The sequence below is a fragment of the Sinohyriopsis cumingii genome, chromosome 13 (genome assembly GCF_028554795.1).
Source record: "Sinohyriopsis cumingii isolate HCF-2022 chromosome 13, ASM2855479v2, whole genome shotgun sequence".
Lineage (NCBI taxonomy): Eukaryota > Metazoa > Mollusca > Bivalvia > Unionida > Unionidae > Sinohyriopsis > Sinohyriopsis cumingii.
The window spans coordinates 34,499,452-34,571,540 of NC_142973.1; the positions used below are offsets into that span (position 1 = coordinate 34,499,452).

General features: G+C 39.1%; 1 protein-coding gene across 2 annotated transcripts; it reads right to left on the minus strand.

Annotated features, from left to right (window-relative positions):
* Positions 1-13,914: 13,914 nt before the first annotated feature.
* Positions 13,915-53,575, minus strand: LOC149785183 (uncharacterized). 2 transcript variants are annotated; one of them, XM_089978986.1, is made up of 8 exons: positions 53,253-53,575; positions 34,481-34,553; positions 31,131-31,264; positions 29,915-30,149; positions 27,789-28,509; positions 21,861-22,027; positions 17,427-17,653; positions 13,915-14,271 (listed from the first exon to the last, which is right to left on the minus strand). In XM_089978986.1, exons 5-8 carry the CDS (start codon positions 28,486-28,488, stop codon positions 14,064-14,066), a joined length of 1,302 nt encoding a protein of 433 aa, XP_089835112.1. In that variant the 5' UTR covers positions 28,489-28,509; positions 29,915-30,149; positions 31,131-31,264; positions 34,481-34,553; positions 53,253-53,575; the 3' UTR covers positions 13,915-14,063. The 2 variants fall into 2 exon arrangements, with proteins under 2 accessions (XP_089835112.1, XP_089835111.1); XM_089978985.1 differs by lacking the exon at positions 29,915-30,149.
* Positions 53,576-72,089: the final 18,514 nt, after the last annotated feature.

Genomic DNA, 72,089 nt, shown 5'->3' on the forward strand with positions numbered 1-72,089 from the left:
GAGAAACATGGTATAAGTGACATTGATTTTTTTTCGCGTATGTGACACAATATAAGCTTGCTGATCTTATAAGTTTCCGTGGGGTTGACCGGAATGAAGTTGATGTTTATCAGGATCAGCATAGCGAGCTGAAGACAAGCAATATCAAGTGGACTGATATTTTCCAGAGGGTTTCAGGTGCTACCGCCGATAATATCCCGGTAATTACTGATTGCGGAAATCAGAGACTCAAGCGATCAATAACGCGATCAGAAACGAGATAAGTAAACATGTTGCTAAAACCGGCGATACACTGACCGGTGAACTCAACATAAACGGAAACAGAATAGTTGCTTTCAGAGAATCAGCGTCTGACGCCGCCGCCGCAATGAAGCAATATGTGCGCGTCAGAAAGATTTAGATTGGCGTAATTTATAGAACTACATTCATCAACGCGCTATACATAGTGAGGTATGGATCACCAACATGATCAAAACAAAATCATACCATCAAACTTACCGCTGAGGTCACCGGGTTCTATGGATTCTCCGTTCTTAGGTCTGCGAAATTTAGGATATTTACGACATACCCATAGCGTCTGGAACCGTGTCAGTCGTGTTAAATCAAGGTACCTCAACAACATTTTGGTAATGTCTGGAATTCGTCGTGCAAACATTTTAATTGATTACTTAGTACTGAATAGCACGACAATGAATCCCACACAATCGTACAGATATAATCAAGCATGTGCGTGGAAGGCATCGCTGGAAAACACCATCAACGAGCATATGACAGAACAAAATAATACCTCAGACGAAACATCGTCATCGACAGTATTGTATATGCGGTGTCCTCGCTGATCGCTAGAGCATCGACGTTAATTGCAACGTTTACAGCAATGCATGTGATATTGCCAGTGATAGGAATCGGTGTGGCTGTTGTGGTCGGTGCTAATGATATCCCAAATATTATTGCAAAAACTATCAACATGTGCGGGTAAGAAATTACAAGAACAAACAGAACTAACGATACTGTCACGAGGTTAAACGATGGTGTAATATCAGATTGTCAATTTGCTGCAATAAGTGATATTTATCAACCATCCCGACGCCGTTGCAATATAACGTCAGAAGAAGTAGACCAACGCCACATTTAGAATCCGTATAGATATAATAATGACTGCAGAAATAACTACCCGACTGAAACATGTTATCCCTAACACAATACTAACGACGACCACGATGATATCAGTGACGTCAACGCAACCGGAATTTGATATTGGTTTTCCAACTCCGATAAAAGCACCTAATGGTCGGTCACTTAAAATCGCACTGACACATTTCGGACTTTATTATAGTTGGCCAAATATAATAATCATGTGATTGATTATCTTCTAGCAATTCACTGGTATTCGCGTATAAGAATTTTCAGATCACCCTGGGAACGTATAGGGACAAGGGGAATTTAACATCCGGGCATTTTAACATGGGTGGGGCTATAGAGGGACATAAAAGTATTCGGACTATATAGAGACAATATGAATGGAACAGGTGGGGTGTCGTCACGTTACTGGTGATTAGCAAAAGTGTAGCAAGGGGGTGACCTGAATATGTGCTGTTTTAGGTAAACAAATGTATAACACTTGTATAACACTAAACAAATTAGTTTTAGGCAAAAATCAAATCTTTTCGAGGCAATGGAGTGGCCTAAAAATGGGCTTTGGTTTTTATGTTCACATCATTCTCTTAACAGAGGACACCGCATAGGTCTTCTTCTCTTCCTCAAACTATTTCAGACAGCCTTGTTTCTCCACATAAATTTTTCTTTTCCAAACGCTTGTAACGGTGATCCGGATAATGGTTCATGACGATTTCACATATATGGGTAAAACCGTGCGGAACAGCATCGAGGATACGAGGGTAGATGAGTCAACGTTAGTCCACATCTTGTGACGAGAACAGGTGAAGGGAATGAAATAAAAAGAGCGGATCGAAGCGGATTGAATTATTTCAACAATCCCAATACGCGTTACAAAATTATGTCACTGTGTGAAGTCTATCTTCCAATCTGAAGAGAGCAGCCCTTGACGTCATACTCCCTATATAGATGCACTAACGTCTGTGCGCAGTGAATCAGTGCGACAGTTTTTTTTTTTGGAAGACGTTGTTCCTGCATCAGTACCTTCGCCGCCTTCGCCTTAGAACAAGCTTTTCTACTTCAACAGCAACAACGAGAAGAAGAGGCAAGAAGGAAACAACAGGATGAAGAAGAAGCAGCAGAGACGAAACAAGGTCTTAGATAGAAGGAGGATAGTGAGCGTCAAACGGAGACGGTACTCTTAGATATTTTCGCCGAATTAAGGAGTCTGAAACAAATATATCAGACTTCTTTAATATGACCCAAGAGAAAAAGACCTTCCCGAGCTAAGCAGCCCAACCCTGTTACTACATCTGATATACCCACCCTATTGATTTCTACCAACTCATCGACAGAAGCAAGTCCAGAAGTAGACCTTGGCCGTAGCAAAGTCTTAAGGCTGTTAAAGCTGATTACGTCCCGTTTGAGTTTTTTTTTTCTATAAAAGATACAAACACCCAACGGTCCTTCTCGAAATGAGATAGTATTCATTTTGCCAAAATCAATTAAATCTCAAAATCTCTTTATTTCAGCCCATGATGTACTCATTCAAGTAGCCTCTAAAGTCGTCAGAAATGCCGTGTGCGAATGTTGTTTGAATGTCTTGAGAGGCACGATACCTTTGTCTAAACACCAGAAAAAATGCTAAGCCAAACATCGACACGTTCTTCGCCAAATGTTCCAAAAGTAAATACCCATCCGTCAAAAGAAATAGATGCTGTTCCAACACGGAAGGTTTTAACCCCTATTATGAACTCTTGTCAAGGGAAACCCATGTTGGAGCTCCTGGGAAGTGTTTTACCCACGCTTCCAGTAAGATAAAAGGGACCTCTGGAGCACAAAGATATCAGAAGTGACCATAGAAATCAAATGGCAAGACGAAACCTTGCTTTAGTGCTTTACAAACGATGGATGGAATACCATCATTGGCAAGAATAACGGACCACGCATTTGCTTCCCAATCCTTATTTGACAGAGATTTCCCAGTTACAACACGAATAGCAATTTTTGATGGATCGCAACGATTTGTCCGAAACAGAAAAGTCGCAAAAGTATGGTCAACTATTGCAACGACTGCAACTCTTTCAACAGAATTCTTTAACCGAAACTGCCCTGCTAACTCTGAAGGATTCAAGGGCTCAAGACAGACGCAGCCCCACGAATGCCTGACGAAGAAGAGGTATGAGAAGTCCTTCAAATACAGTCAGCAGCTCCCATTCCTAATAAGACTGCAGCGTCCTTGTTGACTCCTCCCCCACTCCTCAACGAGAAGAACTTAAAACTTGGGTTAAAAAGATGATGTTCACTCCTCCTTCGACAGAAGTGGGAAAAAAGAAAGGAAACAAGAAGTGAAAAAGGAAAAGAAGACCAAAGCCATCCCATTACCGCCACCACCACTACCCTTGACTTCTACCATTCTACTTTACCAAACCACAATTTCGAACCATCCAAATAGCATCAGCGAAGAGTGGGTGACTTATTAAAATATGGAGAAATAGTTAGACAGCATTTACTACGTTCCAGCCCATCCTGCAGGTTACGGAGAAGTTCAGAAATTGTATAGTGCTGCCAAAACCAGTCTGAAAAGTCGCCGCTTACCTCAGATGCAACGGTGGTTACAGGAACAAGCCACGTATACTTTACACAAACCCATTCGACGAAAATTTCCCAGATGATGCACCCAAGTGAACCCATCATCAATGGCAAGCCGATTTAGCCGATGTCTTTCATTTGGCTACCTATAAATATTTGTTTTGTGAATCGACGACTTTTCCAAATTTGCCTGGGTCGTACCATTGACCAAATTTAGCTCTGAGTTAGTACGAGCCCTCAAACTGGTGTTGAACCAAAGAGGTGGTCACCTTCTTCGATTTCAATCCAACAAAGGTACCGAATTTCTGAATCTCCAAAAAGAATTAAAGAAAAACGTGATATTCATTTTTTCACCACCGAGAATCTCGAAACCAAAACCAGCATCAATGACCGTTTTTAACGCACCTTAACAGAACACATGTGGAAATATTTTAGCATCAATACACTCTCAAGTACATCGACGTATTAACGCACTTGGTTCAAGCGTACAACCAATCTTACCGATGAAGCATTGGACGGCCCCGCCCCAGGAAGTGACTCCCGACAACGAAGTGACTGTATTTGTGCGCCTGTTTGGTACATCCCCGACGGTGGCTATACCCAACAAAATTGTAGTGTTGGAAGCAGAAGATTGGGTGTGCATTGGCAAAACCTAACGCACTTTCGACAAAGGTTACTTACCCAACTCGACGACCGAATTGTTTCGTGTTACTGGACGAGTGTGTGGCCGTCATCCTGTCGTCTATAAATTGTTCGACATGAACGGGGTCGTGTTAAAAGGAATATTTTATTTGCCCGAATAACAACGCGCGACCAAAGAAGAAAACGAAGTGTACAACATTGAAAGAATTCTCAAATAAAGCATCCGTAAAGAGGGAAAATGACGTGTCAAAGAAGTCAAAGAACGTTGGAAAGGATATCCTCCCAGTTTTTATTCTTGAATCGACGCTTCGCAAGTCATCAATTATAAAAACAAGTGACCATCATGCCCTTCAACACAGCCTAAGCTACCGCTACCACCGCAACAACCACGCCTTCCCCGAGTTCTTCTCTACAATATCTACAAAAACAACAACTGTGGGTGTGGTGTGGTGAACGTGTGACTGAAATGCAAATCGTTTTTTTTTCTGCCGAATCGATGTGGTGCATTGTGTCATCGGTGAGGCCATTGTCAATCGGAGTTTGCAACAAGAGGAAAACGTTATTGTGGATCAGTTCACTGAGCAGTTGCGTCGGTTACCTTATTCCCAATTCCTTCCATGAAATACTCCTCGAACGGAAACAACGGGAGTCTTGTGTCCAACGCCAGTCACAACCCCAACAACCACCAAAATAATCCTCTTTTAGACATTCCTCTAACTTCGAGTGACGCCTCGGACAGCAAAACTCTGGAACAATAAAAACCAATTTTACTTAACCTTAACCAGTAACAGTTGCAGGGAAGTTTTTCCCAACTACCTCAAGCCATCCAGTTGGATCACGAAGCCCATTCGGATGTGGCTTTGGTCGAAATCACTATGAAGAAGTCCTTAATGTCCTTTCAAATCAAGCCGAAGTTTATGACGAGCAAGTGCAAAAGTACTTGAATAACAATGTAGATTATAAAATGAAAACACGTTGCTCACAAACTCAAACGTGGAACTATGACATTATAATTCCACCAGGCTATGTTTTAGCTGTCAACATTTGGTGATCACGATTGCTACTAGGTTCAATGCACTGTTTGGTAAAGCTTTGGAGTGTGTCAGAAAAAGTGTCACCATTGAGTACTATAAAGTGGCTCGTCGCTGCTGATGAACGTTTCAGAGAGTAAAGTGTTGTCATTTATTTTGCCTGAATTATTTTACATTTTGGGTGGGGACATGGTGATGTGGATGGCGATGATAAAGAAAAACGAATTACAAGTCATTTCCGACAACGTTTATTTTGCGAAGTTATTTCGTTTCCTGGTAGAACTGAACCAAGGACTCAATTTCACATTTGTGTACTCCGATGTAGTGGAGTACAGCGTGGTGAGACCCACCTCCGTACTATTACTGTGTGTAATTCCTTTCAAAGTGGATTCTGCTACAAACGCTGACGAAGAAGTTGGAAACATCTCTCACGTTCACCGCGAATTTGTACATCGACACTCTCAACATTGCTATAAAAGAAGATCTGGGACAAAATATTCCACTCACCAAAGGGAAATTCACGGTGAAACTCTATTTTCCAAAACGATTCTCCAATAACTTGTAAGTCATGTATCCTCTGTACCAAGGGGTCGCTCGACCACGAGGACTTGGTTTAGGAGATATGCTGAAATCGGCCTTTCGTTCGGTGGCTCCTCTTTTGAAACCAATGGTGACACGTTGATTGCACGCTTTTAATGATGCTGAGTTGACGCAAGGCAAATAATTTCTCCAAAATTTCATCATCGACAAACAAAACTCCAAATACACTTTCTTAAAGCAGGCAAAAATGTCTTGCTTCAAACGGGCAAGAGATTTTGGGCCGACGAGACACTCTTATATCTCCCATGGACGCTATCGAATCAGGCATTCCTGCTCCTTTGACGACACAGCAAGGACAAGGCAGAAAGAGAGGACGACGACAACGCTAGAGTTACAAAGACTAAGAAGAGAAAATATACTCGAGACTTAGACGTTTTTGATTATTAAAAAAAATATCACAGAGAGAAAGAGAAAACAAATTATTGACCGAGAGTCTTGTGCCTGTTCCAAATCAGAACTAGATATGTTTGCCATGCCACCCACAATGATGACGATGCTAAAATCCCAATGGATCGAATTTCAACCCGTCTTCTCTGTGAGTTTGGAATCAAAGGACATCCCGAAGATTACATCGATCCAAATATCAGCCATTTGTAGTTGAAAGTGAAAGTGATTGACAAAACGACGGACGGTCCCGATCTAAAGAACGAAGATAAAGTAGGCCCCGTCAGCAATTTCCTTATTCCATGGAGTGGAATTGTACTTGAATAGCAAACTGACAGTAGCAGCATAGATACTTACCGTTACCGAGCGTACCTGGAGAATCTCTTGACGTGCGGAAAAGAAGCTAATAATACCCATCTAGATGCTAGTGTGGCAAGGACACGTGAACCGGAACCGACTGGTAGATTTAACGAAATGGAAATGGATCCAAAGAAAGACCACAATAAGGGATTTGTAGAACGAAAAAAGAATCACAGGAAAAACCAAAAGTTTTTAACTGATGGATCGTTTGCATTTAGACGTGTGGTTGCAACAGAAGTATTTTGCTGAACGGAGTGGATGTCCGCCTGGGACTTAATCGTAGCAGTACTGCTTTCTATATGATAATTAAGCTGCCTATTATAAAACCGTCATCCAAGACGCCAGGCTCTATGTGAGATGCGTGGAAGTGTTACCTAAAGTGGGAAACAATATCAGTCACACTTTGAGCAGAACGACCGTCAAGTATCCAATATGACGCGTAGTAGTGAAAATTGTCACCATGCACCCGCTCGACATAAATCCATGATTAAAGATCATCTGTTCCAAGAACAGTTACCCAAACATTTGATCATTTGTATCGTGAAAATTACAGCCTTCACCGGAGACTTCGAGAAAATCATCTTGAGTTTCAGCACTACAACGTGTCCAAAATCGAAGTAAGTCAAGAGGGCAAAACCTTGTGTACCAGATGCTTCGAACCTGAATTTGAACAGAAGAATTACTTGAGATCGTACTTGTCCCTGTACTAAGCTACGTGCCAGTGTAGGATCAACCCTATCCATGTTATTACGTAGAACGATTATGAAGGAGGCTACGATTTTTTGACGTTTTATTTCACTCCAGACCAAGCCAACGACGAGGGACATTTCCACCCTATAAATTCCGGTCACATGCGTGTGGAAATTCAGTTTGCTAGAGATCTACCCCTTGATGATAACACAGTGAACGTCATCCTGTATGCCAAATTTGACAATACAATAGAAATAAACAGTTTTAAGAGAAGTCATTTTAGACGATTAGAAGCTATGGAAGACTGTAATCCCACTTGGAAACAGTGAAGAATCTATGGAACTGGAATGGGACGATACCGTGCAAGCAGAATCCCACAAAACGACGAAGAGGACATAGTGATGAAGTCCAGATGGCTGGAGCAAGAACAACATATAGTCTCATGTTTTGCCGAACACCTGGTGGACAAAATTACGGAATTGATCAAAAAAGATTGCTATGGATGTCAAAACTATCATCCCAGTCAAATTCAACACGATAAATGTCTGATGCTGAGCCGAGAAGAAAAATTGGACGAGTATCTGGAAGATGCTTGGAGTCTCATCTCGGGAGAAGCAGTGTTTTATCAGTGGTATAAAGACTTGCGTGATCATTCCTCTCCTTCACTGATTGTTCTAGAGATCCATCACATCGAATCTTACTTGGCTCAGAGTGCCGAGGCGAAGCAAAGAAACGGTTACTTGCCAGAGATTTCCAAGCAAAGATATTGAAATAAATTGATGACTTATCATTACCTGTGAAAAATAAAACAAGATAAAACATTAAAAATGGAGACCTTGGAACTTTATCACCTTTTGAACAACATTTCGTACACTGTGTCTTGGAATCCTGTCGTGTATGCTAAAGATTAACTACCTCATCGCAAACCTCAAGACTATCAAGCTTATGTCATCAACACGGGCGACAGTCATCTCCCAGGAATCCACTGGGTAGTCGTCTACTTTCCCCGTGATGGGAGTGTGGAGTATTTTGATTCGTATAGTCTGCCCAGAACTTAGAATCCAAACTACAAAATCCACCAAAATACTATCAGAAATCCAGAAAATCATCGAAGAAACTTGCTCTGGATTTCTTAAAATCTACACAGACGGATCTAAATTGAAAGAACTAAACAGAACTGCTGTTGCGCCGGTGAAGGAACAGAAGAAACTAGAAGAAGAAAATCAAAGGTCCTTTTCAGGGCCACTCCATTGCCTCGAAAAAATTTGCTTTCTTGCCTAAAACAATGTGTTTACCTCCGATAGCACGTATTCAGGTCAGCCCCTTGCTACATTGTTGCAAATAGCCAGTACCGTGACGTCACCCCACCTGTTCCATTCCTATTTTCCCTAAATAGTCCTAATACTTTTATGTCCCTCTATAGTCCCACCCATGTTAAAATTGCCCCTGTTAAATTCCCCTTGTCCCTATACATTCCCAGGGTGATCTGAAAGTCTTGTCCCTATACGTTCCCACGACCTTTTTGACTGAGATTTCCATTGTCCCTATGGCATCCCGATTACTACTTATATATATATATATATATATATATATATATATATATATATATATATATATATATATATATATATATATACATATATATATTCTGGCATGGCCGCTGGTATAATAACATCCACAACGATCTGACTATTTTTCAGACTAACAAAAATTAGAGCAGAGTACATAATGCACCGAATAGGGGTTGGAGAGTGGAACAATTTTCTACTGGAAGTGCATAGATTCGCCTCACCTGAGAGTAAAGATCCCCTACTGGTTTTACATCAAGAAGATGAAAAAAATATCAAGAGAATTTATAGTAAGGTCAGTGAATGAACTTAGATTTACCGATAAAACAGTTATCGATAGAATTGCGCAGGAATTTAAAAAGACGCAAAATGATCCGTGAAGGCTTCATGAACAGTATATGTAATTGAATATCCGAATGATAGTCTTAATAATAGAATCCCTGAGGCAGTATAATATCTGAATCAGGTGAGGTCCGATGCTGAATTATGTCAAATAGTTGTGATATAATCAGTTATTCGCCACGGGTAGAGACTGAGAGTAGAAAAAAATAAGATATAGAACGCATATTCTTGACTTTTTTAAGATCACAGAAGCCAAATTGCCCCCGTGCAAACTACCCCGGTTGGATATCGATAAAATGCGGCAGGATCTCAATGATGTAATTGACTAATATTTTCCGAAGATTGATGAGGCATGGGGTAAAATACGAGGCCCTCTCCTCCACAGCAACGATCCAGCCACTCAAGTTTCATATTGGCGAGACAGCTCTGATTTAATTTTCTCAAAGGCTTGCCAATGGAACAGAATTGGTAATATTGCTGTCATTGTTGACATTGCCGGGCAAACCAGCCAAGGACAATTCCATTTCGGAGTAATTTGATAATTCTATATTCTGCCGCTAGCTTATATCTACCCTCGTCCCGTCGCTTCTGTATCATTTCAAAATCGTCGTTGTTTTGTCAACATCAAGTTGAACCACAAGACCGTTTGTAAATTTTTATTATCCGAGATAATTGTGTTAATATTTTCTTGGTTCGTTATACAGTAAATATATTTCTTTAATAAAAGGAGGTCCCACCCCCCACCCCAGCGCGTTTGATGTGCAAGTTGTTCAACCAATGAGTTATAGGGATCAGTGCAATATCATGCTGCTGTATCGTGCACATTAAGTGTAATGAATCCATGTGGAGAGCTCTGAGCATGTTTAAAGAACGTTTTAAACTTATTTATGTCCATGTAGTTGGGACAACACGTCTGATGAATATTTCAGAGTGTATGTGCATCAACGCCGTTAAAGATAACCAACAAATTACAGTTATCTCTGATCACTTTGGGGAACTAAGTGTTCCGTTGTACAACATAAATGACATATTTGTTTTTGTTTTTATGTCTGCCTCGTGAAAATATTCTGGCTGGATTTGTTTATTTGTCAAGCATGACATCATCACAAACCACAAGATTATTAATACTACCAACAAGATCATCGACGGACGGTGCATTATTGATGTCAGTAATAAATTCAACACCTGTATCGCGTTATAAGGAATCGCGCGCAACTTCAATGAATTCCATTTGGGTATTTCATAACATCTTTGGTCGTATGCGGACGGCGCTATTTAATAAAGTTTATCCAATTTGACCCATCTCATTATCAGAGTGAGCAACAACTGGGTATTACCAGATCCAGACAGTCTAAGATTATCGCTCGAATACAATACAATTTGGTAACGCCGGAAGATGCTTGACGGGTGCATGTGCGGGTCTCCCTGAAAAGTCAATCACGTTCATGTTGTAAGAATATGTGTTATTTATAATCATGAGTCTATATTGTGTTCGATGCAAGGTGGTCACGGATACAACTGGGTTCAGAGCAACAACGGTAAGGAATAACATAAGAGCAAGTATAGGCAAGTGTGCCAAATGCGTCACAAAAAAATATAAGTTTGTGAGCGGCGATGAGCGACCAACGGTCGCTGAGGATGATATTGATGCGGCATTCGCGAGATTACCAGGAACTACATCGGCTAAGTACCCGGGGGAAAAACATCTTCCGGGGTAGAATTATTGTGGTCCTGGAACATGACTTCAAATCAGACCTGACGGCAAAAAATCAGCCAAAATCAGGCGAATTTCCAGTGAATGAAACTGATAAGCTTGCCATGTATATGACGTTGCGTATAAAAATAAAGATCTGCAACAACTTTAGTCAAGTTGATTCATACGTTGAAGTCAATAAAAAAAATGAAAACATGCGAGAATCGCATACCAACTGATTGATAAGATTGGCTATGAGAGATAAGTTAGCCGTGGGCGCAGGACAATTAATTGTCGAGTAATTAATACTTTAATGGTTTATTATAGTCCAAGAGGATACTGGAAAGGTACAGCAGCGATTAGCAAACTCGCCGATGCCGTAGGTGCCTCGCATAGTGTTGCCGCAGATTAGTTGTCCCGACAGGCAATATAGAAAGTGTATCTACCGCCACCTAAAACGATTTAACATGGACAGTTTGATGTCAGCACTCCCAACGACACTCAGAAGGCAGATATCTTGTTTTTACCACATGACGTTATCACTTGCACATCACGCAAACAACAGACTCGTACATTCAAATACGAGTTAATGGTCTTCGACGTTGCAGGCAGGTACAATGACGAACCGCATTTGAACGAATGTATTCGAGTTGACCTTTACGATGGTCACGGTTGCTACAGGTTGATCCTAGAAAAGAATTTCTTGGTGCATTATTATCACCGATGCAACAACATAATGTTGAAATCAGACGCAAACGTTTCGCATAATATCGTGATCAGGCAATCGTTGAACGATTTAATCGAACACTTGTTAAACGATTTTTTGGACATCATTACGCCCATGAATTAATGAGCAAGAATAGATTTCGTGAATTGGTTAGCTAGACTATCACACGTGATATCCGCGTTAAACAATGAATTCATTCGTGGATTTGCAATAAAACACGTCGATGCAATCGCGAAGAAACACATGCCGGCTGAGCTGCGAGACTCGCCGGATAGACCAGTGTTGCGCAGCAGCATGACAGTCAGGTATTTATATGAGCCTGGTAAACTTGAACGTGGTAAAGAAAAGCAACCGATCCTATCTAGAGAATAACCACACATACAATTTTCAGCGTGATAAGATCTATAAGATCTTCGGCGGCTCCCCGGCATATATTTGTCCGTGAACGATTGTAGGTAATTCCTGAGAATACACAGTTACCACCAGCATGGATTCACGCTAGCAAAGTGAACTAGATCCTTGACGTCGGTTACATTCAAGACATGTCAGTGTGCCACTTCCACGTGTATGGTCGAGACTATTATCGATTCTGTCTACGGTGAATTCTTACGTCATTAGGAAAATATTCCTACAACAATATTGTGTTACATCAGGCGAAATGATTATTTTGTCGTTGCTTCAGCATTATTATAAATTTAACATCAAGATCAAACTCGCATTTATTTATGTTTTGTCATCTCGCTGCAAGCCAGCTAATTTTTTCTTTACCGTGCTGTGAAATTTTGTTGTGGAGTGGTGGATCCCACCTGAAGTTGATTATAAACCATCTTGAAATTGTCGTAGACAATTCACTGCAGCTGAGAAATTTTTGTAACTCTTGATACTGCCAGATATAGTAGATTTGACCATTCGACACGATCATCGACAATCCAAATATTGGTATCTGAGATTGCTAGTCTGTGCGATTAGCGAATTGTTATTGCATATCCTAGAGTCCAGCACGATGGTTGTGCTAGAGCCGGCTCCACGGAAACAACAACTTTATTGCTAAGAACGAGATTTTGCTGCACCACAGGGCGCGTTGCTGGTATATCATCGAGAATATTCTGGCGACGAGTATCCACTGAACGATAACACAGTGGAACTGCCAACGTTGGAAATTGTTCCTTATGAAGCACAAAAATTCTACGCTGAAGTGAATCGCGAACGATTTTTCTGGATCCAGCTAGAAAGCAGGATTGCAGATTGATGACCTTGATCTGAGGTGGGTTCCCCTCCCCCCCCCCCCCCAGGTCGGTTGACCCCCCCCCCCCGCTGCTGTTGATGATATCGTGTCATCTTTCCGCTTCCTGTGAATGCATGGGGAGCAGGCTGGGGAGGAGGAGATCAGCAGAAACGTAGAAAGCAGCAGTTTTAAAACAAAAATGTATGTCGACAATCAAAACTGACAAAAATTTGCTTGAAACAAAATAGATTGATTTCATTTGTTCAATGGACATCCTCCTTTAGCGAGACATGGATAGTGTATGTGCAGATACATCGGAAACTTTACTGGGTCGGTTAAAAATAGATTGGTGCAAATTTCTGATAATAATGTTATCAGCTAAAATTAAGAGCAAAACTTCGAGAAACGCTATTTTCTAAAGTTTCTAAATTGTCATGGGCGACACTGCAAGGGGCATTGTTTTGTAAATTTCAAAAATTCTACTTTAATTTTTTTTTTTTGTCTTATGCGATATGCGAAAATAAATCATTAAATCAAGACTGTTCGATATACAAAAGGGACAAACATATCGTTAAAAGAAGGTCAGACTTCAACACGTGTATGCGGTTCTTCGTCTAAAATTAGAGCATGACTATAAGTCATATGACGCTTCAGTGTGTACTCTGAGAAACGAATAGGAGGTAGACATTTTACGATAATTTCTTTGGCAACAAAAGATTATTTAAAGATGTTGCCAAGGGGATGATATCGTTTAAATGCATAGTAATGTTTTCTTAAGGAGGAAAGATATTTTGAACCGCAACATATAAAGCAACTCATTTTGATGTGTCATGAATTCGTGGGGTCATTCACTATCTTTCAGAGTGAAAGTCGATGCTATAACTGGATATACGAAGTATTTGGATTATGTCCTATGCAGCCGAAAAAGATAAGACATGATTGAATAATATTTATGTTTGTTTATTTTTAGTACATATTTTGATATTTGTATATAATTACAAGCGTTCTATAAATCCATTTCTAATTGCCTTTTTCTCAATAATTGGAAGTCGGCATTCATATTCAAATACTGATGCGCAAGACATGGCTTCCATCATGAAATTAATTTCAAATCTTTCTTAACTTTAAATATATGGTCATACAAAGAAACGTTTCTATCCGTCTTCATTTCAATGAGTCTCTTGACCAAACTGTCATCTGTGAATCTTGGAAAGTGTGTTCTGTTATGGCATTTATCACCCCAGTTAGGTCTGCAACTTCTAAAATGCTTCAAAACTGCGAGTGTCTTCGGTATCCACATCCTGGATCAAAGATCGAAAGAAGAATGAATAGAAACAGATCTTACATGAGATCATGCAAAATGAATTTGTCGAACACCAGATTTCAAAGAGAATCTTGGAGAAAATATGGAGCAAAAGATCGATTTTTGTAAAAATAATAAGAATTTATCATAAATCAAGTATTTGTGCTAGAACTAATTCATAAAACTTGAAATGCCGAATAAAGAACTGGATGTATTTATATTTTATTTCATTTTTGTTGTTGTTCGTATTGCTTATTTTAGAAGTGGGTTTTTTGGTAAACATGGTGTAGCTTGAGTACTTATTTTCAGTAAAAATAATGGAAAGAGGGAGATAATTATATTGTTTTTTAAGCTTTTGCTGCCAAGAGTTTTCGTGTCGTAAGTTAATCATGCAAATGTTGTTTTATTCACAGAACATTCTCAAGTGAAGATAATTTTACAGGGTCTAGAGCACCTTGATGCCCAGATTATTTATCTAAATTTTCATGCATAGTAAAGGTTTTGAAGTTCATTCAGGGCCTTTTTCAATAGACAATATTTATTTGAAGTAGGTTTTCAATAATCAAGGTTGTTAGTCAATAATAAAAATAGTTAAACAATCTTAAAATGCACAAACTCCCGTACGTATATGTCAATGTATGTTGCCTATAATCAAGCGGTCTAGAAAGTCATCTCTGAAAGGAATAGGATCCACACGCGGGTAATTCGTCCCCCACCCGAATGACTTATTTAACATGATAAAATGGATCTGATAAGCTTCATCTGGTTTATATAAAACAGTTGATGCATCACTAAGCAGACATATGTAGTATTTTGTGAAAGCACCCTATGTTAACGATCTCCAATCTTTATATCTTGTCTTATAGCAATTGTTGTTGTTGTGGGGTTTAACGCCATTTTGCAGCACACGATAGGCTATACATGGCGGCCAGTGGTGGAGGAAGAACCCGAGAAAACCCCGGAAAGAACCACCGACCCACGAGAAGCTAGTGGCAAGCTTTCTCACATACCCACATCGGCTGAATCTTAGACTCGAACCGCCGCAGACAGAGGTAAGATGGCAGTGATCCGTAACGAAGAGCGCTTTAGACCATTCGGCCACTCGGGGCCCCGTCTTATAGCAATTATTCCCGAAGATAAGGACATATTTGATCTGCGTAGCAATGTCCTGATATCGAACCCATACAAGATCATAAGCATATAAATGTACTACGTTTGATTGTAATCGAATGAGAAATGAAGTCTATAGAGAACTAGCAAGTTCAGTCAATCACATGCAAGATCGCATCATTAAGATGCGCAGAGTTAATTTGTTATTGAACTAAGACCATGATGATATGCTATTACGTATAGTATTCTCACAACATGAGTTTGTACCCTATCACCCGATTTTAAAATCACACGGTATCAAGGATATAAAAATATGCACAAAACGTGGTCATTTCTTTCATTGATTTATAAGTTCTAACCTGATTTATAAGTCCAAACACCAACAACTTATTGGCGTTTCGGATCACAATGGAGTATATTTAGTAACACGGTAGCCATATTTGCTTGGATCAGTCAGTGTTCACCGTCTTTTAAAATCTCAATTATTCTGTAAAATTTGGATTTACATCTCTTTAAAGACGTGTATACAGGAGTTTCTCCTACTTATTTGTCGAATTTGTTTCAGAAATATTAAAACTAGACACTGCAAACATTGGACGCAGACGACATATTTTTGATCGAAATAAACTATTCTAGAAACCAGAAAATTAAAGTGAGCAGTCTGTTTGTTTGTTTACATTGAGAGCTTCCGTTAGCGTTGAAAGGTCTATAATTCGACGGTGTTCGAAACCATTGGCGACGATCATGTTAGAAATTATAAACCAATGAATGAAATGTCTAAGTTTGGTCCACTTTTTATATTCTTGATGCTTTACATTTTTAAAATCGGTAAGAGGTACAAACAAACGGAAGGTTGTGTGAATACATTACCAAGTTGTGAGACAAATACGACCGAAATAAAGTCTTTCTCATGGTAGCAAGATCAGCCAATCAAAAGCAAAATTACTTGTTAGATATGCAAAGGCGACGCTCGTATTAAAACTTGTCCAACATCTTGATGAGATGAGTCTATTTCCCAAGTCTGACAACATATCGGGTCAGAAATAATAACTGTCGAATCGCAGTTCAGCTAATCTGATGCAAAATATGTTAATTGATATACGTAGATCTGGTTCATACAAAGCCATTTATATAAGCGTTCTAGCCAAGTTTGATCAGATTTGGATCAAAATTAGTTATCAGAGTCGTAACAAACGGAGAGTATTAGATGCAGGATCGCCTCACTAATAGGTGTAGTTCTTGTTCGTTGTGATATTTTTCTGAAATATTGATGAAATAACTTTATAGAGTATTTTCAGATAATATGTTTAGCTGGCCAAACCTATCCCATAGCCAAATCCGGTACGGTCATGCGCATTTGACGTAGGGCAACTCGAGTGACCTACACTTCTTACATGAACAGAACATTCATCATAGAAGACGACGAATGCCTCGAATAGTTCCATCAAATATTCAAGTCTGATTACAATCGAAACATAAATATGGCCTCCAGAATGGTAGCGAACTCAGCTTTTAAGATGCAAGAACACTTTATTAAAATGCCTGGGACACTCATTCTCGAATTATGCGGAGATTTTGATAATACCAACTCGTGTTTCAAATTCCATGTAAATCAAAACAATATGGTTTTCAAAGTGGTAACAAATCATTCTTGCCTGATGGTCGATACAGCTCCAAGTCTATAATATGGTTAATCTTTGGTTCACATTCCCGTTAGTAGTCGCAGGCGAAAATCAGGTAACCTTAAGTCGGGTGCGGACATAGACTGTGCTCTGTCCATTATTTTGTTAAGAAGGACGTTCAGTACCTCGCGACGGTCTTGCGACCTAATTGTACGCGGTGTTTTGTAATAGTCGTATTTGATGATACAATAATTAGCCGTAAATAGTTCTTGTTCTTGGCGCAACAAAGATGTCATGTCTGTCTTGTGACAGGTAGGACCCCATGTACATATACAATTATAATGTATGGTGTCATGTTTAATTGTGTGTGTGTGTGAGAGAGAGAGAGAGAGAGAGAGAGAGAGAGAGAGAGAGAGATTACCTTTTATATCCTTTTCTTGGTACAGCGTTGTGTGTGCTGACAGAGCCAGTCTCTATCCAGTCTGGAATTACGATGTTTTTAACTCGATCTTGCATTGTCTGTGTACGGTTCGTGAACTGTGTAATCATTAATTTTTCGTTTTCATTCGTTTTACCCCAATCCATCACGTAGATATCAACCAAGAAGGTGAAAAGACTTACGTCGTGATATGTCTTTCTAAGGCGATTCTAAAAGAAAAGAATAACAACCATCAGGTCAGGCGAGTTATTTAAAGTTACGTGAACACATGGGTCGTTATTTCTACGAAACTAATTTTTAACACTAAAAGAAAAGAATAACAACCATCAGGTCAGGCGAGTTATTTAAAGTTACGTGAACACATGGGTCGTTATTTCTACGAAACTAATTTTTAACACTAAAAGAAAAGAATAACAACCATCAGGTCAGGCGAGTTATTTAAAGTTACGTGAACACATGGGTCGTTATTTCTACGAAACTAATTTTTAACACTAAAAGAAAAGAATAACAACCATCAGGTCAGGCGAGTTATTTAAAGTTACGTGAACACATGGGCCGTTATTTCTACGAAACTAATTTTTAACATTTAACCTCCATAAAATAAACTCTGTATATATGGTTATTCATTATTCATATTAATATATTTCGACAATTTTAAATACAACTGGTTTCGTGTGAGGGTAGCAATGGACATGTAGCATGATATCTCACCCAGTCACATTATCCTGACACCGGGCCGACCAGTCCTAACACTAAACCTCTTAATGCTGAGCGCCTAGCGAGGCAGCTATTAGTCTTTGATATGACTCAGCCGGGGGTCGAATCCCGCGACCTCCTGCACCTGATGATAAAATTGCTTTTGTGCTTATTTTGTTGTAAAACGAAATAAAATCTGTATTATTTATTTACAACAATTTCCGTTTTACAACCAAAAATAACATTTTCCCCAATAATTTCATAAATAGAATGTATAATCTTCTAAATTGGACAATGATACCTCTCAAAATTAATATAATCAAGCAAAGTTGTATTGGAATAAATAAATAACGAATAATATAATAAATGAAATATTTTGGGCATGATATGAATAAAGTAAATAAAAGCTCATTTTATCAATTTCAATGTACTTCAAATAACAGAACGGTCTACCAGTTTTATAAATTATCTTGGTATTGTAAAAAGAGCTAGAAAATGACTTTACCATCAATTTTCTTGGTACTATAAAAAGGGATGCAGCATATATTACAAGTATAATGACTTCACCATCACTTTTTCTGCCAGTAAACTATACATTTCTTGTTTTCCAAGGGATATATCGTTTTCATTAGATTGTACTTTTCAATTTGTTTAGTTTACGAGTTGGAATGTCGAAACCTGGCAACCAGGACACTACTTAATTATAGACAACCATTTCTATTATCAAAATATCTTTAGATTCATTTTAATTTCAAAGTTTGAATAACTACTAAGTCAGGAACATTTTGACTCATATTTGCAGAACTTTTAATTGATTTTTTCCCCACCTATGGACTTTTTGCAATCAAGACAAAGTCCATAATCAAACGAGCTACCTGTTTTATAACTTCACTTGCGATCGTAAAAAGGGACGTACAAATGACTTTACCATCAATTTTTCCAGTAAACGATACATGTCTTGCTTTCCAAAATGATATGTCATCCTTGATGGATTGTATTTTCAATTTTTTAACAAATTTCTCTAGCAATTCATTTGTATGGCATTTTCTACTTTTACTTTTATTTCTTAAATAAATTTTAGAAAACTTGGTTATATTATATTCCATGTATTCCAGTTTGCTATAATATCGTCTGTTTATTCGTTTATCCGTCTATTTGTTCTAATTTGCACTCCAGTAATTTTATCATTAGCTCCCTAATGTAATGATAGTCTATAAAACAATACTGCATTATGTTTCCAGAATCCCTTACCACGCTCATTTAGCAAATGATATTTTCATTTAATGTGATTTTGAAACCAAGAATTCTACCACTGATATCTCTATCATCATCAGAATTTCTTTATGTAAAGAATCTGAAATCAGAATAACCACAAGTAGCTAATAATTTAAATCAATGGACTGTACCTAATATACCAGCCTGATAATGTTAATCAGCGGCCTACACAGACGTTTAGTGTTAATCAGCGGCCTGCACCTAATATACTAGACTTTTAGTGTTAATCACAGGCGTATACCTAATATACCAGTCTGATAGTGTTTACTATCGGCCTGTACCTAATATACCAGACTTTTAGTGTTAATCATCGGCCTACAGCTAATATACTACTCTGATAGTGTTTACCATCGGTATGTACCTAATATATAAGTCTGATAGTGTTTACCATCGACCTGTACCTAATACAGCCGACTTTTGGTGTTACGCGTCGGCCTGTACCTAATATACTAGCTTGCTAATGTTAATCATCGGCCTGTACCTAATATACAAGTCTGATCGTGTTTACCATCGGCCTATACTTAATATACCAGCTTGATAATGTTAATCAGCGGCTTGTACCTAATATACCATCCTTTTAGCGTTAATCATCGGCCTGTACCTAATATACAAGCTCGATGATGTTAATCAGTGGCCTACACCTGATATACCAGACTTTTAGTGTCAATCATCGACCTGTGCCTGATGTACCAGACTTTTAGTGTCAATCATCGACCTGTGCCTAATGTACCAGACTTTTAGTGTTAATCATCGACCTGTGCCTAATGTACCAGACTTTAAGTGTTAATTATCGGCCTGTACCTAATATACCCGGTAAAAGACTTGCTGCAATACCAGCCAGCAATGGACAAACAATCCCACCTTATTTTTTCTGTTTTAATTGTACAAGTGAACATTTTAGATCGAGAAAGTGATTTTGTTATATTGTTTTCATAGTACGTTTAATTTGCTTTTTATTTGTTAATCTCAGTAGATCACTCCGAAACGGCTGAAACCTAAATGCGGCTTGCTAGAGTTGTTCTTTTTTCTCTTTTTTTTGCAATCTCATAATTTCTCACTTTGATATTGTGATAAACTCGATTTAATTTCAACCTCTGGCATATGATATTATTATATTTTATTACATACAATGATTTTCAATTGCTACCTCTATCTTTTTTACTAATACAGGACACGACTGCGTTACCTCAGTGACAGCATCACCAGCTGCAACAAATTTTGTTATAATAAGACCTTCCTAATGGAGACAATAGTTTTGGTATATGGGATGTTGGAAATGGCATGATAGTACTAATACAACCTTTCTATGTTAGGTTAGTTAACTGGTATTTTGCTAGTCTGTATTCAGAATAATTATGCTTTTGTTTCGCTTAAATGAATTACAAAATTGTAGTTTAATCAGAAATAATCCCTCTGTACCACCATTAAAAACTGCCATGGTTTTAATGACATTTAGTTTTGGTCGATTCCTAGTATAAGTTCTAGCAATATTATCTATTTGATGTTGTGTTAAATTATTTATCTCTCTGCTAAATTATTTAAATCTGTGATTTTAATTATCATCTTATATTATATCATTACATAATAATATTCACCTAACAAATAATTGCATTTAATGTTATGTCTCTATCACTCAACACAACACAATATGTCTAACATGCCGCATCAGTCCCATCAATATTGAACATTTCCTCCACGTTGCCATGTAATTACAATAATAAATATAGACTTTATCCTCTGTTCACTGAGATATGAAACATCAAAGTGGAAATATGTATATAACGTTTGGAAATTAGCTATTGAAATAGAAGCACTGATGTCAGTACCGTTATAGTTATTCCTGCATCAAGCAAAATTATATATGCAAGACTAATATTTAAGTGTGTTGGTGCAAAATTGCATGTTAATGCTCTTTCTTGATACTGAACTGAATTGACACGTACAACTATCTGTCTAATATTAGCATTAGCTGAACCATTGAGTGAAGCGAGCTGGCAAAGTCAAATTGATGCCTTGAAACCTCTTCGCTATCAGCTCGGTGACATCTATGTCGCTGTGGCGGAGATCTACGATGACGCGGCTCTAACATGATCATCTGACAATACGTCACGAGCTGATGTAAAGGATCTTGCAAAAGCTATTTTTAGTTTCAGGTTTTTTCTTTCCCTTGTTGTGTTGTATGACATATTGATTGAGATAAACATGACTAGCAAACAACTTCGGGCAGAAAAATTTGACATACATGGCGCAATTAATCAATTTGGAAAAACTAGAATGTTTCTTGTTGGCCACAGAAGTGACACCGAGCTTGAGAAAACACTTGTAAGTGCGGGTCAACTTATTATCGTCTTATCATGACATATTGTTTTAATTCTGTAGTGAAACGAAGTATAAGTATAGAGAGTGATTAAACATAAATTATTCAAGACATGATCCCATACCTACCACAAATTGTTTAAAGTCCTTATCTTGAAGTGGAAAAATAAACTCATCAAAATCAACTACGCCCACAACTGAATATCCCGCCAATCTGTCCATGCAGTCGTAGACTGGTACCTGTTCATCCGACCAGCCCTGTCCAGTCTTTTGCCCGAGCTTTCGGTTGATTTTATCTGTTAAAAGTTGATTGGTTATTTAGAGAATAATTATTCTTAGACCTTGCCTTAGTATCTTGCTTTAAATACTGTGTTGACATTTCACACTGTAGTTCAATACTGCGATGTATATTAAAGTGACAGAAGCTTAGGTCGGGACTTTGCCCCAGGTAGCATAGTGATCTCTTTAGATAAAGTGTGTATATGAAAAACAAAATATGTAAAATTGATGGCACGGTTTGTTTGATAAAAGTGGCAAGTACGTGTATATAGTCTCCGCCATTAGCTCATGGCGTTTTACGCATGCTTCGTTGCGGAAAAGGAAGAAATACTACTAAGTGTTCTTAATATTCACTGGAGAGTATTTTCTTAGCCGTAGGACTTATTCACAGTTAAATATATGGTGTATCTAAAATTCAAACTCACTAATGTTTTCCTCCAACTCATGAATGCTATGAAGGCAAAAGAATGCTCACGATTAACAAAGTAATTCATCACTATGATGTCACTCGACGTCGGTCAGAAAACACGTCATATAAATTTTGCTCTCTACAAGGCTTTATCAATTTGATATCATATTATTTAAGGTTAGACCGAAAGTTGATTATCTCATCGCCCTTGACCGGCCTTCTGTCTAAGTTTGGAAAAGTGTATTGGATGCTAGTTGAAGATATATGATCATTGCGAGTATATTGTAACACTAACCAACTCGTCAAAGGATAACACTAAATTAAAATCTTAAACTTTCTAGCACACTTTCAAAACACATATCTCCATCAAGGTTCCTTTTTCATTTTATATAATTCGACTTTTTAGACTGGGAATTTTGGTATGTATATTCAATCTGCATTGTTTGTTAGTTGTTATTTTTTAATTTAGCTATATGCAATTATAATGTAATATTGCATGTTGGACTTAACCTTGTCCAAAATCAAGTTTATTTTCTACTTGACCTGAATTGTTAATTTTTTTAAATTTTATAAACAACTAATACGTTGCCAAACATTCTGTGTGACATTCTGTGTGTATATAGGTTTAATATCAGGATCATTATTAATACAAGTAAACATTTTTATTTGGGTTTGGGTCTAGGTTTTTGGGATTCCCCTGGCGTACTTGACATAGTCCAGGTTCTATATTATAATGTTAGTAACACACCTTCTAATAACAACTAACTTTTTATTTTGTAAACGTTAAGAAGTTTCTTGAATGTTATTTTCCATTAGGTAATAGTGTTCTTGAAAATGCTAATTTTGACCTGAGGTCAAGTAGAGAACTATATAAACTTGTCACTGGAAAGATTATTCATTCGTGCTTTAACATCAACGCAGAATCAAGTTATTGTTGGGCACAGTATCTGATTTGGAATCATTCAAATTTTTTTCATTCGAAATAGGTAAGTGCTCTGAAAACATTCTTGGAAATATAGACTTGATTTTATAATGAAATTTCGAAAAAAGGATTTCTTCTTGGATTGTATTATTGTGATCCAACAAAAGACTGTTAGTACATCAGCACTTTACGAGCAATCACAGGCACATCAATAGCTTCAGCGTTGGACTTATTTTGGAATCCCACTAAAGTTTTTCAGGACTTGTATTATTAGGGCCTGTGTCCGTAATCCTAGGCTTATTTGGGGTTTAATTCGCAATACGGTAAGTTCTTTATTTTACATCTTCACTTTGTATTCTAGGGAAATCAAGTATTTGCTGAATTTTGCAATGCTTGTTGCTTTTCAATAATTTCTGTTACTTGTTTAAAGAGCATAGACTCATAACAATTGCTTATCTCATCGACCTTGACAGGCAGTCTGTGTATTTTGTACAGGTTCTTGAATGCTAGTAGCCTAGTAGAAAAAAAAGATAAAGGCATTTTAACGCACATAATACTTTTGCACAGATCTACTCATGTAGTGTTTGACAAAGCTATCATAAATTTCTAGCGCACTAACATAGTACAAAAATTTCACATTAAAAACTCGTTAAGTATAAAAAGTCACTATTCGTTGACGCAGGAAGTCTAGGACACAAAAATCAATATTTACTGCCGAAACGTTTGGCAAGCCGTTACCCAGAGACTTAAAGATATTTTGGAAATGTTTCTACAACCGTATATAGATTTTGATTTAATTTAATCAGCTGATATTAAATATTTCTTCCTTCTAAATTTGTATAGGTTTAAGCAATGTTAGTTTGATGAAAAAGTCTGCCTTTGCAGGGGTAGAAAAATACGTTTCTCGGAAACCCGGGGACAACTAAAATTTAATGCTTGGTAACTTTCTTACTAATGTAAAAGCCCGGTCGGCCATCCGAAAAAAAACAACAATAATAATAAATGATAATTTTCCAAAACATAAAATAATTTTATATATTTCCTTTCAACAAATATTTGGTCTTGATATCGTCTCTCTGCCACCTACAGCAATCTTAGGGGCAACTGCAATAATTTACCAGAGTGAAACTTTGCTGTGCAACCAGACTTGCAAAACTGGTTGCCGAGGACTACTGAGGATTCTCAAAATATGTACTACCCTTCTCTATTTTACACATTTTTAAAACGATGTAACTTGAAAATTTCTTAACTTTCACAAGGTGAAAAACATATATTATTTACAGAAAACAACAAAGTTTGATTTTAGAAAGAAGCACATAGTGATTCAGTATAAGAAACAGCTGAAGCAGAGACACTCATAAAAATGGCAAAATTTGAAATAGAAATGGCCAAGTGTGGCATAGAAAATATGACAGAAAACTGAAATAATTCACATGTTTCAAATGGTTTTTAAAACGTTACATATCCCGGGAATATATTTTACCTTTTATATTATGGTTTATTGAATTACATACAAGGTTGTACAATGATTTTACACTGTTTCAAATGAAGAACAAACAACTGTATTTAAGACAAGGTTACTTCGATCTTGAAAGACCAGTTTGTCACGACTAATTTTACGAGTTATCGATCCAGCCTATTGTGAAATATTGAATTCCGTATTTAGAGGATTGAAGGTCCCTGATGGCTGAATTAATTTAGCGGAAGAAATGAACGTAATGTTTCTTTATAAGATGCCAATGTATGAGTAAGTTTTACAGAACAGTAAGCTTCATAGACGGAGCTACAGTAAATATTATGATGCATTTTGCGGTACGCTATGTTAGCTAGTGTTTGGACCAGCCTTTCAAATAATAGTTGCTTTTCTTTGCTTTTTTAAATTAATCATTTCAATGTTCCTTCTGAAACACTTTCCAACTGTGTTAGACATCCAACTATCTGTGCTTCTATACTTTCAACATTTTTAACTGCTGCAATACAGGTTTTATGTTTGTCTTTCTATTACTGATGTTTCTTTCATCACACGTTTCGATAGCAAATTTAGTAGACTAGCTTTTTAATTTAACTTTGTGTATTCTTATACATAACTTAATTCTCTTTTTCTTTTGTAGTGAAGAATATGCTCAGAGTAGGTGAAAACTCTCCACCTTGAATTGTTTTATCTCAGTTTCTGTCACCTGCTGATCAAATGGCGTTTTGTATTTTTTGCCTTTATATTTCCTCATGTACATGCTGTTGACTTTGATCGACTGGATATTTCTCTTTAGAATTATCTACAGGACAAAGTCATTGATATGTGTCATTTTGTTTTGTCTGAGCCAGTGTTTCTTTCAATTCCTTTACTGTCTGGCCTGTGACAGTAATATTTGTTATTATCATGCTTAGCTTTTTGGTCTTGCCACCAGAATAATGTTTATGACTTTTGATTTTAAACCATTTCGTAGCAACTCGTATTGTTCTTCGTTTATCTCAAATCCTTTTTTTACATGCTCTTGAAACTCGTCAGTAAGCTTTAGTTGAGCTTTCTCCAGGCCAATATCTTCATCTGGTTTGGTTTCAGCAACTTGTACATGTAACACATCATAATCCTCAAATAATGGATTTCCAAATTCAGTGCCATCACCATCTCCTTTCGTCTATTGTGCTCGAAATGTCCCGAAGGCATACAGACATAAAGTGTATGTTACAGTGAAGGCTGGATATGGGCATGACTCCACAAAACGGTACCCAGCATTGTTTCATTTTCATTATATAGCTAAGATTCAGCCTCATCCCCGCCCCGCCCCGCCCTCTTTTACATAAATATATCAATCATAAATTCGTCCTAAAGGAAAAAATATTTCAACATTGTTTGATATGGTTTTCACCTTTCAATCTACATCATTCAAACCAAAGTCTTGATAATAAGTCACTGTCGTAACCAGACAAGTTGTAAATGAAAAAGGGTATGTAATTTGTATATTTAGAATTTAAATTAGAATGCTATGTGTTGGAAATCTATATATAGTAGTAGGGTGATTGAGATTTCTTCTTGTCCACAATTATATCTTTCTTCCAGATATGGCACGAAAAGTCTGAGCTAAAATGTTTGTCATCTTCCTCAGCAAACGGCATAGGTTTTGATTTTGTCATTTTGAAAGATCTCGGTCACAACATATAGAACTTTTATGAGAGAGAGACAGAGACAGAGACAGAGAGAGAAAGAGAGAGTATGCGTGCTCAATCTATATTATTATAAATATTCATCTCTGGCAAGAACCAAGCCGCAGACCGTTTGATCTAAATTTCCGCATTTTACGCCCAAAATCAAGCTGGTTCTGTTTCTAATATGTTCCAAAACACATCACATTAGCTTTCCACATATATTGACTTTCAGTGTTCCCTTCGATCATCAAGGCAAAGAAACTGCGATAGGCAACGCAAAGCACAATCACTCGCATAAATGAATAAGTTTCGGTGATTTTTCAGTGTCACAATTGTAGCATTTTATCATTTTCATTGATTATATTTAGATTTCAAACAGCATGATAATAGGCACAGTATCCTGTATATCGATTGTTGAGACCTACTCATAGTGTGCCACTAAATGCTGATAATTTACTTTGCTGTTGTTGTATCTCCCTCTACGAGGGTAAATTTTAAAGAACTCATTCCGCGCTAGTACGCCAGTAATGTTACAGATTTTCATTTTAGTGAGGTCATATCCTTACAAGATTAGACTTGTGTTAAAAATATTTAAACCTAACAGAACTTCAATACATATATTACTAATGTTTAGGGTTTTTTGTTTCTTCTCTCTTATGTTCCGAGAATTAAACTTGTGTACTATGATAAACATCGTAAAAACAAGGGAGCACTGCTAGGTTCATTATGAGTAACTACCTGCATGCTATATTTCAATTGGTCAATGAGGTGATTCTCCTTCTAATAACTGACTTGTCTAGTCTCGTTATGGTAAAGTCTAGCTTGTGCTGTGTCCATATGAAAGAAAGAAATTTAAATCTAGAAAGAAATTATATGCAATCATACAGATCTGATTTACATATTAAATGACTTTAAATATCAGATTAAACCTTACTTTTACATCAGCTGAAATTCATGAGCTAAAAATCTTATTTCCTTACTCCATACAAGTGAAATTAACTCCGATGTCATATTTATCTCAATAAAACTAAACGAACTTTGGGTAGCAATATATATATATATATATATATATATATATATATATATATATATATATATATATATATATATATATATAATACCTGGCTTGGTGGCTCAGAATGTTACGATTTTGTTCAAACTCTGAAAAATGAAAATAACCGGTTATTTTAATAATATTACTTTTAAAGTTCAAAGGAGTAGTAGGTACTCATATAGTTTGACCAAGTCCTCATGAAAATAGGCGTAAATATCAATAGGATCACACCAGTCAAGGAGTACTCACCGAGCATAGGGAGATCGAATGGATGAACTTCCAAGAAACCTGAATTTTGGTAGTGTTGAAAAAGTCTGGATGTAGTCGAGGACAAATTACTAACAAACACAGCAATTTTGTCCACTCCCATATTCTTATTGTATTCTAACCACTCCACGGTTAAATTTGCGTCTAAATTCCCAAAAGCTACCTTGGCACACAGTGCTAAGGTATTGTTCCCAGTCTGACGATATGGAAACACAGGCGCCACGTATGTTGAGATGTCCGATGTGCAAGGGTCATTTTTTACTATTAGAGTTACTCCCCTTGGTTTCGATGACTGATTAGGGTTCACACACTCAAATCGGAAGCTCTGAACCTTTGCTTTTACATATGTTGAAATTTTTCTTACTTTAGAATTTTGGACGATTCCATTTTCATACAAGAAACAGCACGACAAATTAGTCTCCGGTACTTCGGAATGTTTCCAGGCTATTACGCCAAAATTGGACCATGTGGCAGTGGACTGATTTTTCATATCCGAGTTATTTAAGCCAATCACCGAATAAATGAAAATATCTGCATGCATAACACGGGTGTATATGTCCTTTCCACCTTTGAATTTCATAAAGTACTCAATGACCTCCGTAAGATTCACTGTCATGTGCCCTGATATACTGGAACTTTCTGTTGTGTTTTGGTAAAAATATGCATTTTCTGTCTGTACCATCTCGAAAGCACTAATAACATGCTGAAATATAAGAAATGCATAGAAATTAAGAATGTCACATTAGTGCTAATTTCAAAGGAAAGTTTTAATCCTACTCTGATAATTTCTATATATTTGACAGCCTTTGTCAGCAGAAACTGTTCGACAAATTTCATAAATTTTCATTTCGACTGAGCACATATGTAAGACGGTATTTATCACATGACTAAAAATACTTTAATTTGTTTGAACAAATCGTAGAAAATAATGTTCTGAATTCGGTGACGACTGCACAACACTTAAAATGCTGATGAAATCGCAGATAACTACAATCCTCTATCTGCGTGAAAGCACGTTATCTCCACCTCCACCCCACCCCCATGATGCATCAGCTGATCTGTACAATCGGTAAACAAAGCGTTTACTAATTAACAGCATATGAGACCAGCTTACTGCACTATAAAGCCGGGTACTGAATTAACTTTGCAAAATGCTAGGTCAACAAGCATTTGCCATATGTGACGTGTCACGATGTTATTCGTGACGTTATCAGGTGCTGTTATGCACGCTACATACGGGCAAATTACCAATGTAATTTTAACAACACAGTAGTCATGTGATGAATAGAGGATATGTGCGTTTTCTGAGTAGATATATAAAAATATTCGCTTTGATTATATATTACTTCAAGAGATATGGAAACATATCAGTGCTAGCAAAATGAGATCGCTCAATTGGCAATACCACTTTTATCGCCACTGTGGCGATATCGCTGGAACTAATTCCTTCTTCAGTTTAGGAAGGATATCTGCCCTTATGTATGTGATTCAGCCCTTTATTTCCATGTTAAAAGAACATTTAATTTTTTTGCTCTCTCTCTCTCGATCGATCGATCGATTTTAATGTGTCAACTGAGGTCCTTAAGGTGTACATTTATGTAATCAAAGAGGTTATATCAAGCATTGCCTAAAAACGAACTCCAAATAGAAAAAATACAACAGATTTCAGATAATAACTTCTTATAATGAATTTTCTATATGAATCATGGAAACGTTAAGTGACTGAACTTGCATGACGTGTTGCAATATATAACCCATAAAGTAGAGTATACTCGTAATCCTCTTGGACAAAAACGGACCAAGTTTATAAGAAGAAAAAATTGTGATTAAATAAAGCTATGCAAATCTTGTTTGAAAAGGATGGATAAATCGGGGCGTTGATTAGTGCTTATTGCAAACCAAAATTAAGTTACAATCGAAGATTTATGCAACGTCTATACCAAAGTCGACTGCTTGTTTGCCAAAGCCACAAAAAGAGTTCTCGTTTGAATGTAGAAATAACAACTAAAAAAAAAAAAGAAAACTCAAAATTAGTCGACTGATTTGTTTAAATATATTACGCTCTGACGTTTGTCAGATACAACCGCTCTGTGATGTTTCTACATTACACATCGGACTGCTCCGTTGGCCTAGTGGTTAGAGCGTCCGCCTCGGATGCGGGAGACATCGGGTTCGAACGCCGGCCGAGTCATACCAAAGACATAAAAATGGTTCTCGCAGCTGCCTCGCTTGGCGCTCAGCATTAGGAGGTTAGTGTCAGGACTGGTCGGCCTGATGTCAGGATAATGTATCAAGGTGGGACATGGTGCTACATGTCACACTGCAGACATGGAAGCGTTATGACTGAAACATTGTTAAAGCTACGTTAAAACTCCAAATCTTACACACACACACACACCCACACACTAACAGTTTTTCAATTCGTACATGAACTGTGTTAACAAACAAACAATTCTCTTTACTTTAGTATGAATACAGTCATTAGTTTGCCAAATACACAATTTAAAGCATATGTACCAGGTAGATTTTACAGTATCGCTGTCCTAGAATTATTGTAAAATTTATTAACTACTTTTTATCGACGAAGTGATACAGCTTATTATCGCACTGACACAGAATGGAGAAATACCAAGCAACCACTCGACTAAACAACATACTTCACCATTCGTCATACTATAGTGTTTGACCCACTCGATGAAATATATCCGTTATTCAAAGAGTTTCGTTATATATATATAATCTAAAAATAGCATACATATTTTTTAAATTTTGAACCCAGAAATATAATCCTAGTCAGTCTGGGCTACATGTATATAAGAAGAGATAGAAAATATCATATAAATTAGCCAATATTATTTAGCGAGTAAATCTATGGCTAATGCATTTCCTCAATTAAACTGCGTTTACATTTTTGGCACTGAGATCACGTGTTCATTAGTTTATAAGAATTATTAGTAGTGTTCAAAAAGCTTATACTTACGTAAAAACGCAATTAAAAAATACGGACATTGGATTGTATTTACACGTGTACGATATAAAGTTTAAAATACATACAAATTCTGTTTTGTTTGTGCAATACATTATAAAGTCAACATTTAGCATTAATATACATAAATACATATACACTTGACGACACTGGTCTGCAATAGAAAAATCTACCTCTGATAAAAATGACATCGTGGATTTCAGGACGCTTTGGCTAAATCACATGGATATTGGATGTCTTTAATTTCAGGTATGTATGTATGTATGCATGCATGTATGTATGTATGTATGTATGTATGTACGGGAAAGAAAGAAAAAGTTTGAACATTGACAGCTTACAGGTCTCTTCATTGTGAACACGAAGGAAGAATAGATCACGAGAGCTAGAACTAGCACACACAAAATGGCAAACACCCAGAGAAACCGTTGAAATATCATTCTGCAGCTATTTTATTCTTCTTACTCCAATAGTACTGAAGAAAAAAATAATTAGAAATTTTGTATTACATATCATTATCATAATGAAACTTAATGGCTCGGTTCAGTAATTCAACTACAAAACTGTTGAACAGAGTACATAGCAGCACTAATAGAATATAAGTACACGATTCAACATTGCTGATAGAACTTGTATATAGCCATACGCACAAGCAATAATGACCCATAAGGCAGTGGCGGCGCGATATTTCGAGACGCCCGTGGACTTAGTTCTTTAGTGGCTCTCCTAGCGAAGAGCCAGGGGGCAATATTAATAATAATAATGAGGACTTTGTATAGCGCCTAATCTTTAGAAGCTCTAAGCGCTTTACAACATTAGACAACACCTATAAGATTATAAAAACAACATACATAATGATATGACTACAAAAACAAACACCATAAAATTAGAAAACATAAAAAAACATGCTGAGAATATTTAAGGTAGGAAATATTATTAGGTCTTTAAGTTTGTTCTTGCAATCGAAATAAGTGCGTTTTTAGAGCACTCTTGAATGGCAATTCATTCCACGTTGCTGGGCCCTGGTATGCAAAAGAATGCTGTCCATATGACTTTGTTTTCATAGTGGGAATAATGAGTATACGATTGTCAGAAGAGGAGCGTAAGTATCTTGCTGGTGTGTACAATGGGTGAGGTCAGATAGGTATGTTGGCCTAGAGTCCATCAATGAAACGTAGCACAGAGAACAAATTTTGTGTTTGATTCTGGATCAAATGGATAGCCGGTGTTGGGTAACGAGCAGCGGGGAGGTGTGCTCTGATCGTTGTACTCTAGGGTAATATTACTTAGAGGCGACCCTACTTTGTTACAGAGAACCATTTAAATGTAAGTTTCCAACCTCTCTTTTTATCCCCGCTCCCTCCTAAACATGTTTTTGAAGAATTATCCCAGTTACACTAAGGTGAAGGTGAATTACTACTAAATTTCACCTACATAAAAATCAACATTGCCCACTTAGCCTGGTGCTACCCTCCCTCCCCCATCTCGCCGTCAAATGGACCACGTATCTGACCGGCCAAAACATGCTATATCCAAGTTAAGATGTAACCACGTTTGAGACGTTTGTCTGTCATTTTTGTGTTTTGTCATGAATGTTTTATCAAGAAGTGTTTTTATCATGAAAATGTTGCAAGATATTGTATGATATTTCAGATTCAACGAAGATTCAATGAGCCCTTTATTAATGTAACAAATGTAACTTCCAATATACAAAATACAAATGTTGATAGTATTGCTGCATCTTTTACCTCCATAATCATTATTAAGGGAATCGTCCCATCCCAACTGAAGGCAGCCAGTGTTGTTCCAAATGATAAAAATGGTTCAAAGTCAATCCATATAAATGTAGGCCAATATCAATTTTGCCAAGTTTATCCAAACGGATTGAAAAACATGATTCCAAATATCTATATGGCTTCGGTTGAAAGTTCTGTAATAAATCTAGGGTGTGTGCCATTTGTATTTACTTCGCCATTTAAAGAATTTGTTAGAATTTTGTAATTACATTTTGTGATAATGGGAAATTGGTGTTGTGGAAATATTCATCTGCCCGAATAATTAGCCAGTTGCTTAGTGGCAAACGTTATAGAGATTAGTGTTGATGAGATTTCATGATGTCATAGTTTAGTTCTGTGATGAGTTCAGGTCAGAGACTTATACGTGGGCCTTTAGCCAAGTAGCTCCTATTAAAATCTGATTCTGTTGAATGAATGTGTATCTCCACGTTTACTATTTGTGACAGGGAATGATATTTCGCACAATCGCATAATTGAGAAGGGATTGTTTCATTACCTGGAGACGCCTTTTATTGTTGCTGTGATGGTATATATGGTGTAGACTTATATGCGAAATGCGGCTTAAAATCATGATTTGACTGAACTAGGGATGGTAGTATAGGAAATTAGTTCCCTGTATTGGGTGTTTGAGTTGTGTTTATATTTCCACGGCGTGAAGTACTAGTGCTAAGTTACAGAAATATAATAAGGAAAAACCATGCAGCTCTGAGGATGCCATGCAATTATGAAGTTGTGATGCAAATGCGTAGTTGTTAGTGGCGTCACTAGGGTTGGTGTCACCCAGTGCGTTAACTCGTGGCATCAATCCCATTGACCTCCTTCCTGCACAAAAAATTAAAATTTGTATAGACAGTCACGTGCAGTATCTCATAGTGTCAGCCCCATGGTCCTCCCTCCTGCACAAAAATTCAACAATTTTATAGACAGTCATTGTGGTGTCACCCCCTCTGATGGTGTCACCCGGTGCGGTCCGCACCCCTCCTCCTAGTGACGCCACTGGTAGTTGTAATATTTGTGGTCATTAATTGACAGACTGGGCGCGTTGGTATTTCCAGTAGACAACGGTTGTAGTTAATAAGTCATTGGAAATAAGGGGACAACAAATGGCTTCCAGCAGAATTCATGAGAGGGTTGGATCCGCTCGGTAAGGAGACCATTTCGGCTTATTACAGTTCTATTTTATTCACCCATACCAATCTGGATTTAACGGAATCGCTCACGAATGGTTGCTTCTATGCACTAAGGAGATTTAGTTATAGCCATATACCTTTACTTTCAGGGGATTTTTATTTAACTGGCATTATTTATTAAAATACTTACATGAAAATTTGAAACGTACAAATGGTATAATTTATCACTGCAATCGCTAAGATAAAACAGAACTTTCAGAACCCAACGATTTGTTTTTGGTAACATTAAATCAGAGCTGATGTCCATCAACAAAGGAATCTCACAGGGATCTATTTTAGGGCTTTCTTGTTCATATTGTTTATAAATGACTTGCACTTACATCTGCAACATTGCAAAACTGATCTATATGTTGATGGTATTGCTTTGTATAAGTCAGATTATATGTGTACAATACAATGTACTCTAATAGGCAAAGGTGCGAAATAGAAACTGCATGAAAACAGCTTCATCTGAGCACGTGACCTTGAGCAAGGCACCAAAGCACAAGCATGGAATTGAACGTTTGAAATTCTGTACTTTAATTATTCTGAGCTGAGCAACTTTGCGTTCCTCTGTTAAATTAAAGATTGTTTCAAACGGCATTGAGAATCATGTGCCATGTCTCTCTAGGTATTATATCAAGTGTCTCCAAAACGTGAATAAAACAATGTTAAATAAAATAAAACTTTTTAATGTTAGCTTTAATAATGTCAAATCATTCTTACCTCCGTAAAAGCCAAAAATGTGCTCTTTTGGAACACCCGTGGTCTGTACTGCCTTATATTATTCCACACATCGCTGTAGTCATAAAATATTAAATAGGAAAAAACGATTATATATGCATACAATACAAAGTGAAAATGTACAAGAAAAAACAGCATTGCTTATTAAATCCCAAATAATCCTAGAATTTTTAACATAAGTCCTAATGATTAACGTTTGAATAAACTTTTACAATATATATATATATATATATATATATATATATATATATATATATATATATATATATATATATATATATATATATATACCCTCAAATGTCATAGAGGCATCATCCACTGTTCTAAACCGGATGTGCACTATTCTTTTTCATCGTGTTTTCGTTTCAAGTTGACGAATGATATGGCTCAGCGCACATTACAGCCTATTACGGTAAAGACCTGTCCAGAGTGACTAACTGATTGCGCTAAAAGATAGCCCGATGAGTTTGATTACGTTCACTCCATTATGAATTTTATATCCCATAAAATTTTAATTGATGCCAACGTATATTATGTAAATGTATTGAGAAGTTTATAAATGAACAAGTTCCTTTATGTTGTATGAAGGGTTCAGTATTCCAGAAAGGTCTGGATGAGAGAGAGAAAGAGGAGATTACACACTTAAGTTACAGCTGCCTATACTATTAGAGGAATCTATCGCATCGCATGTCGAACCTGCTCTTTTCAAAATACAGCTTATTTGTATATTTATAGTGTACAAGGCATTGACCTTGCATCCTGTCGTGTTGCATATAATTATCGATTATGAACACCCGGTTGAGCAGCAAACGTGCGACATAATATCAACAGATGAATAAGTACAAATATATAGGATATAGGGTGAATGGAGTAGTTTGTTGTTGTCATGCGTGCATGGTAACCAACCCTTTCGCCCTGAGCTCCGTTAGTAGTTAAGTGGGGCACTATACGTACAATGGAAATTAGCATTACGGAGACCCCTGGGTGAATATACGTACAATGGAAATTTAACATGGCGAAAAATCGTGGGTTAATATACGTACAAGGGGAATTAACATGGGAAAAAATTGTGGGCCGATATACGTACAAGGGGAATTTAACATGGGAATAGAGTTTGGGGGTTGTTTAGGGACAAAGGTGAATTGAATATGGGATTTTTTTTTAAAAAAAAATTTTTTAAAAAAGGGGTAGGCAATGGAAAGGCTATCTCTTTTCGAGAAATATGGCTGGCCCTGAAAAGGGCCTTTGGGTTTTCTTCTTCTTCTTCTTCTGCTTCTAGTTTCTTCTTTTTCTCCACCAAGTTCTTATTTTATCTCCAACACTCTTTCTCTTCTTTTCTTTCTTTTTTTTCTCCTGCTCTTCTTTCTTCTTCTCTTCCTCCTCTTCTTTCTTCCTCTTTTCATTTTCTTCTTCTTTTTCAATTTTTTCATTCCATGCTCTCATCTTTATCCTTTCCTCTTCATCCTCCTTCTCCTCCTTTATTTCTTTCAACAGATCACTGATGATTACCTTCATTTTTCGTAAATTGTTTATCTCCATCTTCACTCGATGGGGACTATAAGAATAGTGATCCTCGTTTAGGTTAACCAACATTTGCTCTATCATTCCTAAATTGTCGAGGACGTTTTGCAATTTTTCCATTTTGTCCATTTGGTTAGAAGCCATCTTCTTTTTTTATTCTTTGCAGAATGGTTTGAACGACGAATACTGTGGGTTCTTATACGAAAAGCGCGGACGTGAAGGAAAACATCCCCCTACTTTTTCATTTCATATAATAAAACCCTAACTATACTCTCCACATACGCTAAGAAACAATAAACAAAATCCATAATCTACTATCCACACAATCCTACGTGAGCACTTACAAAACCCAAACTATACTCTCCACATACGCTAAGAAACAATAAACAAAATCCATAATCTACTATCCACACAATCCTACGTGAGCGCTTACAAAACCCAAACTATACTCTCCACATACGCTAAGAAACAATAAACAAAATCCATAGTCTACTATCCACATAATCGTACGTGAGCGGTTACAAAACCCAAACTATACTCTCCACATACGCTAAGAAACAATAAACAAAATCCATAATCTACTATCCACACAATCGTACGTGAGCAGTTACAAACACAAACACACAAACACATACCCTCGCACTATGAAAAAAGAGTTAGTGTTTATAATCACACTACTCTACCTACACACACACACACACACACACACACACACACACACACACACACACATTGGCAAATCGATAGTTATTTCTTTTCTAGAGTATTGGGTAGCCCTTAAAAGGGCTGTTTTTTTTTTTGAACTTCAGATGCACCTATCTAATGGTTGCACCTTCCTGGCCTGGCGCCACACACGCATCTTCTTCCCCAGTCTCCTTTCACCTTTCTTCTGGGGAGCGCAGAGGGAGGATGATTCGCTTCAACACCCCAATCCTCTGTTTCGGGAATATTGTACGACATCCTCTCTTCTAGTTTCTTTTCCTCCTCTTCCCTCTGTCTTCTCTCCTCCTCTTCGTTCTTCATTCTTTCCTCTTCTACTATAGCCTCCGCGGCCAGTTCATTTAACAGGCGCCTGACATATTCCAGATGTATCTGGAGTTCAAGAACTTTGCTTATTCTGCTATTCATTCTTGTGTTGATCTATCAACAAGGGTAGCTAGACTGCCCAGCGAGTTTCAATTTATAGTGAAAGCGCGGACTTGATGGAAAACATCCCCCTAAAACATAAAATTGATCTTACCTAGATCATAACCAAAAAACAACAACGCGCCGACCTAAAAGAAACACTCACTCACTTTTTTATGCTACCCATCACTATTTTAAAAATTTTTTATAAATCACTTCAATAGACTATCCACATACGCAAAGCAATCCAACCTAACCCCAAATTTACACCTCAAACACCAAAAAAAAAAGACATCATTTTAATCTACTATCCATACCAACTTACTTAACCACTTACAAACACAAACACACAAACACATACCCTCACATTTTTTTAAAAAAGAGTTAGTGTTTATATTCACACTACTCTACCTACACACATTGGCAAATGGATTGTTATTTCTTTTCTAGAGTATTGGGTAGCCCTGAAAAGGGCTGTTTTTTTGTTTGCTATGGCATTCTTTTTTAGTTTCTAAGAATGCGATGTCCTCTGAGGATAGACTTTCTGGCGATAGGTCTGCTTCTTCGAAAAGAGAAGAAGAACTCTTTGGTGTCGATACGACAATCGACAAAGCCTCTGTCAGCTTCAGGTTGCTGCTGCTGTTGTTGTTGTTGCTGCTGTTGCTGCTGTCTCTGAAGTCTGTACTTCTCTGTCCATTCTTCTTTTTCCTGTTCATTTCTTCTCTGAAGAGCTCTTCTATTAGGTCTTCAGTGATTTTTAACATTCTCACATTCTCTATTTCTTCTGGCTTCGGTATCAGACTGTGTCTGACCCTATGCAAATTCACGTAGGCTTCGTTGAGCTTAGCTAGTTTGGAGCACATCTTCGTAGGAGGATGAGTCGACAATGGATGGTTAGACTGGAAACAACTCCGGTTCTTAAAGTCAAAGCGCGGACGTGAAGGAAAACATCCCCACGGTTTTCGAGTCGCAACGTTCAATGAGTGTCATGAGAGGGATAGTAAGAAATGAAAGAGCATCAATCCAACATTCTTATAGCTAAACAAAAGACAAAGGCATTTTTTTCAAAACACAACATTTTTTATTCAAAAATCACTTAACACTAAACAACAACTCTAACATTTTTAACAATAATCCAACAATATAACATCAAACAATTTTTTCAAAACATAACATTTTTTATTCAAAAATCACTTAACACTAAACAACAACAACTCTAACATTTTTTAACAATAATCCAACACTAAAAGTTTCTCCACTAGGTAAAGAGGGATAACAGTCTTCCATGGTTTCTAGTAATCTAGGATGACTTCTCTCAAACTGTTGATTTCTATGGTATTATCGAATTCTGCATACAGGATGACGTTCACCGTTTCATCAGGGTCTCGGTCTTTAAACTGAATTTCCACACGAATCTGGCCGGATTTTATAGGGTGGAAATGTCCCTCGTCGCTGCCTTGGTCTGGAGTGAAATCGAAAGCCCACAAAGCGTAGCCTCCTGCTTAATCCTCGTACGTAATACCGTGACTGGTATTGGTTCCTAACTGTCCGGTGGCTTCGTACAGGGACAAGTACGATCTCAAGTAATTCTTCTTGGTAAAGTCAGGTTCGAAAGGTCGGGTACACAAGGTCTTGCCATCGCGACTGACTTCGATTTTGGACACGCCAAAGTGTTGAAAGTAGAAAGGATTTTTTTTCGGCAGCTCCGTTGAAGGCTGTATTCTCGACGATACCAACGATCAAACGTTTGGGTAACTGTCCTTGGAACAGATGATCTTCGATCATGGATCGCTGTCCCTTGGGAATGGTGAAGGTTTTCACTTCCACGCGTCGTATGGGATACTTGGCGGTCGTTCTGCTCAACGTCTGACTGATGTCGTTTCCCACTTTAGGTAACACTTCCACACGGCGTACGTAGAGTCTGGCTTCTAGGATTTTGGTTTTGTAACCGTCACTATCAGCCATCAAATGGAAAGCGGCACTGCTACGATTCAGTCTCAGGCGGACATCCACCCCGTTCAGCAAATACTTTTCTTGCAACCACATGTCCAAATGCAAACGATCCATCAGTTCTAAACTTGTGTCGGCTCCCGTGATTCTCTTTCTTCGTTCTACAAATCCATCATTGTTGTCTTTCTTTTCATCAGTTTCCAATATTTCAAACTTGGTAGGTTCGTCAGCTTCCCATACCACACATGCATTGAGATGAGTGTTCTTGGCATCTATTCCGTACGTCAAGAGATTTTCCAGGTAGGCACGATAAGGGTAAGTATCCATGCTGCTACTGACCAGTTTGTTATTCAAATACAAGTCCACTCCACTGAACAAGGAATGCATGAAATTGTTGACGGGAGCTACTGCTTCATCGTCTATAGCACCTCCAGTCTTATCTAGAATTTTGACTTTCAGGTACAAGTAACTGCTATTCAGATCGATGTAATCTTCGGGCTGTCCTTTGATTTCAAACTCGATGGGAGCGGAATCGGTCAGTGAGGAGACGGGGTGAAATTCCACCCACTGGGATTCTTGCATCGTCATCATCGTGGGGGGCATGGCAAACAGATCCAGTTCCGTCTTGGAACAAGCGCAAGATTCTCGGTGCATCATTTTTTTGTCTCTTTTCTCAATAATCGAAAACGTCTAAGTCTCGAACGGTTCTTCTTTTCTTGGCCTTTCTCGCTTGAAGTCTGGTGAAAGGGTGTTTTCTTCGTCGTCTCTTTCTGCCTTGTCCTTGCTGAATGCCTGACTCGGTAGCGTGCAGGGCATTTATAGGTGTTTCTCGTTGGCCTAAAATGTCTTTGCCCGTTTGCAGCAAGACATTTTTGCCTGCCCTCATGAAGGCTTCTTTAGGGTTTTGTTTGTCGATGATAACATTTTGGAGAAATTCTTTGCCTTGCGTCAGTGCCGCATCTTTCAAGGCGTGCAATCCGCGTGTCACCATCGGTTTCAACACCGGGGCCACCGAACGAAAGGCCAATTTTAACATATCTCCTAAGCCGTGTCCTCGCTGTCGAGCAACCCCTCGGTACACTGGATACATGACTTAAGAGTCGTGAGAGAACCGTTTTCGAAAATGGAGTTTCACCGTGACTTTTCCTTTGGTGAATGGAATATTTTGTCCCAGATCTCCTTTTATAGCAATGTTGACCGTGTCCAAATACGACTTGCTGACAGGCAAATAGTGAGGATGGACAAATTCGCGGTGGACGTGGTAAGTGTTTCCACCTTCCTCGTCAGCGTTCGTGGCAGAATCCACTTTGAAAGGAATGACACGCAGTAACGGTACGGAGGTGTGTCCCACCACGTTGTACTCCACCACATCGGAATACACGAACATCAAATTCAGTCCTTGGTTCAGTTCTACCGGGGCACGAAATAACTTGCTAAAAGACTCGTTGTCGTAAACGATGGGTAATTCGTTTTTCTTGAGCATGGCCTTTCTCATGTCCATGTCTCCGCCCAACATGTCAAACAATTCAGGACAAAATAAAATGGACACGATTTTACTTCGTTCAAATTTCATCAAGAAGCGACGAGCTGCTCTGTGGTACTCCATGGTGACATTTTTGTTGACATGCTCCAAAGCTTTCAGAAACACGACATTAAACCTGGAGGTTATGGTACTGACCAAATGTTGACCACTAAAATAATAGCCTGGGGGAATGAACAAGTGATAGGTGGTGTACTTTTGTGTACGGGTTTTCTTGTCATATTTGACATTGCTATCCATCCACTGTTGCATTTGCTCGTCATGAACTTCCACATCAAAAAAATTTTGATTGGGAAGGACATTGAGGACTTGGGTCGGGTGAATCATTTCTACTAAAGCCACTTCCCAATGGGCTTCGTGATCTAACTGGATGGCCTGAGGTAATTTGGCCGTGTAACAGCACAACGTGTTCTTGGGAAACACCTCCATGGAACTGTCACTGGGTAAAGTTAAGTGAAATTGGTTTTGGTGACTCATAATTCCAGAGTTCTGTGGCTGTCCGAGGGGTTACTGGACGTCAGAGGTGTGTCTCCGTCTAAAATGGGGTTCTGGTTGTGATTGAAGTGGTGACTGGCACTGGCACTGGACACAAGGTTCCCGGGGTTCCCGTTCGAGGTGAATTTCAGGGAGGGATTAGGAAGCAGGTAACCGATGCAACTGCTCAATAAAATGGTCCACAATTGTTTGTCTCCTTGTTGCAAACTCAAATTGGCGATGGCTGCCCCGATGACACAATACACCACGAAGATTGGGCAGAAAAAGACGATTTGCGTTTTAGGCACACGTTCTCCACACCACACCCACAAGGGTTGTTTTTGTAAATCTTGCACAGAAGAACTAGGTGAAGGAGGAGTGGTCGACGTAGCTGCGACTGCTGTGTGAAAGGGCATGATGGTCACTTCTTTTTATAGTCGATGACTTGCGAAGCGTCGATCCAAGAATCAAAACTGGGTGGATATCCTTTCCAACGTACTTTGACTTCTTTGAGACGTCGTTTGCCCACTTTACGGGTTCTGCGTTCGAGAATGCTTTCGATGTCGTACACGTCGTCTTCTTTTTTGGTCACACGTTGTAACTCGGGCAAATAAAACGTTCCTTTGAGCACTTCTCCGTTCATGTCTTCCAATTTATAGACGGCAGGATGACGGCCATGCACTCGTCCAGTGACGCGAAACAATTCGGTCGTCCAGTTAGGTAAGTAACCTTTGTCGAAAGTGCGTTTGGTTTTGCCAATGCGCACCCAATCTCCTACGGCCAACATTCCACTTTTCTCGGGGACAGCCCTCGTCGGGGACGTACCAAACAGACGCTCAAACACCAACACTTCGTTGTCGGGAGTCACGTCTTGCGGGGCACGTCCGATGCTTCGATGGTAAGATTGGTTGTACGCTTGCACCAGGTGCGGTAAGATGTCGATGTACTTCAGAGTGTGGTGATGCGTAAAATATTTCCACATGCGTTCTTTCAAAGTGCGTTGAAAACGTTCCACGATGCTGGCTTTGGTTTCGGGATTCTCGGTGGTAAAAAAATGAATGTCACGTTTCTTTAATTCTTTTTGGAAAGCTTGGTTCAGAAATTCGGTGCCTTTGTCCGTTTGCCATCGAAGAGGGTGACGACCGCTTTGTTTCAACACCCGTTGCAGGGCTCGTACTAACTCGCTGCTCGATTTGGAAGTCAAGGGCACGACCCAGGCAAATTTGGAAAAGACGTCGATGACACAAAACAAATATTTGTAGCCACGATTGTAGCTGGCCAAATGAGAGACATCGGCTAAATCGGCTTGCCATTGATGATCGATGCCTTCCACGCGGGTGCGACTTCTGGCAAACTTGCGTCGAATGGGTTTGTGTAAAGTGTAGGTAGCTTGTTCTTGTAACCATCGTTGCACTTGAGGTAAACGGAGACTTTTCAGTCGAGTTTTGGCAGCACGATACAATTTTTGAACTCCTGCGTAACCTGCAGGATGGAAGGGATCGTAGTAAATGCTGGCTAAGACTTTTTCCATTTTTTTGTGTTGGTTGGTGTGTTAATAAGACACCCACTCTTGGAGGATGCTACTCTTTTTCTCTTGGGGTATTTTCTTGGATTGCAATGCTTTGCGTGTGCGGCCAGCAATAGGTGTCGAAGAGGAGAAGGATGTCTGAGCGGGGGATATCGGTTCTTGTTTCACTTCTGTCTTCACTTCTGTCTTCACTTTCTTTTTCTCTTGTGAGGAAGAAGGGGTGGCCATCATCTTTTTAATCCATCCAATTCTGGAGGTAGGTGGTGTTGTTAACTTGCGTACTTTTTCTCGTGGAGTTTGAAACCCTTCCTCTTCTTCTCCTTTTTCTGTCTTGGTCACGGGTACTGGTGGTACTGGTACTGGTGCTGGACTTTTCATCAAGGTCTTAAAATCTTTCAGAGTGGGTAGAGCTGTTTCGTCTAAAGCTTTCTGGTGAAAGAGTTGCAGTCGTTGCAAGAGTTGACCGTACTTTTGCGATTTTTCTGTTTCGGACAAATCTTGGCGATCCATCAAGGACTGCAATTCGTGTTGTAATTGGGACATCTCGCTCAAATGGGGATTGGGAGGTAAATGCGGGGTGTGTTGTTCTTGCCACCGATGGTATTCCATCCATCGTTTGTAAGGCACTAAAGCTAGTTTTCGTCCTTCCATGGGGTTGTCAGGGGTCGATCTGAGATCTTGGAACTTCCGAGGCCTTTTTATCTTGCTCCCACCAATCCTCCCAACATGGTTCCCAAGACTCCTTTCAGTATGGGGCCTAACAAGAGAGGTAAAATACCTCCACGTTGCACTAACATCTTCTTTTTTTGACGAATGGGAATTTTCTTTTGAACCATTTGGCGAAGAACGTGACGATGTTTGCCTAAGCATTGTTTCTGGTGTTTGGACAAAGGGATTGTGCCTTTCAAAACGTTCAAACAACATTCGCACACGGTATCGATGACCTCTTTGGAGGCTGTTTGAATGAGTTTTTTTCGTAGGGGTGGAGAAGCTTTGGACAGGACAGATAACATGTCCCCATGTTTGGCTAAACGTGGTGGCAGTCCTTTCCTTTTCTTTCCTTGGGGTTTTCTGGAGGGTGACATCTTTGAGTCTTCAGGAGCACCAAAAAACACTGATACCCGACTTGGTCACAGGCCTTTTTTATACTGGAACGCGTCGCCACTGATTGTCTTGACGTCGTATTAGTTTGAGGACAGGCATGACACGTCGTGCAGGGGTACGTAACGGACTAAATCGAGCCAGTTCTTCCTTGGACAAATCCAGTAAACTTTGTAACATGCCCGATCTTTCTTGAACTTTGATTTTGGGAGAAGGTACTTTGTGAGCAGCAGCCACTGCCACTAAATTGGAGGGTCCTGCCACTGGGGAAGTTCTTTTGGGGGTCATCAACGGAGAAGTTCTTGGTGTGATCAACGTCTCCAAGTACTCTTCAGTTCTGGGTGTCATTAACGGAGAAGTGGACAAACGTGAAGCTGCCGGAGACGCAGTCACCGCCGTGGCAGGTCGTGGTTTGCGAGTGTAAGGTTGCGTCCTGGCCGAAGTGCCTCTCTTGCGACTAGTTTTCTGTGGACTTTTCTTTTTCTGGGGGCTTCTTTTCTTTTTCCGGGGTGGTGGTGGTGTCTGGTCAGAGGAGGGTCCTGCCACTGGAGAAGTTCTCCTTGGGGACCTGGTCTTTTTCTTCTTGGGGCTTCGTTGGACTTTTGTCTTGGGTATAACTTTGGGGGCATTAGGATCCCATCTTAAGAGTGAGCGAATGATGACCCCTCCTAGAGTACCGCTCCCTCCAGGTTTCAAAATGATTTGTTTTTTGGTTTGAGTGTCGATGCGGGGATCGGCCAGTTGGACCAAAGCGACTTTGTTTCGATCGAAAAAGCGTTTGGTTTGATGAGGAATCTGAATGATTCCTTGGAGTAATTGACGTGCCGTCACCGTGAACCATCGTAAGACTTCTTTGAGACTAGCTTCTAAGACACGAGCTCGTGTTTGTGGATCTTTTTCTCGACTGATGCCATACAAGGCACGAATCAATTTGACGGGAAGATGCGACTGAAGGGACGTCATGTTCGCACTGAGAGTGAGACAGACGAAAAAGGGTCTGAGGTTTTTATAGATTTTTTTATGGGGAGTGAAATGAAGTCGAGGACGGAGACGTGTACAGGACAGGCCCTCCGTCTTGGCACCAGTGGTGAAACAAGTGGGTACGAAATCGCAAATCCTCGGGAGTCGTAGGTTTCAAATCGACGAGTAAATAGGCGTGTGGAGTTTGAGTGGCATCGTCGTACGCCTGAGTCAGCCAAGGCGTTCCTAACTGTTTGGCTAAGACTTGCACTTGCGATTTATCTCGAGGGCTTTTAAACAAGACCACGTAATGCGCATTGAGACTGATGGTGCGATGGGCTTTACTTTGTTGAAACAAATTTTGGGTGATGTAAACGACACTGGCATTACGGTGATGCCCTTTGCGCGTGAACCACAGTTTAATTTCTTCTTCGTCTTCTCCTAACATGTCGTCGAAAATGACCAAATGGGTTAGACGGGAGTCAGAGACGATGCCGTCGTCTTCTTTAGGAATGCCTTCCACAAACACGATGGAATCGCCTTGACTTTCTCGCAAGAGGCTGTACGCCGATTGCCACTCTTTGTAACACCACACGATTCGTTGAGGGGGTCGATCGATCAAATGATGTTTATGTTCGATCAAACGTTTGACGAATTCGGTTTTGCCTGAACCGCTAGGTCCAGCAATGAGCATGTTAAAGGGATGGCGAAGATACAAAGCCTCCCAACTGGCACGATCTAAGTGTTCGTCGATGACTTTGACAGTAGAGGAAGAGGGAGTAGAGACAGCAGAGGTAGCCATGGTGTGAGAAATATCACTTGTGACACGAAAAACAAACAAGACAAGAGTTTATATACTTTTTCAGAACACGTTTATTGAATGTTTCTTAAGTACAAGAATAAAAGGCACATGATAACCATTAACGTGGAATAAACACAAGTGTCTGTACAACATGTTTTGGGTAAAGTTCTAACCAGTTCTATAGTAGGGGTAAGGTCACACAAGTGTCCTCCCGAAAGGGTCTTTCAGGCCTGTCCACGACAGTCCTGTCCTGGGTGATGGGTTCTTCTGGCACCGTCACTAACACAGGTTTAAAAGTAACTTTTTTCCTTGAATAACTCTCGTGTATACTGGGCCACCTCTTGTGTCCAAGCCTCAAAACCCTGGTCTCAGTGATGTCCAACATTTGACTCCTAACCAATCTGGTTTCTTCTTCGTCAACGACATGGTAAGTTACTTCAATGAACAATGAACTATCGATCTTGCCTAGGGTTCCTTTTTATATACAGACCAATACCGACGTGACCGTACGGTAAGGTGAAGTGATTGGGAAGTCGCACTCGCTTCTGGTATACAATTTGATAGACTTTTTCCAAGGGTCGACTGACGATGTGGTGAGTGGGTAAACGTACAATCTTGTTCGGTTGATAGGTGGTCACTTTAAAGTTTCCATCCTCTCCCGATTGCAAGGCTTCTTTCAATACCCCAAAGTTGACCACTCGACTGGTACGATGATTCAGAGTCAGTCCTTTCACTTTGCACGTCGTGTGCACTTCTCCTTATTTGTCCCGGTATTCGTAGCCGTAATTTTTGGGACCACCACTGACGAAACTTAGAATCTTGTCGTCGGGATGCTCGTCTGTCCAGGCTCCTAAACGGTCTCCTTCGATGTCAGGGTGCTGTTGAATCGGGTGATGGATGTAAATGCAACTGTCCGTGTCAAAGTACAGGACGCGTTCTTCTAACAGTTCTAAAGCTTCGTACAATTTTAAGCGAGCATGAGCTGTCACGTAAGCCGCAATGATGACATTTCCAAAAGGGTCGTCTTGTACAAAGTCCAGATCTTCTTCGTAATTGACCAAGATCAAATCCTCTCGAACGACGTCCACGTGTTTCATGTATTTGGTTTTGTCGTGAATCATCTGGAAGTAGCGGGAAGGTTCTGTCAAATATTCCGTCTTGGGTAAACACGGTCGTTGTGCCATTTTACCCCACAAGCAATTTAACATCACTTTGGCAAATGATCGCCTGCCTTCGTTTTTTTCGATGTGGTCTAAAGAGATGACTTCTTGTGCGTAGTATTTCTCTTTGAATTGTATTTGGTCTTCGGGAGTGTGACACCAGGAAGGATAGCCGCTGGCTTCTTGTTTCAGTTTCAAAAAGGCATCCACGTAGTCGGCGAAAATGCCTTTCTGAGTAGGGTCACCCTTGTGGTACTGTTGTGTCTTGGGAAAGTGGCAAATTTCGTACACTTCTAACAGTCGGTATCCCATGTCCAGAGCTTTGAACAATTCCACGCTGACCCAGGTTCCCGTCAAAGCACGTTCTTCCTGGCTGTGATGGCAAGGTTGGTCCTGGTTGCACGTTTCGGCACAAGTACGGCACAAGGGAAACATCAGTTTGCCTTGACAATGGCGAGGTAAGACGGGATGGTATAGGTTCGTGGGAGGCAAAACTTTACACTTGATCAAGCCTTCGTATTGTCGAATGTTTTTCAGGTCGATGTGTTCCGTTAACAATTGCGGGTGCCCTACAGGAAAGCGACAATATTTGCACACGTAGGGATACAGCGAACACACGTCCAAGTATTTGATTTCTTCTCCTTTCTCTTCGTCGGCTTGGTACAGCAAACAGGTGGCATTGGTCCTTCCTCCGTACAAACTATCCCTCGGGTTCAGCGGGTCCATGAACTGGTAACTTTCCACGAGGCGTTTAAACTCGGGATCGGTTTTCATACGGTGATCGTACTCGTGTTCCCACATTTCCACCACTTGGTATCCTTGCTGTTCTAACTTTAGGCGTCGCTGACAAGTGTCCTGGTACAAGTCTTCCATGGTTCGTTGCAAAAACTGATTTTTAGTGTCACGGTCAGGGTAACAGACGGGACATCCGTGAAATAAGCAACCGTTAAACTCGTACGCGATCTTGGGGTTTTCTAAGTCCCAGCCATCTACCGAATACGTTCCGATGGTCTCTTCGCCTCCTCCGTTGCGGGCATGCTGAATCCATTTGTCTTCCTTGTCGCACAAGTAATGTAACCAACGTAGGGCTTTGACCGAGTATTGACGCTTGACATAGTGGGTCGTTTGAGGACTGATGACAGCCACGGTGTTTTCAGGCATGAATCGTTGGCGGTACACTAAGGAACACGCTTTGGCAATGGTGCAAGCTTCTTTCAAAGGATCGACCCCTCCGTGTTCCATGAACAGTTCTCGAAATTTTCCACAGCAACGTCGTAAAATGTCCACGTCGGAACGACAATACTTTAACATTTCTTCCTGAAAGTCGAAGGTGTCAGAGGCATGAGCCTGGTACCAGGCGTAGAAAGCTTCTCGTTGTTCGGTACGCATGTTGTCGGAGTCGTAATAGTGAGCCTCAGGCAAATGGGGTAGAACGGCGTGTTGATTGGCTTCCGTATTGAAAAAGTGTGGAAAGTACCCTTTAGCCATTTCTGTCATTCCAAACGTTTTAGGCATTCGACTCAAAGGCATGGCCAAGTAACTCATCGAATCTTTAAACTGTACTTGTCCCACTTGCATGAAAATGATTTTGGCTCCGTTCAAAATCACTTTAGGACGTTCGGTGCCATGTTCCGTATAGTACCTGAAAAGAAACTGTCCATCGTATCCGGAGAAATTGTGAGCCATCACCGTGGCATGACGATGCCAATCTCCGTAACGTTCGATGTCCTCTTGGCTCCACGTCTTGTCGATGGGGTTTAAGACCCATCGGGCAAAATCGGCTAACGTGTTTGGTCCCCGAAAGATTTTTTCACGCCCTCCGGGAATCTTGCTGCAGTGAGGGCAATGACTGAAGATAGGTTCTTGAATGCACTTCTCGCACGCTCGATGAGCCACGCAGAAATTAGGAATGTGAATGCCGGTCTCTTGCATGCATTCGAAATCGAAAAAGATGAAATTGCCTTTCTTCTTGTGACCGTCCTCTTTCTCTGGTTGGGGGTTGGTGTTTTTGCACGTAACATTCGTGTTCCAAGTCCACGATGTGGTGACAAATGTGACATTTTTTCTTTCCTCGACATACGTGTGCCTTGGCATTGTTCGTAAGTATGCCTTGTCCACACGTAGGGCACAATCTCAGGAGTTGACAAGCACATTTCTTCTGTGAACCTTGTGTTTTCAAATGTTGCTGGTAACAGGCAGGGCTGACAAACGTGCGCAGACAAGTTGAACAAGGCACTGGTTCTTCGCTCAGACAGGGTGGAGAGGCCAAACATCCTGGGCATTTCAATCCACAATGCTTGTGTTGCTCTCGATTGTTATAACCATAATCACATTTCTCACAATAATAACTGTATCCCAGGAATCCGGTGATACTGGTAATGGTATCGAAATGGTCATCGTGATAATAAAGGTGAATGTATTTTCCGTCCTTAAAATCCTGGCCTCGAAACAACAGAGACCCGCGCATTTCTTGAGGGTGCACTTTCAAGGTGTAGCGTGGAGCTAGGGCATCTTGCAATTTTTGCATCTCAGGAATGCCACAGGGTGTGTCTTTGGACAGGCCAGCTTGTTGCAACAGGAGTTCTGCTTCGTTTCGTTGTTTGGCTCGATCGGATCGTTGAATAGTGTTCCAGGTTCTTTTCCATTCTGTCGTGTCGTTCTTGTTGGAATAGGTTCGTCCCACCACGATGGCACGGGCTAAACACATCTGGTCATGAGGATTGTGAATTTGGACAAGACTACGCTTAATGCTGCGAAGCTCGTTCACCAATAACATCTTTTTGCGTCCTGTCCCTTGAGGAAGAGAGACGTGGGCCATTTTCGGTGTGGCTTTACCATCGGTGATGTCAAACTGGTCATTAGATTGTTGTACGTGTTGAATCTTGTCCATGATTTTGGAAGGGGTTAGTTCTGCAGGTCTGCTAAACTCGATCCAAACAGGGGATTTCAAACCGTCGTGATCTATGGATAGTGTCAAGCGATCGTCTTCTTTGGGTTGACATTGTCGCTTGAGTGCGGTGAGCAAAGAATCCCACATCTCGGTGATAAACCCTTCTGCTTTCTCCAAGGGTACGTCGGCCTTGAAATCTTTAAACTTCACCGTGTAGGTGTAAGCCGTGGTTCTAAATTTTCTAGAGGAGCGCTTTTCCGTCTCTCGAATGGAATAGTACTTTTCAGGGTTGACTAAGGGTGGTGAACTTGGTTTAGAGGGTTCGGATTCTGGTTCACTTATGTCCTCTTCAAAATCACTGGCATGAATTTGTGCCAAGATTTCAGCCCTGGTACGAGGCGATAGATCACGTTTCAGCCTCTTACTTTCTTCTTCTTCTTCTTCTTTCTTCTCGAATGAATGGGATCGTTTCATCTTGAGTGCAAAACGTCAAATGACTCAAGTTTAAACACCATAGACTAATTTATAGTCTTGGCAAACCAGCATATATAAAAAGGGTGTGTCTTGTCCTTTCACTATTCATTTCACTCTCAAACCGAGGAGAACGATGGAAGAGACTACCCAGATGGAACGTTTCGTCAGAGCTTTGCGAGGGGTCATTAGAAAATTCTCTTCAGACCAGCCGACGGACTACTCTCCTTCCTTTCGAGATAAGAGTCAGGATACTTGCTATATCTGTCAGAAGAAAGGGCATTGGTCTTCAGAGTGTCCAGACCGTCAAAAAAGAAAAAAAACAGTGGCTAAAAAAGACAAAAGTCAAGATACCAGTTATTATTGTAAAGAAAAAGGACATTGGTCTCCAGATTGCCCAAAAAAGAAACAAGAGGAGTCAGAAGAAAAGAAGGATTCTTCAGAAGAAGAGAGGGATTCTTCGGAAGAAGAGAGGGATTCTTCGAAAGAAGAGAGGGATTCTTCAGAGGAAGAAAGAAGACAATTCTATTTAAAAGAAGCAAAGAAACAGGAGAAGAAAAGAAGAAGGGAAGAAAATGAGGAAAAAACGGTGAAGAAATTCAAAAAACAGAGAGACTAAACAAGGAGAAAGAAGAAGTCAATGAACTTTTAATTAAAGTGTTGTGCTGTGAATTGGATTGTAAAAAATGGATAAAAGAATACATGAATGATATAAGGTAAGTGTCTTTGAGTTTTGATTTTAAAATAAGAAGCTACACTCACGCACTCATACACAGACACGTACTATAAGGGTAAAATGGGTGGGGTTTATTTTTGAGTTATTGGCAAATTGAAATTGTATTTCTTTTCGAGAAATGTGGGTGGCCCTGAAAAGGGCCTTTTTATTTTGGTGTAGGGGTGAGTTTAACCAATCAACTTTAACTGCCTTAAGCCTTTGCCACGGCAAAGGCCTACTTCTGATGATTGGGTTGAAATCACTAAGGGTGGTACGATAGGCTTAGTCACAGGGTTGGCGTGTTTAGCTCGGGAAGGTCGTATTCTCTTCGGTCGTGATAAAGAAGTCTGATATATTTGTTTCAGACTTCTTAACTCCGCTAAAATGTCCAACAGTACCGTAGCCGTTTGATTTTCACCCTCTTGTTTCTTTGCTGCTACTTCTTCTTGCTGTTGTTGCTGTTGTTTTTTTCTTACCTCTTCTTGTTGCTGTTGCTGTTGCTGTAGGAGAAAAGCTTGTTCCGCTTCCTTTTGTCGTTGCATAAATTTCTCCAATTCTTCTTTCTGTCTCTGTCTAAAATTCTCCACTTGCGGTAATGAAGAAGGTAACGAAGGTTCCGGAACAAATTCTTGCGAGGTAAGAAAATCCACAAAATCCCAATGTACCTCTTCTGAAAGTAAGTCCGGGTTCCCTTGGGCAGTCTCCCCTGCTGGTGCACCCCAATGGATCGTTTTCTGAGTTTCCGTCATGTTGAATCACTGTCGCATAGATTGACTGCACACAAGCGCTAACGAATCTATATAGACCACGTGACGTCACAGACTGCTCTCTTCGGATTGGATGCGAGCTGACTGAATTTTGTAACGCGTGTTCGGATTGGTGAATGAATTCAATCCGTTTCAATCCTTCCTGTACCTATAAATAAGCGCAGTTCACTGCATTGATTCACTTGTTCTCGTCGCTTCAAGATGTGGACCGATGTGCAATCTTCTACGCTTGTGTCTTCCATGATGTTCCGGACGGACATGCTCATGTATGTCCGATCCAAGTGGACCGTTGTCCACAGGACAAACACCAGCCTGTGGATACGTAGGATCTACGTTGAAAGACAAGGATGCCTGAAAAGAGTGCTGATTTACGGACCAACAGTGAGACGTAGCCTAAGGACAAGAAGACCAGTGCGGTACCATTTATGTTAATGAATACAGTAACATAAACCCAAAGGCCCTTTTCAAGGCCAGCCATATTTCTCGAAAAGAGATAGCCTTTCCATTGCCTACCCCTTTGTTTAAAAAAATTTAAAAAAAAAAAATCCCATATTCAATTCCCCTTTGTCCCTAAACAACCCCCAAACTCTATTCCCATGTTAAATTCCCCTTGTACGTATATCGGCCCACAATTTTTTCCCATGTTAATTCCCCTTGTACGTATATTAACCCACGATTTTTCGCCATGTTAAATTTCCATTGTACGTATATTCACCCAGGGGTCTCCGTAATGCTAATTTCCATTGTACGTATAGTGCCCCACTTAACTACTTCCGTTCGCTCAAAACGTTTTTTCCACTTCCCAATTTAGGATTCTATTACCAAACAATTTGCTACTCAAGACGGTAAACTCATTACAACATAGACTAAACTGTGCAGCTTTTAACGTGGCATTTAGTTTTTGAAATCTGAATTTAAAATCTGAAATAATTGTAATCTGTTTATATATTTCGTGATATCTATACGGGGAGAATACTCTCTCTCTCTCTCTCTCTCTCTCTCTCCGCTGCTCGTTGATGTCTTTCAGCTTGAGCTAAATGAATTGATGATATTGGTGATTATTGCCCAGATTACCTTTGGATATATTTGGAGTTCAGCTATTACCAAGTGTTAGCACGAAAGTAGCTTAATGTACTCCGATTTTCTGTTTTTACTTTTATGTAGGATATTAATAACAAAATCCTCGTCTCTAGAAAGTAGGGTATTCAAACTATTACCAAACACCGATTTCCCCTGCAGCCAAACAGATTTTACCTTGTGCAGAGACAAAAGGTTTAAATCAATATATCTACAATTATACACGTTAAGCACACAGTCAAAATGGAACAATGATGTGACAACGTATAATGTTTGGGAAATTCCATTCAACAAACGATACGGCATTATTCTCCAAACCGAATAAATTCCACCGAAATGCAAACACCTTGGGCACGAACGACCGAGGTAGACAATAATGACACCTAAAATGTAAAAATGAATCCAGTATCTGACATCTACCTGGAAATTCATTAATTAAGAAACTAGTATCCAACATCTATCAGGATGTGCTGCAGTCTAACATGCTAATACAATTATGTTTCAAACATTTGAAATTTTGATTAATTAAAAATGGGTTGTAATAAACTTATATGTCCTATCTGATTTTTCGATATTAATATATACTTTATAATATATTTTCATACCTTGTAAGGTTTTTACATGTAAATATCCCTTATAATTATGTTTATACCTTTATCGAGTCTGCTTTTACCTTGTGAGAATAGTATAAACACGATCTTTGATTAGGCTTGTCCTTTCTGCTCTCAGCGAGACGCTTGATCTTTAATGGTTACCACTTCATAACAAGCACTCCCAACCTGTAGTCCTAGTTTCTCTAGAATTAGTCAATGTTTCGTTTCGGTGAATCGTATCTTCATTCTATTCGGTTTTTAAAATCCCTTTTAAAATCCTTAGCTTCTTGAAATCAGGTGTGTTGCCAATTTAAAACTCCATTCAGACGATTTCTGTTACGTTGTCATTTTTACTATTATCACCCATTTTTCCCTGGTTAAGTCTGAACGCGAGACAGGTAAACACGGTCTATTGCCTTTTAACGATGTATAGTTTTGAATCAAGGTTTAACTGATTTTGTAAACAGTATTCAATACTATTTCGGGTGTGCCCTTCAGTCACGCGACTCTCCTCGACTATTTCTGTCGCACATAAATACATAAGCCCGGTGTGTACTAAACCTGGAGGGAATAAGTGACCGCTATTCGTGGGGGAGGCAAATCTAGACCAGGGGATATTTTTCAGTTAAGAATGATAATTTATAACTTCAATCTGCCTCGTGTGCTTTTCCCATATTTCTAATGACACTAAATGTACAGTAAAGTTACTAAATCCAGTCTTCACAGAGTGAAGCATGATGTTGACTTGTTCAGGAATGAATCACTAATAATGTTGGCTAAGGCTCCTTTGAAATGGTGCAGTACAAGTTTCCACTCCATGCACAAGTAGGCAGGAAAAGGCTATGTATTCCTGCAATTTCCGTGCCGTCGTAGAGTCTTTATTACAGCAGGAGACATTGTTACCACACAGAGGGCTGCATTATGTTCCTCAAGAAAAATATGCAGTGACTTATTTAACGTCTTGCTCAAAAATTAAAAATGATAGTTCAGATGTGTTGAGACATTTAAAACAATGCTTTGAAGTTTAAATTAGAACATAGAGAGACTTGAAATAGCAGCGAGATTTTTATTTGCTGATAATTTTACTGCTTTCATTTGTTTGGACCGCTGCGGTGACCTAGTGGTTTAGAGCATCCGCTTCGGATGCGGGAGGTGGCGGGTTCGAACCCCGACAGAGTCATACCAAACACTTATAAAAATGGTACTTACAGCTGCTTCGATATGCGCTCAGTATTAAAAAGTTAGCGTTATGACTGGTACCAGGATAAGATGACTTCGTGACATGAAGCTACAAGTCTGCGGCATGATGCCCAAGTGCTAGATATCAATATAAACTGAGACAATGAAGACATTGTAGCGATATGACTGAAAAATTGTTAAAACTACATTTAAAAATCCAAATCACACACACACACACACACACACACACACATGGAGCTAGATAATGTGATACGTACCTTATTAAAGTAATTTTTTCAACGTATTGCTCTCCCTAACTGCTTGACAAAAACGGTCAGTAACCAGTCTCTTGTACGCCATCTCTAAATAAATCGTCTGGTTTTAAATATGATATCTTTTTAAAGTAAGCTCGTACACAGAAATAACAATTATTTTGGCTAGGTATGAATCAGTCATTCGTCTGATAAATTTGTACACTTAATTCACTATGCACCTTTGATAATTAAGGGTGTTTTTGTAATTCTCTGAGTGTACTATTATTTAAGTGAGGCAGATAAAACTGAAAATAAATGCAGGAAAATCTCAAGAATGTCGTTAAAATCAAGTACTATTTCTTTCTCACCATTTTCCAGCGTTTTGCTCCTGGGTTTGCAACAGGTTATGAGTTAAGTGTCCAGTAATGATCTATGGGATAAAGTTACAATGAAGCCCCCTCAGCGTCTTCATCGCCAGCCCGGAAAAACAGACGGCTGCAGCAAAATTAACTTGTATAATGAAATCTGCATAGAATACAGGAATATTAGTACCATAGATGACATAGATAATAGGGTGTAAATGTTAGTACCATTGATGGCATAGCTAATAGGGTGTAAATATTAGTACCATAGATGACATAGATAATAGGGTGTAAATGTTAGTACCATAGATGACATATATAATAGGTTGTAAATGTTAGTACCATAGATGACGTAGATAATAGGGTGTAAATATTAGTACCATAGATGACATAGATAATAGGGTGGAAATGTTAGCACCATAGATGACATAGATAATAGGGTGGAAATGTTAGTACCATAGATGACATAGATAATAGGGTGTAAATATTAGTACCATAGATGACATACATCATAGGGTGAAGATATTACGGTTACCCACTTTCTAACAGAACCTATACTATATAAATACGAAGCGAACTCCTTCCGCTACCTTTATGCCTTCACAACTTTTAAATATGATCGGCCTCGTTCACATCCACTTTTTTAACAATATTATATTTAATGAACTTGAACATTATTGTTTTTATTATTATTATTATTATTATTATTATGTCTTGCAATAGTTGAATAATAATTATGGTTGGTATTAATAGTTCTCAAATCAATCGTTTTCGGACCCCAGTGCATTAAAATCATCATCAGCTGCAAATCATAAAATCTGTACTTCATTTATATATATATATATATGTATATATTTATATGTATGTATGTATGTATGTATGTATATATATATATATATATATATATATATATATATATATATATATATATATATATATATATATATATATACAGTACAGTGCAAGTACAGTTTCGTTTGAATGTAGTCGTGCAGATTACTGTAGCTGTTTCTTCGTTTAACGGGAAGAAGATAACTATTACCAGCAATGATGGGATCGTACTACCGCAAATCATTCGACTGAAAACGGTCAGCGAAACAAATAATGCGGTCAGTTTGCAACAGCGACGTTCTCACTGTATTAATTTTTGTTAGCGCCTTTGCCTCATAATCGACTTTTAGTTAAACAACATATGAATATTATAAACATACTGACCACAGCTACGGCTTTGGAAGACCATTGGCATTGGCTAAAGTGCAAATTAAACGCAACATTGAGAATCTGCTGTAAATATACACTATTTCCATTTCTCTGTTACATCCTGGTACCATGAACTGCAATCAGCTGAGTTGTGAAGGAAGCTGTTATGTGGATCGTAACGTGTGTCACGTACAGTCACTGTCTGCTACTAGTGTAATGTATTTTCAATGTTGCATTGCCAATATGTGACTCAAGCTGTTTACCTGCTGTCAGGATAATGTGACTGGGTGGGACATGTCTACGGCATGATGCCCCAGTGCTAGGTATCACTATAAGCTGCATCACTGCAGACATCGTAGTGAACTGACTGAAATTTTTTGAAAGCTACGTTAAAATCCAAATCAGACACACATGCCGAAACTATACTGATATTCTTATAAACATTATTAAATAATAATAATTTAATTATTATATAGAAAATTATCTGTTTTAAAAATCACATCAATATGAATTATAATAATTACTTTATATTATGTATAACTAATAATTCGTATTATTTCATTATCCAATCAATTCAATTTCAATAACAATTTGGAATAGGCCGGTGGATTTACGTGGCATATTTAGAAACACACCTATTTGACATAGGCTTCTCTAGCAATTATTTATTTTCGTATTTACCGATGTCCAGTCCAGATGAATAACGTTTAAAAGCAAATCAAGTATGTATGGAATGTTATTAATCCGCGTTCTCTCCAGGAAATCACCCCCTCTTTTCGTTACTCGTATAGCTGTTTAGAATTACAGTCAGAACGGTTGATGTACATAGAAGTAGATAGATTGAATGGATGAATGATATCACATCCAAATTAAAAAAAGTTGCGAAGGTCATCCCTCGTAAATTGTAAATGAAAACAAATCATATGCGGTAGCAGTAGAGAGGGTAAACATACCAGAATTTCAGACCGAAATAAATCTTCCTACGGAGGGTAAAAAAAAAAGCGTCAATAACGCTAAAGTAGGAAGGGTAAATAGACCAGAATTTCAGACCGAAATAAAGCTTCCTACGGAGGGTTAAAAAAAAACACAAGCGCCAATAACGATAAAGTTGGGAGGGTAAATAGACCAGAATTTTAGACCGAAATAAAGCCTTCTTACGACGGGTGAAAAAATACAAGCGACTGAGACCTTTAACCGAGTTATTATTTTTGTGCGTCAAATACATTTACCGGGTCGTTACAGTGTGTGTGTGTGTGTGTGTGTGTGTGTGTGTGTGACCTGACAGAATCAAGGGTGTAAAAAAAAGTAACGGTCAGGTGGTGTAATTAAATCATTAATAATATCAAATAGTAACGCTAACCATGGAATCTCGCACTACTAAACTAGCTCGACAGCGACTAGAGGCAATTCAAAAAAATAATAGCTTCCAGTCCGTGATTCCGTCAAATAAAAATTACAAGATCGTCAGGAGTCTCAGGTGGAATTAACAGAAGGTGCAGAACAATTATCTAAACCGGTTACGAAAGCTATCGTGATACTTCTTCCCACGTTGGAACAAAGCTGATCAAACCGCTAAAGCAATTGGAAAAATAGCAGAAAGAACTAAAAGAACAAAAAGGATTTAAAGACAACTACCACATGAAATAGCTGCTACTTATCAACCACAAATGCAAGAAGTACTTGAAGGTATTGACCGAGCTCGTGCTCAAATAGAAGATACAAGGGGTCTTATACCATAACCAGAATCAGAACCGGACCCAGAACCAGAACCAGAACCAAAAGCAATTCCGATTGCAAAGCAACTGGGAATAAAAGCAATTGACGTTGTTCGTGATGAAGGTATTGGTGATGTTGGTGATGTTGGCGGTAAAGCATTCTTAGCAATCAGGAATAGACTGGCACGATTAATACGCAGATCGCCACCAGTAAAATCGTAGCCAGTAAAATTGCCCAGCACCGAAGTTACGTCAGCAGGTGTCAGCAAAATAATAAATCAAGCTGCAAATGAACGGTTGAAAGAATTAGCTGGTGAAAAAGCTCGGAACATAAATGCAAGTCTGATAGCGGGAAATGGTGTTAGATGATATCAAATATTATAAAATGTTCAAACGTGTATCTGATTCAGCATCTGACATGGACGCACCAGTTCTTAAGGATGGATCAGTGCGTGAGTATTACTATTATTCTTATGACGCACGTACGCCTAACTCACGTGGAAAAGTCGGTTTTACAAGTTCAGGATACAGATAGATATTTCTTACCCGCTGAGGCATTCAATGAGATCGAAGGTAGACTTTTGAAAGCAGATAATACAACATACGGAATTGGTGATCGAGTTGGTTTTGTTAATAATGGCGTCATGGCGTTATTTAACAGTGCCACGTATAGCATCGACGGAACAAATATTGAATCGTGTCTCAAAATTGTTGATGTTGCCACGACTATACTGGGTCTGGCAGGATATTCCGATGATTGTTCGAAATCAGCTGGTCCGTCAATGATGTTTGCAAAGGATACCACTGATCAGCCCGTGAGCAATAACGTAACACTGAATGCAGTTGGAACTGAAGTTGCATCGATGGATGAAAATTTCAACTTGGGATTTGCATCACGTCGATCAATGCGAAATGGAGAAGAACACTTTTCATGTGTAATTCCACTATCACATATCTTTGGATTCTGCAGACATGTTAGTAAAGTTATATTTGGCGCTAAACACACCGTGGTACTTGTGAGAAAAGCCACCGACAATGATGCAATCTGGCGACCTGCGGGGGTTGATGAAGGTAAAGTAATGCTATCAAAACTTTCGTTGTGGATGCCAACAATGACTCCATCGCTGAATGAAGAACAACGGTTGGTCTCTTTCATGGACTCAGGTGGTAAATCAACGTTGTCATGGTTGACGATGACCACGTACAGTATTCAAAGCAATGTTGCTGGTTTTTTTCACATGGCAGATAGCATCATAGCAGGGAGTGTCAGTACCACGACATATATTCATTGCGTTTCAGGAAAATGCCAGAGCAGATTCGCAGGAACAAAATCCAATGGTGTTTGACACGCTTGGAGTTAGTGAAGTTTCTTTGAGGATAAATGGATATCAAAAATAGTCTGAAGACGTGTTGATGAATTTTGATAACAACCATGTTGCATGTGCTTATCATTGGTTGATGATATCCATGAAGCGTGATCACAATGTTGATTTTGGTTTGCAAATATCTCAGAGGGATTTCACAATATTGTATCCGATCTATTATTTCTCACTCGAACATTTGGATTTGTTTAAACAATCAGTCGCTGACACATTTTCGAGCTCGTGTAGCACGACTGCCCGCTAATGGTTATAGAGCAACTGTTGTTATACTCTCAGACAAAACAATGCTGCTTGAAGGAGTTGGTGGACGAATGAGAGTCACTGATGCCCCAGTGGGAAACATGTAACTGGATCGCTTGCGATCCCTATCAGTAATTAAATTACTCATGATATTGTAATGTCATATCATCACGTTAGTGTTACTCTGACTCCTAGTCAGATTAAAAAGCTACAATCACTATTAAAAATGAATTGTGGAATAAAAATATTGCTGAAATCAGAACAGTTCGCAGGTGATCCAAATAAAATATCACTGACATAACGTAAACTCAGGCACTTCACTGACTGTAAACAATCAGCGACTGGTGTAAGACTTACTCTTTCTGCGGGTGCTATTAACGACGCAGTCAAGACGGGTGGTATATTTCCACTTATTGCAGCTCTACCTGCACCCCAGCTGTTGCAAAAGCAGCTGTACTTGGTGCTGTTGGAACTGCCGCTGTGATGGCATTAAAGAAAGCTACAGGCCACGGACTAAAGACTTCCAAAAAAATGGTCGATCCATGAGGAAAGGTCTAAGACTACCAGGAATCCCCCATTCGTGGTACAGTCGAGCCGTGAGCTACTCAGGCCTAAGACTGCCAGCGACACATCGCTGATACTTCCCATGTCCAAGTTTGATTTACATAATCCTACTATAAATTAAAATTTAAAAATTTCAATGGTGTTTTTAACGCGTGATGAATTACCAAAACAACCAAACCTTCTTGAAACCGGTATCATTAATCTCGATGGAAGTTCTGGTCCAGTTACTCACTGGGTTGCATACGCGAATGATCCACGTGGAGTTACTTATTTTTGATTCGTATGGGTTTTGCGCCAACGAAAGAATTTTTAAACTATGTCATCAGAGTGCAAAGCATTCCGCTTCAAAACACTCCTATTCGGGATTCAACATTACCAACACAGACAATAACTGATTCGCCAATATGTGGCCGAAAAGTATTTGCTGTACTCGACGCTGTGTCAAGGTCTCTAACGTCACCTCATAAAGTCGTGCACGAATATACAAGTGGTCGTTTTAAACATGTCTTAGTGTAATATACAATGGTAGATATTTACGAAAGATCTACTCTGAGTAAGACTCAGGGTAAGCCCCAAGGTGACCTATGCAAGTATGCAATTCTTAACGAGGTCAAGGATGAGCTCGCTAATCTTTTGAGTCTCGCAAATGTTGACCAAAATGAAGTTGTTTTTCAGGATTGGCAAGGACGGTTAAAGATTAGCAATATCCCGTTAATGGATGTTATTCTGCGAGTTCCAGGTGCGACCGAAGATAACGTAGTAGTGTTTGCTAAAGAAGGTAAAATTTAACACTCGTAGGAATCAATTCTAACACTCATGGGAGAGATTACTGGACGCATCAGAAGGATTAGAGCTATTCTGTATGGCGATCTCAACTTGAGCAAAATTACATTTACCAATGTGAAAGAACCAAAATCAGACGATGATGTGGCAAAAAAAAACAATTAAAAAAAATAATGTAGACAGCAACAACAACACGATCAGAACTAAGATCAATAATCATTTACTATCCACCGGTGATACAATGGCTGGTTCTCTCATTATGGATAATAATAAAATTACTGGTCTTGGAGAACCAGAATCAAGCGATGACGCTTCAACGAAGAAATATTTTAATCATGTAACCGCGTTTACAAATTTTAGTAGAAACACAAATAGAGCCATTAATGAATTATTTGGAAGTGCAGCAGTCATCGACATTAAGCTCTCTCTGACATTAAAAATATTACCGATGGTGTAACATAACAGTAGCGTCTGATTCAGCATTATGAACACCACTCAATAAAGCCATCAAACATCGCGCTTAGGTTATCGGCATTTATAGGTTCTCAGGACTCGGCGTTACATTTACAATATCTACAACAATTTCACGGCAGTAGTGAATGGGGACGATATAGGGACAATGGGACTTACCATTAAAATACCCCCTGGGACGATATAGGTACAATGGGAATTTAACATGGGGAATTTTAACACGGGTGGGACTATAGAGGGACAAAAAGTATTGGGACTGTCTAGGGACAATAGGGATGGAACAGATATGGTGATGTCACGGTACTGACGATTAGCAACAATGTAGCAAGGGGCTGACTTCAATCGGAGCAAACAGCGGGGAAAAACCTAGAAAGCTTGGCGGGAACTGGACTGAAGGGACAGACAGAGAGATTATACAGACAACAGACAACATACATACATAAACAACTATACAACCGACTAAAATATTTAAGGCAAGAAAGCAAATCTTTTCGAGACATATGAGTGGCCCTGAAAATGGCCTTTGGGTTTTTCGATTTTCTCCATTTCTTCCACCATTTCCTCACTTTGTCAATCATTCCTTTCTTCTTTTTATTTTTCTCTGGCATCCAGTCAGGATGACCCATCGATCTAAATTTTTCCTGCACCTTCATTAGTTTTGATTTAGTCAAACTCCTCTTTTTTCTTTCTATTTTCTTTGTGCTTTCCTTCTTTAGACCATCTGTTTTTTTTATCTTTTTCACTTTTTCCAGCACTAATCACATTAGTTCTTCTGCTTTCTTTAGCTGGTTCAGCTCCCACTTCACAAAGGACCACTCTGTCCAATGCAATATCTCTTTTAAAAAACACTTACTTTCATTACATGATCAAGGGCCTCCTTCAAGGTGACCACTCTCACGTATTTTGGCTGAATGAAGCCTCGTAAATTTTCTACTTCCTCTTCGATTATGCCTTGTACCAGATCCCTTTTTACTTTCAGATGGTCACTTGACTTGTCACAAAGTCTTTGGTAACTGGATACGTCCAGTCATGTTGTAGACCTTCCACTACATAGGTGGCATCCACCATCCAGTACCAACTGTCCTCCAACTTGTTAATTAACTCTATTGTCACCCTCTTTTATTTTGTGTAGAATGGCGCGATCAACGAATGCTTTGACGGTATATTTGTCAAGCACGGATGTGAAGGAAAACGTCCCCTACACTCACTTCACATATTATCTACTATCCATACAAACGTAAGGTAAAAAACAACCCCAATTTATACTATCAAAAACCTCAATATTGCTATTCACACCGAAGAAGAAAATAAAATATACTATCCACACACGGGAAGGAGAAAAATTAACCCAAAATACTTTCCACACAAGAGAAGGAGAAAAACAGACCCATAATATACTATCCACACATGAGAAGGAGAAAAACAAAAATAAATATATACTATCCACACACGAGAAGGAACAAAATAAACCCAAAATATCATATCCACAAAACCATAATATACTATCCACACATGGGAAGGAAAATTAAAAACCCAAATATACCATCCACACAGAAGGGAAAGGAAAACACCACACACTCTACTATCCACACAAACGTACGCGAACGCTTATAGACCCTTAAAATATATTAATCACACAAACGTATATGCCCTTATTCAAACACACACTCTACTACCCACACAAACGTGCGTAAGCTCATACAAAAAAAAAAACACACACACACACACACAATCACATCAGTAAACGAGTGAGTGTTTATGATCACACTACTTCACACTCACTCCAATTGGCAACTTGAATAGTTTCTTTTCTAGAGACCTGAGTAGCTCTGAGAAGGGCTAGTTTTTGAACTTCAGATGCACCAGCTGAATGGTGACACCTCTTAGGCCGAGCACCATAGACACAACGCCGACTCCAATCATTTTCCCAATTGATTCTTGTGGTTGGAAGAGCAGACTGGGCTTGAGTGGATTCACTATGCCAATTCTCCGTTTGAGGGATAGTGAAGACTTGTTCTTGTCTCTTTTGTCTATTATACAGCCGTGGATGTTGTAGTCGCTGAGTCTCCCATTCGTGTCTTTGCCTCTGCAATTCCACATTCAAATTTTCTATATGGGGAACCAAGTGTGTTGGTGGTGGTAGTGGCTGTGGTGCTTGTCGCTGGGGTGGTGTCCTCACCATAGGCTTGACTTCGCTGGTCTGTCTCATGATGAGGTGAGGTAAGATCGGTCTTGTCCTTTCCTCCTCTACTTTCTTTTTCTTCTCCTCCTCTTCTTTTTCTGTTCTTTCACTTTCTTCTCAGGCTTCCATGGCCACATCGTCCAGGAGCCGTCTGGGATATTCCAGGTGATCTGGAGTTCCATAAGCTTGGTTAGTCTGCTACTCACTCTTCACAGTTGATGAATCAACAATGGGTAGCCAGACTGACGAGCGTTCACCTTATATGAGTCAAGCACGGACGTGATGGAAAACATCCACTGTCCCCAAAACTTACAATGCCCATATCATTACCTCAATAAACATGGACCCCGCGAGCTTTAAAGAAACACTCACTCACATTTCGCTTACAAACAATAATTACAATCACAAACTCACTCACTATTTGACAAGCTACGGAAACAAAGTGCTTATAGAAACACTTCTAACAAAGTAAAACAAACGAAGTGCTTATGGACAGACTTCTAATTTTTAACTTCCTAACATACCATTGGCGACTGAATTAGTATCTATTTTCTAGAGCATTGGGTAGCCCTGAAAAGGGCTGTTTTGTGGACGAGGAGTTATGGAAATCTTTTATTGTATAAGATTGCGTCCCCGTCTGGTGACAGGCTTTCCTACAGGATAGGGTCTACTTCTTCGGAAAGAGAATTCTTTCGTGTCTACACGGCAGTCGACAAAACCTGTCTGGTTCCTGCTGCTGCTGTTGCTGCTGTTCACTCTGCTTCTGAAGGCTATACTTCTCCGTCCATTCTTCCTTTTCTTTCTTGATTTCCTCTCTGAAGAGCTCTTCTATCAGGTCTTCAGTCACTTTGAACATTCTGACATTCTCTATCTCTGCAGGCTTTGGTATCAGGTTTTGCCTGACACGATGTAAATTCACGTAAGCTTCGTTCAGCTTGGCTAGTCTTGAGCACATCTTCATAGGAGGATGAGTCAACAATGATTGGTCAGACTGTCGGTCGGTCGTTTAGATTTAGGTTGTTTTCGCCCGTACGGGCATGTGCGACCGGTTAATTTCCCGTTTGGGAATAATTGATTTTTTCGAGGGGGTAGGAATAGTGCCACTTCCCCCAACGCATTAATGCACTGACTTGAGTGCTGATTGATTAGCCGAAAGGTCGTGGAACAATAAGTCCCTTTCGACCTGTATGTAAAGCTATCTCAAGTGGGATTGGACCCAGCACGCACTAAGTTAAATAAGTAAATGTCTGTGTTAGAAGGTATAACAGGATAAGAAGTTTCACAGGATTGGACACTGATCTTATGAAGTCACCCAGGTTCTGAGCGTACACGCTCATCGGGGCACCTGATTATAGACGAGTGGGAATCGGCCCACACATGTGTCTTTAAATGTCCGAGCATGCAGACAGGAAGGGACTCGGAGGAAACGTCCAAATGTCGCTGGAACGTACCTGAAACCCAAAGATTAATATTGCCGAATTCAACCCAGTTACTTATATAATGGACATTCCCTATTACCAATTCTGTTAGCCACAATCGCAATTAGAGTCTCGAATTTAAGTGTTACATTTTACTATCTTAGTTAATTCCAAATGCACAAAATGTGCATTAATACTTTAAATCAAAAGAAAGTTAGGTCTAAGAGAATTTTTGAATGTCACGTTACGTATTGTGGTTTTGATTTAGAATGGTGGTCAATGGATCGTATTAGGTATCATAGTATTAACAAGTCGAGATTTCAATCCAAATCGATATCTCTTAAATAAATGGCAAATTTTGATAACCCTGAGAAGGGCCGAGGGCTACCCCTCGGAGAATGGATACATGAACGGCTGGATGTTTGATGGAGGGTTGAAGCTTTCCCTTGTACGTCCTGCGTATCCATCTAAACCGCATAGGTACCCCAGGACCAGGAGTTTCCATTGGTGGTGTCTTTTAATTGGATTGGACTGCACTACATGGAACTTCAGAAGCTCTTTTGTCAGCATTGCCAAGATTGGTATTGGGCAGTGATAAAAATCTTTGCCCAGGGTGCAGATAGCTACAATGCTTCCTTGGCATCTTCAAATATTTTGAGGATTTTCTTTCCTAGTGCTCCATCATAATAGATCTTTTGATGGGCCTCAAATATAGTCCGAATTGCGTCAGTGAAATAAATGGATGCGTTGTTGTTTTGAAGTAGGTAGGAAAGGCCCCGTGTATCAATAGTCGTCTACATAATTGTGTACGTTTGGTTAGATTGTGGCCTGGTCGGTCTTGGTTGGGCCACTTCTTGTTTTTGTTTCTTTAGTTTTCTTTTTTCGCAGCTTGTAGTAGTCCTTTTTTAACTACTTTCTGGTGGTGTAGTAGGTTTTGGTCTGGCACGAGTGGTTGCTGACTTGGTTGTAGTTGTTGTTGCTTCAGTTGGAAGTGTAGTGGGCTGTTGTTTCTTGGTACGATCACTAGTTTTGGTTGTTGTTGTTGTTGTTGATGTTGTGAGTTTCCCATGATCGGTTGTTTGACTTTCAGCAATTTTCCCGCCATATGATTTAGGGAGGTACTGCAGTAGGAGATGTCAGTGAGTCTGTTCCTCAAGTTATTGAAATTGTTGCTATTCCAGTTTTTGGTTTAGCAACAGTAGTTATTGATGTTGTTGTAGTTTGTAGTTGCTTCAAGTGGAATTAAGATTGGTTGTTTTTCTTGGTGCGCTCACTAATTGGTTACTGAAGTTGTTGTTGGTGTTGGTGTTTTAAACCCGTGTCCATTTGCAGGGTTATGAGTGGTAGTGTAGCTGCTACAGATCTTAATTTGATGTGGTCCTTAATTTCGTGTGGCGGTACTGGTATAGTAAAATGAATTGGAACTGTTTCCTTTTTTCTCCTCCCTTAGGGTTCCCTCAACTGCCATTGACTCCTTTCCACTAGTTAAATGACTTGCTTTGACATCCATGCCCCTCTCTTGAACCTCTTTTCCATTTCTGGTAGTGATTTCAACTGTTCTTGCTACCAGTTGAATATTTGGGGGTGATTTAACAGTTGTTGACATCATTCCGTAGGTAGGAGTCGTTAAGTTGCCGACAATGTGAGTCACTTGCAGCTGGGTGTATAAATTCTGCTGTTGTTAATTGTGCTTCCTTTGCGGTTCCTCATTTTCTCTTCCTAGTGTCGGTCTTATTGGGGGGAGCATTTCCCCAGTTTCTTCTATTGGCACCTCTCCAATTGCATGTGCTATCTACTCCCCACATCAACAAAAGTGTGGTTCGTTTTGCTTGAGAACGAAGACTCCAACCTGTGGCAACTTGGAGGCTTTACCTCCTGATCGCGTGCAATGCTTGCATAGGGAAATGGCTTCCATCGCCGACTCTCTTAATAAATATCGTGCTTCTTGCTGCTTCGTTAGTCGATCGACGACTATGAATGTTGGTCAGACTATTTATCTTTCTGGTTGAATTATATAGGTGTGCGCACATATGTGCATGTACCTCTGTTTAATGATCGCACAGCGACCTGTTAATTGTTCCTGGGGGAAGGAATTAAAGCCTCATCCCCCAGGCATTTATGTGCTCAAGGAGCACTGTTAATTTAGCCTCAGGCCGTGAGTCCATATTGGTCACTAACGGTCTGAATGGAGGGCTGACATGAGAGGGAATGGACACAACACACTCTCATGTTTTATAATTAAAAATCTGTTTCACTTGATGGGATGAGTGGAAATTGTGCTCACTCACTCGTATGATTATAGGGAAACATTTATGCACACATTGCGCGCTGATAATTGGTGTCTGTCCGTGGCAAAGGATGAAAAGTGCGGGAAGGCAGGCTGCTGTCCGTTGTCTTCAAGCTGATCTAAGGTTCCGCTATGCAGGAATTTTGAGATTTATGTTTTGAATTTTTTTGTAATTTGGAAAGATATTCTGTGCTGCTTAAGGTTAGTAGACCATGCAAGTAGAGGACATGATTTTTTAAAATTTAAATTATAATGTAAATTTAAATTTAATTTTTTTAAATTAAAGATTAATGGTTATTGCATTTTATTGTTCCTGTATGTGTGGGTTTTAGGGTCGTTTGGTTTATTTATTTGTTTGTTGTTGTTTTTGTTTTCAGGCTAAGTCTATAAGTCTATTTTATTAAGATATATATCTTTACCGAATACTCGGGTCGCTAAGACATGTCAAAGATATCTGATCTTATTTATTCCCTAGTTTTTAATTTTATTATCATGTTTACTAGTTATGATAGTTGATTTTATTTTGTTTTATTTATGTGTTGTTATTTTATTTCAGGCTAACTCTATTCTGATAAGACAGATATCCTTGCCGATTACTCAGGTCGCTGGGATATGTCAAGGATATCTGATCTTATTTTTTTCCCCCTAATTTTAGGTTTGCTAGCCTGACTGCTAGTTATGGCTGTTTTTAGATTTTTAATTAAAGTAATCGGTTTTTGTATGAAAGATAACTTTAGTGGAGGAGATGACTTATTATTTGTTAATTGAAGACGGGTTTCTTTCCTGAATACTCAGTTCTCGTTAGACAGGTCAAAGTCGCCCGTCTTTTGTTAACTGCCTTACAAGGTTGTTTGGGGCTGATTATATCCTATTTTCAAGTTCGGTGTTTTCTAGGATTTTAATATATTATATGATGTTAATTGTACGTAAGGGTTTTTCAAGTCAAGGATTTCTGCAAAGTATAAGGGAATTCAATTGTTTTTTGTGCTTTTTGGAAATTGGTTCTTGCTAGTTGGAATTTAGTGCAATCATTGAATACATGTTGCAGGTCTTCTACGGTGTGTCAATGGTAACAGTTTATGTATACATACTTGGGGCCTATGTATATACTAAAGCTGCTTACTAATTTGGTTTTACCTGTCATTATTCGGTTAATTATTTTTTGTCAACACTGTTACATTTGGGTGGTTTAATGGATCTGTTAGCTGTTATTAGGATGGAGTGAAATGTCCTGCCTTTAGGGGTGGAATTCCAGTTTTCCTGTCATTTTTGATTGATACAGCTTTTACGAAGCATTGAGCTTCTGTGATGCTATATCTAAGTGTGGCTTGGTTGAGGTCTCCTAACTTACTTTTTGCGAATCTATCAGCCTGTTCATTGCCGGGGAATCTTATATGCTATTTCGGATAGTTTCTTTAGTATGTATAAGAGGATGGGCCATGTTACTGTGGTTTTACTATCATTGGGTGGTGGGTTTCTGTTTTAGTTATAGCTAGAGTGGCTATGATGCTTATTTGGTTTAGGTTTTTCCTGCGTTCGATTTGTTTTTGTGGTTGTTGAATATGGTTTAGTTATGGTTTCGTTTGGAGGAGGGGAGTTGTGATTTGGGGGGTGGGTCGATTAGTATAGTTTGATTTTGGCTATTAAGTGTTTCGCTAGCCTCAGGTTGTTTGGGGGCATTTTTGTTTTCTTTACTATATTTTGGGCTGCAAGGTATGTAAGATGTTTGGTGTTCATGAGATCAGTGTTGGTAAGACTATCTCTATATATGTTAAATTAAAGAGGTTTCCGCTCTTTTGAGCATGTACCTCTACTTTATGCCTACACATTAGGCTATTTAATTGCTCCTAGGGGAAGGAATTGGAGCCACTTCCCTATGACATTTATGTGCTCAGGGAGCTCTTTTAATTAGATCCGTCAGGCAGTGGACCTTACAAGAGATCCTAACTGTCTGAATGGAGGGCTTGAAGGCGAGTGGGAATAGACCCAGCACACACTCAACCTATTCATTTGTCACTACTTAAGCTGCATTTAGGTATATATGAGTGGGAATAAACCCATCACACACTCATATGTTTGGTACTGGATTTTAAGTATTAAGAGCGTGCACTGCATTCTGTTGTTTTTATATCTGGCGTGGCAAGGGAGGCGAGGGTGGAAAGGCGTTACAAGATCACATGTAGGTGCTCCTAGATTTCAGGGTATCTGGTCTAAATTGTCGTCCTACACAATTTTGAAAAACTATGTGCTGTTTTGAGTTTAGAATTAGCCTAGGAGAGTTATCGTAGGTGACAGTTTTTAATAAAGTTTGCCACCTTGTGTGGCTGATCCTATTGATCTTGTACTTTTGAGACCACCTTATATGAATAATTCTGTTTTTAGGGTCTTACTTGTCTAATTTTACGTTGTTTTGTTTGCAGCCTTGTGCTGCTGGGCTTGATGGTCGTTGGTGTTTAGACCTCCTCATAGATGCTAATTTCGGGTCCTTCTTTCCTAGAGTTGTTTAAATTTGCTGCTTTGTTTTGCGGGTCCCGATGGTCTTCGATGTTTGACCACTTTATATGGTCTAATTGGGGGCCTAGAATTTCTCGTGGTATAAATATGACTCACTTTCGGCTAGAAAGTTCTCACAAGTTTTAGTGGTGTTATGTGCTTGCTAGAAAATGGAAAGATTGGCTAGGTTGAAAGGAGGAATACTAAAGAAGACAAATAATTATACAATTTTTTTTTAATTGTTTTTTTTATAAACAAAATTGGTAATTGTTTTCCCCTTCCCGCTTCCTATTTCTGTTTCCTGGTTGCCTTATTTGTATTTTATCTGTTTGGATTTGTTTGGTGTTATTTACCTTTTCAGGCTAAGTTTATTTAATTAAGACAGATATCTTTGCCGAATTACTCGGGTCGCTAGGACGGGTCAAGGACATCTGATTTTATTTTCCCCCTATATTTGAGTTTCTTAGCCTGAATACTAATTATGTGATTTTTGTTACCAGGCTATGTTTATTCGGAAAAGGCATATGTCTTTGTCGATCAGTCGGGTCGCTAAGACGAGTCAAAGACATCTGATCTTAGTTGTTCCCTATGTTTAGGTTTGTTAGCCTGTACCAGTGTGTTATGTTATTTTCTGGCTAAATTTATTTGGATAAGATAGATTTCTTTGCCGAAGAACTCGGGTCACTTAAGACAGGTCAAAGGCATCTGATCTTATTGGTCATAACGTTTGGTTTATTAGCCAGTCTCCTAGTTGATAACAATTTAACTATGTAATTTTGGTTTTATATTTTGTTTTGTAACCCAGATTCATTTATAAATTTTATTATATTTATATAGTTGAGATTGATGTTAAGGTTGTTATTTATTTAAAAAAAACTGAGTATGTTTCCGTGGATCCAATCTTATTTTGCTCCATTTTTAGTTTAGTTCTTTCTTTTTTGGTTTGTGGCAGGTGTTGAATGTATGTGATAGGTCGTCTGGAACCCGGCAGTGGTAGCAATTTGTGTTGTGGGGTTGGGGTCCTATGTATTGTCCAAAGCTGCTGGCCAATTTGGTTTTTCCGTTATAGATCCTAGTTATGTTTTTTTGATCACTGTTGTTGATTTTAGGTGGTTTCTTATTCCTATTGATATCTCTTAGAATAGAGTATAGTTTCCTGCCTTTGGTGTTTTGGTTCCAGTATTCCTGCCATTTGCTATCAATAAGGTTTTTGGTTATGCTTAGGAGTTTGCAGACACTGTAATTAATGGTTATGTGAGTTGGTTCATTTAGTTTTTGTTCGCTATTTGGTCAGCTAACTCATTTCCTTGAATGGCAATGTGGGATGATATCCACATGAATTCGATTTGTTGTTTATTGTCATATAATGCTTTAATTAATAAATATGTTTGCCTAAGGAAATTTTCTCTTGATTTAGTATTGTTTTTTAGTAGAGATGTTATTATGCTCAGCAAGTCACTTATAATCGCTGCTTTGGGTATGTTGTTGTCCTTAATCCATCTGAGGGCTTGCAGGATGGTCCAGAACTCAGCTGTGTAAATAGATCAGTGGTGAAGTAGCCTTTTGCCCATTTTAATATTCAGCTCAGGCATTACCACTGCTGCTGCTGTTCTGGGGGAAGGCTCTGATATTTTGGACCCGTCAGTGTATATTTTAATTCGAGTTAGTGTATTTAGTCATAATTTCAGTAGTGATAATTGTTTTGAGTTTTAGTTCCTGGTCTTTTTTATTGCCACATTCCGTGTTTTGTGTGTTAACTGATGGTTTGATATTAGTCCATGGTGTTGTGTCGTAGTTTGCTGTTGAGTCGGCTTGGTAATTTTCAATTGGTAGTTGGTAAATCAATTGGTGTATAAGCTTCCCTGCAGGGACGGTAGTTACCAGTTTGTTACTGAAAGGTGTGTTACATTTATTGATGGCTATACGGGTGGGGGTGTGTGTGATAGGGTGGATAGTTACTATAGCTGCATGTCTTAGGTTTAATTCCTGCTTTCTTATGTGTAGGGGCAGTTCTCCAGTTAGGATTTGGAGTTCAGCTAGGGATACAGATGGCAGAGCACCGGTACAAGTGACTAGCACTTTTCTTTGTATCTCGTCTAGTTTTATTTAGGTGTCTATGTGTCTATTATATAGTTGACACCCATAGTCCAATTTTGATCTTATTAATGCCCTGTATAGTGTTAAAAGCTTTTCTTGATTGGATCCCCACGTGGGTCCTTTACGGTTCCTTAGCAAGTTTATATCTTTATTGCATCTATTTACCAGGTCATTTATGTGGTGTCCCCCATTTAGATGTTCATCATAATACATGCATAGAAATCGTGCTACTTTTACGAATTTGATAATTTTATTTTGGATGGTGAGTTCGGGGTACTTGAATTTATAAC

Excerpts from the sequence above, each read along its gene's own strand:
- LOC149785183 (XM_089978985.1), bottom strand. The coding sequence starts at position 31,229 with ATGATATTTCAACGGTTTCTCTGGGTGTTTGCCATTTTGTGTGTGCTA. Across the intron at positions 28,510-31,130 it reads TGTTCACAATGAAGAGACCT|CATGTTATTAGTGCTTTCGA; the intron begins GTAAGCTGTCAA and ends CTTATATTTCAG. Across the intron at positions 17,654-21,860 it reads AGGACTTTAAACAATTTGTG|AATCGCCTTAGAAAGACATA; the intron begins GTAGGTATGGGA and ends CTTTTCTTTTAG.